Consider the following 72089-nt stretch of genomic DNA (forward strand, 5'->3'; position numbering starts at 1 on the left):
AACTCTGTATTTCCTCTGAGGAGCAGTGACTTGGTGATCACTATCTCAGAGTTCCCACTGATGTGAGTAGGGCATAAGTATCACAAACAGCTTCGGTGTACAAGGAGAGGCCAGTCAATGGCTGTGTGAGTCTTTCTCACATCCCAGGTGTGAGATCCTAATCATCTTATCTTGAATCTAGGGAAAGATGTTTGTAGAGAAGCTGCTGCTGGCTCCCAGGAAAAGTGACAGAGATGAAACAACTGGCATTGGCAGTGGTCACATCACACCTCTTGCTGCTCAGGCAAGGGCCTCCACTCCTGACTACAAAGCATAGAATGGGTGACTATTTCTCCATGGACAGGGAGTGACACTCGGAGGAGAGAAGATGTCAGAGCAGAGCTGATTTAGTGCTGACCAGGAGAACAATGGGAAAAGACATGGAAGAAAAGGCCTCACTAAGTATGTACTGTAGGCAGACAAAGAGCTGCTGAGCTGTTCACAAGAGAAAGTAAAGATAGGAAGACCCTAGAGGGAAACCCTGAGGAAGCCAACGTGTCCTGGAGCAGGCATGGTCAGCTCTCCCAGTCCATTGGCAGAGCTCTGCTTTGTTTTGTTGAAAAGACCCATGAAAAGACCCCTTGCCACTTCCCCCTTTCTTCTCTTTACCCTTAAACTTGGCAGGGGATGTAACACATAATTAAATGAGCCACAAAATCCAAATGAAGATGTAGAGGAATCAATATAGTCATATATTAACATCTCTTTCTTCCAGTGAAAGTATCTAACTCAGACAAAACTTCACGTCAAGTTTCTGGTTCCATCAGTTATCATAAAACATAAGTGAAATCAGATTTTTTTTTGCCATTGCTATTTTAAATTCTGAATTAAGACTCTATTTGTCACTTAGAGTGCCTAAGAATTTCGTGTTCCTTAAGTCGTTAAGACTTCCACATGGTTCGGTTTGAAATAGAATCTTTGCATTGAGCTCATTTCTTACTGAAGAGCATCTGCAACACTGTGAATAAGACCCAAACTACTAGAGATGCCTACAGTAAGCCAGTGTTTGACAAGAAAATACGATGCTATTATCCAAATCCAACAGATACAGACTTTTGTTAAAATGTTAACTTTACTTTTCAAGATTGTTTCCAAGTATCATTAGATTTAAAAAACAAAATCTGTCCACAAACCATGGAGCGTTATGAGCTGCCCACCCCCAGCCATCTACCATCTTGATTTTCTTTACTCATCCATCACAACAGTAGGCTAGCCAGACAAACAATTCTGCATTGTTGAAGATGGTTCTAGCTTAGGGCTCTTTCTCACATGTGTCTTTCAAAATGCCCCTGACTGACTCATTTTGTACTTATTTTGATATCTGATTCACCTGTTTTCCTATTTGTCCCTCCCTTCCAATCTTGTTTTTTTTTAAATATCAGTTGAAAAAAAAGTATATCTCCTTTTAACTCTGGTATTTCTTTTTATACCTTGGAATTTCCATTTTCAATTTCAGTTTCACAGTTCTTCTGTGGCCCACCTTCTTCAGATTAGCCCCTAGATTTTGAGTCCTACTCTTTGTCTTACCTTGGCTATGTTTCTCATCACTTAGCACTGGTGAAAAAAAAAACATGAAAACTGTATGTCCCCTGGCCTTTGGCCTGTGAGTAAAATCTGGATTCCAGGAAAGAAGAGCCAAGCTCTGTCTAAAGAAATCTACCACCAGCCAGGTGTAGTGGTGCATGCTTTTAATCCCAGTATTCAGGAGGCAGAGGCAGGCGGATCATTGTGAGTTGGAGACCAGCCTGGTCCTCAAAGTGAGTCTAGGACAGCCAAGGCTAGACAGAGAAACCCTGTTCCACCCCAACCCCCAAAAAGAAAAGAAATCCACCACCAACAATGAATGACCAACCAAAACCCAATGAAAATGAGGAGAGAAGGATTTGTCACACATAACAGGCTCCCAGCCTGAGTTTTCTTAAAACTATTCTACTTTCTTTTATGCTTTGTATACTTGGTCCAGCAATTACTTGGTGCAGGTTATTAAAGTTCAACACAGACTCAATACCCAGATGTTCATTTCTAACACTTTCTTTAATAAAAAGAAACAAGGATTCTTGACGTAACAGCCAATTCAAGGGCTGTAGTGGGAAGTGTGAAAGACTGTCCTTAGAACTGTGTAGTACCAGAAGCTTAGAAAAATGCTTTCTTAATTTCCTTATGTTTCTATAGGAGGCGTATACTAAAATCAACAGATATGTCAACTGACAGACTTCCTAGTGGGCAAAGCTCTAGTAGTGTGAACATCAAGATGGAGAAATTATTATTGAGATGCCATCCAAGTGGTTAGCAAATATCTATAAGTCTATACAGTTATAAATAGATGATCTGTTAATAAATTTAGAATTCATAATTTATGTAGATAAATCTACAAGGAGAAAGTAACATTTCACCACTTAAGAAGTCATGTACTGATTTCTTTCCAAAAAGAACACATAATAAAGAGGAAAAAGAAAATTATTTCATAATGATAAAAGAAAAGGTGACAAGAATAGCTAAGCAGGATCCAAGTCACTATCAATAGTGATGTTATGTTGAGGGTCAGCATACTTTCTTGATAGGATGTAAGGAAATGATAATTATATACCTATGGTCTTCATCTCTAAGCCATCACTTCTCCTGCAAACTTGAGAAGAGAAGAAATAAAGTCCACTACAGTGGTTCTCAACCCTCCTAGTTATGTGTACCTTTAATATAGTTCCTCATGCTGTGGTGACCTCCAACTATAAAATTTTTGTGGTGCTACTTTGTAACTTTAATTTTGCTGCTGTTATGAATTATAATGTAAACATCTGATAAGCAACCCCCAAAAGAGTTGCTATTGAGAAATCCTAATCTAATAGCAAGGCATTTTTAAAATATCTGAACAATATCTTTTAGCAGAAAAATTTTAATTTATTCACTTTACATCACAATCATGGGCCCTTCTCTTGTCTCCTCCCAGTCTCACCCTTCCTCCCTTTTCCACCTATTCTTCTGCCCTAGTGCTCAGAGAAGGAGAGCCCTTCTCCCCTACCAATTGATCCCAGCCTCTCAAGTCTTAAGAGGACTGGCAGCATCCTCTTCCTCTGGCCTTGGTAAGGCCACCTGCCTGGGGGAAGTGACTGAACAGCAAGCAACAGAGACCATGGCAAAGACAGTCCTGCTCCCCTATAGGGGACCAATATGGAGACTGAGCTGCCTATCTGCTACATCTGAGCAGAGCACCTAGGTATTTTCCATGCATAGTCCTTGTTTGGTGCATCAGTCTCCATGGGTCCCCCTGGGCCCAGATTGGTTGTCACTGTTGGTCCTTTATTACTCAACTCTTCCATAAGACTTCCTGCACTCTGACCAAAGTTTAGCTATGAGACTCAGCATCTGCTTCAATCCCCAGCTAGGTGGAGTTTTTCAAAGGACCTCTATGGTTGGCTTCTGTTCTGTTCCATCTCTTCAACTGCTTCCATTGTCTATTCTATTTGCCCTTCTGGATGAGAATTAAGCATCCTTCCTAGGGTCCTTAGCTTCTTTAGGTCTGTTGACTATAGTCTGGTTATCTTGTATTATATGGCCAATATCTGCTTATAATAGTATATACCATTTGTATCCTTTTGGGTGTGGGTTATTTCACTCAGAATGATTTTTTCCAGATACACCCATTTGATTTCCTTCATATTGAAACATTTGCTACTTGAGGGCAGGTTAGCATAAGACTCTAAAAGTCAAGGAAACTTACAAGTCTCAGAAAGATACAAGATTCATAACCTCATCACGCACCAGGCTATATTAGCAACAAACAATTTCTAGAAAGAAACAAGACTCTTTTCAGTGAAGGTGACTGAAGTCAAGTCAAGCAGGGATCTTCAAGGATGCTGCTTTCCTCAGCTATTTATCTTGCAAGCTGAAGTAGTCTTTTTAGCAATGCAGTGCCTCTGAGTCACTCACTGGCACTTCCACAGGTAGGTCCTCATCCAAGCTTTTATTATTGATTTACTCATTGATTTACCACCCTAGACCTGGTCCCATTCTCCAGGCCCTATCTAGAATGAATAAGTGTTTGTTTATATCTCCCCAGAAAATAAAATCATGCAACAATATAAACATTAAGGTCATCAAAACCAATAAATACCTAAGAAATTTCCATAGCTGTAACAAGCCCAAGACATGATAACCAAATACAGGATCTTGTACAACAAAAGCAACAACAAAGCAAACATTCTGAGGGAAAAAACAAGTACAAGAGAATACTGTAAGGGTTTTGGTTATTGATAAAAGGTAGTAATATAAGGTTAGCGATAAAAGGTAATCTATACTACCTTTTAAATTTTTCTACAAATCTAAACATAAACCTTAAAAATAATTCCATTAAAGAAATCAGTGGAAAGCAAACAGAAACAAAAGAAAATTAAGTATGTTGTTTTAGAATTTGCCTCTATAGGATTGAATTTGAAGAACAAAATAAGCAAGAGCAACAAAAAAGAGGACCACAGACAGCGAATCCTGTGCTCTGTAGGCTGGAGAACTCCTGTGTTGTCTCCCAGCTCCAGGCTGCACTAACATACCCCTTTTTTTATGGAGAGCCTCCACCAGTCTCACCCTTCGCAATGAATGTTGACATTTTGCATCCCTTGGGTAGGTCTCTTAATTTTGTTCTCCATTTTTTCTGACCTACTTCATAACTATCGCACCTTCTTGGGTGACTTCGGTTTGTTTTGCATAAGAAAGAATACTGTAACATCATTTCCCACTTGACAGTTAAGTGTCACAGAAGCAGAAATGTGAACACAGGTCCTTAACACATAAGTGCATGTTTATTAAGGTGAAGTCTGGAGGTAAGAAAATGGCTGACACAACTGTGTGGAAGGCAAATAACCTGGTCACAATTGAGCACAGTGTAGTGTGAAGTACAGACATCATAATATTTGTAATGTCACACTTGAGTTGATGACCTAGCCACATTTGTGTTTCTTTAGCTAAGAGGTTAGTAATGAAAAATATTTGTAAGACAATTGATTAATCTACTCAAGAAAGTGTTCTAACTTTATTTTTTTTTTTATTTTTTTTTTTTTGGTTTTTCGAGACAGGGTCTCTCTGTGTTAGCCTTGGCTGTCCTGGACTCACTTTGTAGACCAGGCTGGCCTCGAACTCACAGCGATCTGCCCACCTCTGCCTCCTGAGTGCTGGGATTAAAGGCGTGCGCCACCACGCCCGGCAAGTGTTCTAACTTTAATTAAAGAGCCACACTTAAATCTATTTCTGAAATGATGGTAATAGTAGAGATGGTGATGGCTGTGGTTGTGGAGGAGGCAGTGCTAGTGGACATGATGGTGGTGGAGGTGCAGGTCGAGGTATTGGTGGTGGGGATGGTGGAGGTGGCGGTGATACAGCTGTAAGGACCAGACAAACTCCATTTTGAAAAAGAAATTCCATTTTGTGTTAAACCTGGCCAAGGGCTGAAGCCAGATTCTAGTGAAACCACAAACTAGTCTAAACAGAAAAATTCCCCTAGCAACACAATCAGTTCACCATAGGAAAGTCCAAATATACTCTCGGCTGGTCAAGCTAACCAGCAGGTAGTTTGGAACATAGCAACAATCAAGCTAGGCCAAAGTTCCTGATGCGCCCATGACTGCTTCAACTAATCTTTCATAGGCCAACTTGCCGCTACACCTATTACCCCATCATGAAATATCAAGGCTAGTAACTCCCTGCTTGCAGCTTTCCTGCCCAAATGCTATCCAATCACATACTGTAAAAACATTTCTTTGTCTAAAACCTATAAAAACAATTGAGACTTGAGGCCACTTTCTTGCACCTGCTGTGTTAGTGCATAGGAGGTGTGGCCCAGGTTCAAAACTGCAGTAAAGACTTCCTTTCCATTGCATTTGAACTCAGCTCTTGGGTGGTCTGTTCGGGGGTGTCTCTCAAAATTTGGGCACAGCATAGCTATATGTTTAGCTGATACTCTGTTACTGGCAATATAAAGAGCTATTTGAATATCATTATTACTTAACCTTCACAGCAGCATTGTAGAGGCTCCTAGCTAAACTAGCACTTTTCTGTCCTAAGCACATTACACACTTTAAACTAATTTCATTGTTCAATTATTACTGTTCAATAGCAGATAATATTGAAAGTAATGATTAATAGCACCTCCCGAGTAAAGCCACGGATCTGGAATTTAAAGGAAGATATGCAGGGGAGGGAAGAAGGAGGGCTGTTCTTACTACAAGTTTCCCAAGTCGACCCACCACCAACACTCAATCTTTTTTATTTTCTGAAATTCTTAGTTTACAAAAAAGTATTTTAGAGTGTCAAAACCAGCCCATATGACAGACTCTATCTGACCTGGATTCTTTTTTCTTTTCTTTTTCATTCAATTTAAAATAGTTTTTCTTATATATGTTGATTATTATTTACCCTCCCTTTACTCCTCCCAGTTCCTCGCCACCTCCTTTCCATATAAAATTCACCCCCTATCTGTCTCTCACTAGAAAACAAGCAGGCTTCTCCAGTATAATGATAAAATATGATAAGACAAAAACTAATATAATTGGAATAGGAGAAAATAAATGGAAGGAAATGTATATATATATATATATATATACACACACACACACACACACATAGTGTGTATTTTGTAGGTGTGTATATGTGTGTAAATATGCATGTGTGTCTATGAATGTGTGTGTGCATTTATGTGCAGAGTATGTGTGTGCATGTGTGTGTGTGCATGTGTGTATGAGTGTGTGTGAGCATGTGGGGTTAGAGGACAATCTACAGATTCTGCTTTTCATTTTCTACCCATTTGCAATGAGATCTCTAGGGTTTTTTCTTTTTTTTCTTTTCTTTTTTTTTTTTTTTTTTTTTTTTTTTTTTTGGTTTTTCGAGACAGGGTTTCTCTATGTAGCCTTGGCTGTCCTGGACTCGCTTTGTAGACCAGGCTGGCCTCGAACTCACAGTGATCCACCTGCCTCTGCCTCCCGAGTGCTGGGATTAAAGGCGTGCACCACCACGCCCAGCTGAGAACTCTAGTTTTGTATTTGTTTGTTTGGTTGGTTAGTTGGTTGCCTGCCTCTTTGAGACAGAGTTTCTCTGTGTAATATTGGCTGTCCTGTACTCTCTTTGTAGACAAGGGTGGCCTCAAACTCACAGACATCCACCTGCATCTACCTCCCTGAGTGCTAGAATTACAGGTTTTTGTCACCATATGCAGCTAAGATCTCTGGGTTTTTGTTTGTTTTGTTTTGTTTTTATTTATTTATTCACTTTACATCCTGGCCATAGCTGTCTCCACTCAGTCACACCTATCTTCCCTTCCCCTCTTCCCTACTCCTCAGAATAGCGGAGCCTCCTTAGCCACCCACTCCAGCTTATCAAGTCACATCAGTACTGACTTTGTCCTCTTCCCTTGTGACCTGACAAGACATTCCTGTCAGACGGAAGTGATCAAAAAGGAGGCAACAGAGTCCTTGTCAGAGACAGCCCCCACTCCCCTTACTAGTGGACCCAAATGAAGTCTGAGCTGCCCATTGGCTATGTATGTGTAGAGGGCCAAGGTTGAGTTCATGCACGGTCCTTGGTTAGTGCGTCAGATTCCACAGTACTATCTGGGCCCTAAATAGTTGGCTCTGTGGGTCTTCTTCTGGAGCTCCTGTCACTTCTAGGTCCTTTTATCCTTCCCCGAACTTTTCTATTAGACTCCCTATGCTTTGCCCAATATTTAGCTGTGTGTCTCAGCATCTGCTTTTATCCTTTGCTGGGTGGAGCCTCTCAGAGGACAACTCTGATAGGCTCCTGTCTGCAAGCGTAGCTGGGTATTGTTAATAGGGCAGGGGTTGGCTCTCTCTTTGGGTTGGGCAAGGCATTGGTTGGACATTCGCTCAATCTCTGCTGTGTCTGCTCTATCTTTATCCCTGCATATCTTGTAGGCAGGGTAAGATTTGGATCAAAATTTTTGTGGGTGTGTTCGTGTTCTCTTCCCTCTGCTAGGAGTCTTGTCTAGTTAGAGGTACCATACTTCTAAAGAGTCTGCTCCACAATAACAGAAATGCAGTGAATAAAGTACAAAAAATAAAATAAATAAATCCAGGGTGGTTGCAGAATGAGAAGCGCTGTAGATGTTTCATCAGTTTAAATACTTAACATCTATGAACCATGAGGAAGTATTGAATAATCTATAATCATATTGAAAATGTTTTTGTAGTGTGATCCTGCTTGAATTTGAAAGTTAGAATATGGCCATATATTAGATAATACTATAATCACAATGCTGATTTACGAGAAAATGTAGCACATGCTTTGACATGTACAGGAACAAAGTAATCATTATAGTAGCAGACAGACAAGTGTTTTGTTGTTTTGGATACAGGGACTTCTCAGCGTAGCTGTTCTGAAACTTGTTCTGTAGACCGTACTGGTCATAAACTCAGAATTCCACTGCCTATACCTCCCTATGCTGCGTAAAGGGCATGCGCCACAGGCTGATGAGGGCTACTGGGCTCAGGTGCATTCTATTTTTTTACCTTAATAAAAGTATATGCTGGAGTATCCTCTTCCTCTGTGGCCTGGCAGGACAGCCTGCTGGGGGAAACTGATAAAAATGCATTGAGAGTCCAGTGGAAATGTGAGGGGAAGAGTGATGCATAGGGAGTCTCATGGAAATGTGGGGATGAGGGAAGAGGCCTACAGGTGACAAGAGATCCATAAGAAGGCCAACAGAACCAACTAAATAGGGCCCACAGGAGCCTGTGGACCCTGAAACACCAACCAAGGACCATGCATGGACTTGACCTAGGTCCTCTACATAGACGTAGCAGATGGGTAGCTCAGGCTTCAGGTAGGTCCATCAGGTAAGGGAATCTGGGGCTGTCTCTGACATGGACTCTGTTGCCTGCTTTTTTTGTCACTTCCCCATGATGGGACTGCCTTTCCAGGCCACAGGGTAAGAAGACAAGGAGGGGAGGGGGACTGAGCAGGGGGGGGGGGCGACTGGGAGGAAAAGACAAAGGGTGCTAGGGCTGTGATGTAAAGTGAATAAGTAAATTAATTTTTAAAAAAGAAAAAGAGATAGAGGAAGGAAGAAAGAACAAAAGAAGAAAGAAAGAAAGAAAAGAAAGAAAGGAAAGAAAGAGAAAAGCAGGTAACAGAATCCACATCAGAGACAGCCCCATTCAGTTTACTAGGGACCCTCATGAAAGCCGAGCTGCCCATCTGCTACATCTGTGTAGAATAGGTCCAGTCCATGTATGGTCTTTGGTTGGTGCTTCAGTCTCCAAAATTTTAAGATTTTTAACTATTTTCCTTGAAATGAATACATTTTAAAAACTTACATTTTGTTGCAGCACATTTAATGACACTAACAAAAATAAAAGTTGATTCTATGAGCCATGGCTGCTGTTTCTACATCAAAAATAAAACTGGAGTAAGTTTCTGATGCAGTGTTTACAGCATTCTTATTTAAGTGAAAAGCTTTACTTAAAAATCAGCAGGTGCTGATCAAAGAGAAGGCAGTATCAATGACACCAACTAACCTCGCTTTGTTCTTTCAGGTATCAAATTCAGATGCATTATTAGATTGCCTAAACTTGTAGAAAATTCCTCAAGAGGCTTGACTGACATTTTTATATTATTCTGGAAAAGATAAATAAACACTTCTTTTTTTTCCCCCTTGCTCTCTCTCCAAAGGAACTGGAGGGCTAAAATTAGAATCTAGTTTCCAGAAGGAAAGAACCAAATAGTTACAAAACAATTTTTTTTCAAAATTTGATTTTTAAACAAGGATTGGTTTAGTGTATAAAAAAAAATAAGAGCTTAAGTGTCTTAGTTGTATTTCTATTGCTGTGACAAGATGCAATGACCAAGGCAACTTATAAAAGAAACCATTTGCTTGAGATTTACCGATTCGGGTCTAACTCATGACAGTCATATCATAAGGCTCAGGAGCAAGCAGGCACACATGATACTGGGACAGATGTTAGCTTACAGACTGAAGCACGAGACATAATGTCCTAACTGGGAATGGTGTGAGTCTTTTGAGACCTCAAAACCTCCCAGCAAATCACCTCCTCCAACAGATCCACACCCTCCTAAATGACCTGGGAACAAAGAAATCCAATATCACAGGCTATGGGAAACATTTTCATTTAAACTACCACAGTACCCGGTATTTCTCTGATTGCTATAATAACCTTACCAGCGTAACAAGCTCAGCAACATGATCACCGTGCACAGGTACGCAAGTATTGAGTCTGCTCATCATAGGTCATGTGATTTAATCTCAACAAGGTCTGTTTCTTTATCTGCCATAAAGGGCCAAACTCAACCATGTCTGAGTGAGTTACTGAGGATTCTGTAAGCTGAATCATGCCAAAAACAAACAAACAAACAAACAAACAAACAAAACCTCTTAGTTACTGACATTGTTACTACATCTAGAGGAAGCAACCTGAGGACAAGGCCTTACTACCAAAGCGACAACCATATTTTTCTGTTTTAGGCCATCCTCTAAACTTCCATTCCTTATTAATATTTACAGGAGTATACAGAGAAATGTGGTTCATTGTGACATTTTATTTCACTTATATAATTATACTTTACTACTTTTTAGATTGCAAATAACCTGCCTTTCTGTATACAACATTATTTGATTATGAAGTTAAGCCTGACAGTCAACTTTTTATGTTTGCCAAAAACCAATATGCTTATTATCATAATATAATTCTTTATTTATGCATGTTAGGTTAAAATTATGCTGGATTAAGCTATTCCACTCCTTTGGATATATCTAAAAGATGTTCCACCACACACCAAGGACATATGTTCAATCATGTTCATAACAGCCTTATTCATAATAGCCAGACCTGGAAACAACCTAAATGTCCCTCAGCTAAAGAATAGATAAAGAAACTGTGGTACATTTACACTATGGAATACTCCTAGCTATTAAAAACGAGGAAATCCTGAAATTTGTGGGCAACTGGATGGGACTAGAAATGTCAGAAATGATCATGCTGATTGAGTTAACCCAGACCCAGAAAGACTCACATGGTATATACTCACTTATAATTGGACATTAGCCCAAAAGGGATGCCACACGAAAGTCTTCACTTACCAGGAGATTGATATAGATGTGGGGACTCCCTATTGGGACTCAAGAAGAAAGAAATATAGAAGAATTGGCAAATAGAAGGATCCAGACGGTCCTAGAATCCTACAAGAAGAACATCATGAAGGGCACATCTGGTCCCAAGGTGGTCTGCATAAACTACTGTACCAACCAAGAACAATGCAGGCAGTAAACATCAAATCCCTACTCAGATCTAACCAATGGATAGGGCATTCTCCACAGTTGTGTGACAGCGGCGACTGACTCTGACATGAAATCCAGTGCCCCATATTTGACCACTTCCCCTTGCTGGGGAGGCCTGGTGGCACTCAGAGAAAGGATAAGCGGGCTACCAGGATGAGACTTGATAGGCTATGACCATATGGTGGAGGAGGAGGTCCCCTTCTGTCACAGACCTGGGGGAAGAGAAAAGGATTAAAGAGGGAGGGAAGGAAGCACAGGAGGATTCAAGGGATTGGATAACAATTGAGATGTAATCTGAATGAATCAATTAAATAAAGAAAGAAAAAAGAAAACTATGCTGGCTTATTATTAATACCAAGGATATAATTATATAAAATATACATATCTTTCATTAAGAAGTACATTTTAGTAAAATAGATGCCCAGATGCACGAATCAGAACGAGGCTCTCCTAGGGAGGAGTAACCTAAGATTCCCATGGCATTGTTGGTGATCACTTTGAGGAGTCGCAGTGGCTCCAAGTGTCAAAGCCTTATGTGAAGTGAGAAAAGAGGCCAAACTATATTTAGCTTCCATGAATGAAATGCTGGATAATCACTTCCAGGCCTCACAGAGCCAACCTTCATGACTGAGAGGCATGCAGAGTAAAGAGAAAGATGTTCTTAGCCTAATGTCACACCCATGGAGAAGATACTTGCCCTAGGGTTTAAATATCTGCATAATCTCCATCCTGAGGCATGAGCTCCTCCTCTACCATCCATCCTTCATATCATGCCTGTATCTGGCTTCCTTTACGAGACCCCCTAAAGCTGTTCATCTCTGCACGTTTACTGTCAATGTAAAATGAGTGATTCACACTCACAAAGTTCTGCTTTTCAACGGGGCTAATCCCCAAGTCAGGGCAGTCCACTCAGCACCTGACAAGTCTCGCTTTATTCAGACTTCCTTGTTCATTTGTGGAGTACTTATCTGCCATCCAACAAGGCTTGCTGTATCAGAAGGATAGAGTCTCCCCCATCCCAAACATTATAAATCACCAGGGAAAAGCTAATAAATAATGGTATGCTTACTGCTCAGAGTAAATTCACTGTTTGTGTCCACTTGGTTTTCTTTAAAGGGAATGTGAATGTATGAGCTAGGCTCAAATGCTGGTACTTCCCCATTCTTGAAAAATATCTTGCATGCAAAGTTACAGTTCCTTAGTTGTTTTTTTTTTCCACTTTAAAAGTAAGGCTGATAGATAATCCTCTCAAAATATTCCTTCAAACATTAAGAGAATATAGGTAGTGGTATAAATGAGTTTGTTTCATCTTTATGTGTCAGGTTCCTGGCACAGAACTCCTAAACCCTTGAAGTTTCCAGAGTGGTGGGGCATTTCATTATTCTAAAGAGGAAACTCTTAGGACTTTTGAGTAGGACCTTGAAAGACCAATCACAAAATTAGAAAACTGAGAAATAAAGTCACTAAACTCAGGAAGGGCAAAGCACTGAAGATTGAATTCAAATACTAGAGAGTGATTCAGTTAATCATGCCTATCTGTCAGAACTCCTGTAACCTCTCTGAGTACAGCAGGAAAACGCGGTTTCCCCAAATGCCCAGTGCTATTCCAGTTAGGCTACATTCCTGATCCCATGAGGAGAGGGCACAAAAGGCTTATATTCTGTCTCTTGATTTGGATGGTACTTTTGATTTGTATTCTTCATAATGAAACTGTATTTGTAAGCAGAGTGGTTTCTTGAGCTGGTCACAGAACCCATAATTTATTCTTGGTTATTTAGAAATCCAAGGGCCTTAGAGCAAGCTTTTTAACTCTGGGATGTCTACAAACCTCAGGTACTTAGTGTCTGTACCCAATTGTGATACACCCTGCTGGGTCTGGACTGTAATCAGGGCTTAGATCAGTATCCAATGAAGTGATGAGACCCTGGTCGTGCTGATTATGTCACTCTTCTCCCATCCTCCAGCCAAGTTTTATCACTGTTTCCATTATCTAATATTTCAAGTGACTGCTTGAAGAGTTCTCAAAGTGTATTGAGGCCCATAAGGAACATCTTTAGAAGCATCATATTTTAGTCCATGAACCACAATAAAACAGATGGGTTCAATGCTGGGAGTCAGTGCATCTGAAAGCTGAAAATCTTGGAAGTGCCCAAAAGAAGCTTAAAGGCTAGGAGCCAGCAGAACACTGTGTAACTTCTTTATTAACTGCTTGACACTGAGAAGTTTGCAATGTCACTGCATCCATGCTGTAAATTACACTATATTTCTACAAATGCAGCTTACTGGCCTAGTCCCAAAGCATGACTTTCTCAGGGCCAATGTTAACTACAATGGCTAATATGGTCAGCGACGCATAAATCTTCTCAACTGAAACCATGTATTTGTGGTTAACAGTTTAATCTTTTAGGGAGTCTTCTGGCATTGTTCATCTTCAACTCTGCCAATATACACAGCAACCATCACTTCAAAGACTCCTCTACTGCTGTTTCAGCAGCAGATAAACTGTAAATACATAAATGTCACTGGAAAGATCAAAATAAAAATGTGTTTAATTCTTTGGGGAAAACAGAGTGACTTCAAGCTAGGAAGAAAATGTTACCATCTAAATACCAGTTTATTTTGTTGGATGTTAGGATTTAGAAGATGTATGGCATGAGATAGGAGTCGGGAACCAGTAGCTCTCATGCTGATTCAGCTGTTGAACCCTGGGATGATCTCATTCAAGCTTCTCCATTTCCCTGGTTGGTTGTCTATAAAACACTAAGTAATGACAACATATCATAGGCGTTATGAGAATGAAGAACAGCCAACTCTAAGACAGCAGTGCTTATTAAAATTGACGTATCTTACAGGCATATTGCTTTAAGGACACACACATACATACATACATACATACATACATACATACATACATACATACATATATTCACTTGCATGCACACATGTCTGATATTTCTTCCTTACATAGTGTGTCACTATGATTTCACATTTCTTTCTTTCACATAATTGATGATGAAAAGCTCATATAATGACATTTCCAATGCCTCAAAGGGCAGACTCAATGGATAATGAAATTCAGGTTATGAAGAAAGTGTTGACTGTTAGACAACTGATGTACTTACCTTAGTAATTCTCTTCCTTTCCTTGGCCGAAGGGTACCTGGAACACAGCTCTTTTTCATGCATTCATTGTCTTACGCAGATTTGCAAATAATAGTTTCACATCTTGTAGACATTTCCAATTCCCATTCTACCCGCTCCACCTTAATTATTCCCCTCATTGTCACAAAGCACATAGAACACTCTCATGATAACCTATGTATTATACCAGCCACATAATGACTGCCAGCCCAATATTCCTAGCATGTGTGTCTCCCATTGATTTCTCCTGTATTTGCTCAAGGCTGCACATTTTTGTCAAGGTAGGGGTTTTCTGAAGAAGTTATCACATGACTGACTTTTATAGCACTGGGACCACAATGCCTGAAAAGAACAGAACAGCTTAAGAAAGGGAAGTAAAAAAAAAAAAAAAGAAAGAAAGAAAAGAGAGAAAGAAAGAAAGAAAGAAAGAAAAAGAAAGAAAGAAAGAAAGAAAGAAAGAAAGAAAGAAAGGGAAGTCCATTCTGGCTCATTGTGTCACCTCATCATGGCAGGAAGACACGATAGGTACCTAGGGTCGTGGTGGCCTGAAGCTACTCACATCTGAGCTACTCACATCCCAGAGTATCAAGAAGCAAAGAAAGGAAGAATCCTCATGCTTAGGATCTCAGCCCAAGACTAAGTGTTCTAGCACTCATGGTAGGTCTTTTCTCAGTTAATGCCCTCAGAGTGCCCTCACAGACACACCTCAGTGTTCTCTGTGATTTGGAGTCCAATCTGGTTAGCAATGAAGATTAACCATCACACTTCTGTTAGACTTGAGAATTATGGCAGAAAATACCAAATCTATGATTGCAAATTGAACCAAGGTATATTTTAGGATGTAACCAGGACTGACCAGATGTCTGTCTCACCCTAAATCAGGATTTGAGAGAGTAGCCCTTGAAGTTCTTTTAGGTCCTTCATATAGGAGATATAATGTGTTCACAGGAACAAAAGCTGTTATTCATTGTTATAAATTACAATGAAGGAGAAGGAACAAGGGTAAGGATAGACATCATGTGAATGTGGTCACAAGTTTAGCATGAGTTAAAAAAAATCACGTTTTCCAGTGTACCCCAGATATAAGAAACAATTATAGATAGAAATTTTAACTTGTAGGACTTAACACAGGATGAAACAGGAACTTATTCTTAACTATCTTAACTACAAACAGAACCCTTAACCTCCAAGGTATATTTTTCCTCTTTTTGTCTCACAACTTCCTAATGAATAAAGACAATATATTAAGAAGAAAACATTTTATAATATGTCAGTATTCAGGCATGGAAGTGCAAGGAGGAAATGAACAATTCTTGGAGCGAGTCAGGGAAAAGTGAACAGATGGATAAAAAGAGAACATGAACACAGAGAAGGGTATGAGATATTCCTTACTCAGCACCTGCCATAGTGACTTTCAGGTCATCCTGAGAGGTCAGAAGACATCAATTCAATGAGCATTGAGTACAAGTTTATGAAAACCTGTCAAAAGAGTTTTGTTAACATTCCAGTGAATAGAATTCTATAAGAGGTTAGTAGGCTGTTATGGTTTGTTGTAGAAACTTTATGTGTTACTTATATCTGAGTACTTATAACCAATGCAATGGAGAGAACAGCTTACTGGTCAGAGTTACTTATTTTGGCAAACAATGTTAGTGATCTTAGTTTGTATTCCCTGGCTATACTGATTCTGAACCTATGGGGGTATAGAAATAATGACAGCAAAAGCGTGTGGTAGTGGTGGTGGTGATGGTGGTGGCTCTTCACCATGTGAGAGACAGGAGATAAGGAATGGGAAGATATAGCCCCCAGGGATACATCCCAGCTTCTGATCTACTTCTCCTAGCAAGATGCTACCTCCTAAAGTTTCCAGAACCATCGTAAATTCAGTTACCAATGAGAGACCAGGCATCTAACACATTAGCTCTCTTAGGGGACACTTTCTTCCCAAACCGTAGCACTTCCCTTAGTGCTAGCATGGAACTGAGGAAAATCTATAAAATTTTCTACTTCTAAAATATTAAAAGAACGCCAATGGGGACAGTTCTATGCATAAAGGCTTATAAGCTGCATTCTATCCCCTGACCCCACATGGTGAAAGAAGAGAACTAACTCCTACAAGTAGTCCTCTGACTTCCACACCCAGGCTAGGGAATGTGAGTGTGCACAACACACAAACACACACACACACACACACACACACACACACACACATACACACACAATAAACAAATGTAAATAAAATGTTAATTGAATTTTGTTATATTCAAAGATTATTATAGCTAACCGAAACTATCACAGTTGCATATTTTTGCTATAATTTTAAAACAATTTAAATAAGGCAGTTAGGAAAATGCACTATGTACATGAATTTGCCTATATGGCAACCCATGTTTACATTAAAAAGCTTTTGCTTTCCATTTAGTTGATATAAGCATTTTGACATATATATATATATATATATATTCATGTATATGAACCTATGTATAATAATGTTTCTTAAAATTAATTTTACTATAGATTACTTTGACTTTAGATTAGATACCTAAGCTAATGCAGTAAGCCAATATTTCTAAATAAATAAATTCTTAGTGATGTAATTCATAGCCAGAAAGTTGTTTTTGCACCTAAATATTGTCTTGTGAAACTTACCAATTTAAAGGTATTACATGTGAATCCAAGCCTTGAGGGACAGTCCCTGGGGCCAGATAAAACTGAATGAGTTTTAAGTGAGTATTTTTCCAGCTGCCATTTTTTATGAAATTATGGCCTGTTAAACTTTAGTCCTGGTCTACAGCCAAGGGAGGAAATCACTGATTTATTTTGCATATTATTAATAATAAGTAACAGAATTTGGCTGTTTTCACCCTTATTATTTACTAATCCACTGGTATTTTCCTGGGCATCTGCAACTGGGACACACGTGTCTTCAAAAGTTCATCAAAGATTCAGCCAGATGCCAGCTAGAATGGCTCAGCACATTAGCTATAGCACATAAACATTGAGATGAACTAAAAACTCCGAGAGAGAGATATACTTCCAAATTGTGGAATCATTCCAAAGTGAACTCTTCAGGAACTCTCTGTGCTTCTCAGAATTTAATGAGTTTGTAGAATGTGTTCATCTGGTAGCTAGATTAAACATGAACCTAGTTCATAAAAATCACCTGCGGTGAAATGAAAAACATCCCAAATGGGAGCAAATAAGAGTTAGAGCATTCTCTTAATTGGGAACTGTGGCTCTAAATCTGTAAATTGGAAGTTGATCACATAACTGTTTTGACTATTTTAATAGCAGTTTTTGAGAAAAAAATATTACCTGACAATGTATTTGAGTCAGAAGATCCTTAAAAGGATAAGTATGGACTCAGCCCATACCTCTCTCAAAGAGGCATTGCAATGAACAAGTATGTGGTGGAGAAGTGGGAAAAATAGAAAAACAGAGTGGTGCATGCAGTGTGGACACAGGTGGAACTGGAGACGTGATGGAAGTGACAAGTGAGAGAGATGCCAGACGATGGCATGCTTCCATGGCCCAGTAGGGTCAGCAAGGTGGTGTGCAGCAGCCGAGAGCTTAGTCTGGTGCAGACTCAGCCAACAAACATGCTTCCCAGCCTTGGAATCTCCCTGCCTCTGTGCAATGGAACAGTTTACTTTCTGGATTTGACCTCCTTGAGGAACTACTGTGGTCCATGATGATACTAGATGCTAGGTTGGTGTCTTTGGCCTATGATGCTGTTCCAGGCCACTATAAAGACAGAGAGCAATATGGACATAAGCAATTTGTCCTGCTGTCTGATGACTTGGTGATATCCTCAGGTTTTGCTGGGGGGGTGGGTAAGAGGGTACATTGATGTGATTGGTATGTGTAGCCATATGAAGCCATCTGAGGCCAGTGATCCATGCTGCCACTGAGGTCTATGAATGGGTCAGTGGTCCTGATATGGCCAGGGCCTTGCTGATGTCTGTGGTCTACGTTGCCACCCAAGACCATATGTATATTTGTGACCTGCACTGCCACCTGAGGCCATATTGATGTCTGTGGTGGGCCTGCCTCTATGGACTATGTCTGTTTCCTACAGGCAGAGTCGGGTTCATGGTCTGTGCTGCTCAAACTTTTTCCATTGTGCACATGAAAAAATGATAATAATATACAAGAAAATCATAATATACAGACCCTTTGGTTCCCCAAGATGACCTCGGATGGAATTTTCCTTCGTGGCCTATCTGTATGGAATAAATAGACATTTCATTATATCTGCCAAGGAAAAAACCAGGCAACTCAGCTACAAATTAACTTTAGTGAGTAAGTAAACTTAGAAATACAGAACTGATGGATTCTGAGGATCACTTATATTTTAAAAGTATTTCTAGATCATTTACAAATCCTAACTGAAATGTAGTGCTATAAAAAGTTTGAAACTTAGGGAAGAAATTACTCCAGCTTTTAGTTTACCACTAAATAATGCAAATAAAGGGGAAATCCAAGATGGTAGTGCCTATCTCACACAGTATTGGATGAGTGGGACAGCAGTGATTGCACAATGACTGACAGGCCATGGTGTGGACCCCAAACTCTCAGCTTCAGTGTTTCCCAGGTGAGAGAAAGGGATACAGTGTGGAAAACATCAGGCCCCAACTCAGGTCACCTGGATAATCCTGGTAAAAAATACCCAGGCAATCAAGCACTTTCTCAGAAAACTGGGAACAGCTCTACCTCAAGACCCAACTATACCACTCATGGGCACATACCCAAAAGATGTCCCACCATAAAACAAGGACATTTGCTCAACGATGTTCATAGCAGCAGCTTTATTTGTGATATCCAGACTCTGGAAACAACCTAGGTGTCCCTCAGCAGAAGAATGAATAAAGATAAATAAACTGTAGTATATCTATACAATTCAGCTAACAAAGACATCATAAAATTTGCAGGCAAATGGATGGAGCTGGAAAAGATCATCCTGATCATCCATCAGGCACAGAAGGACACACACGACATATACTCATTTATAAACAGAGATTAGCCATATAATTCAGGATAACTATATTATAATCCACAGAATTTAAGCAGCTAAGTAACAAGGAGGACCCTGGGGAGGTGGAATGCTTAAATTCTCATTCAGAAGGGCATATAGAATAGACACCGGAAGCAGTTGAAGAGAGAGAACAGGACAGGAGCCTACCACAGAGGTCCTCTGAAAGATTCAGCCAAGCAGGGGATCGAAGCAGAAGCTGAGACTCACAGCCAAACTTCGGGCAGAGCACAGGGAGTCCTGTGGAAGAGTTGGGGCATAGAAGTACCGAGAGGCGACAGGAGCTCCAGGAGAAGACCAACAGAGCCAACAAATCTGGATCAAGTGAGGTGGCAGAGACAGATGCACCAAGCAAGGTGCACCCCCACTCAGATGCAGCTGATAGGCAGCTCAGTCTCCATATGGGTTCCCTGTTAAGAGAAGCAGGAGCTGTCCCTGACATGGACTCTGTTGCCTGCACTTTGATCACTTCCTCCAGGTGGGGTGATTTATCAGGCCACAAAGGAAGAGGATGCAGGCAGTCCTGGTGAGACTTGGTAGGAGAGAATGGCTCCTCCTCTCTGAGGACTAGGGCAGGGCATAGAGAGAAGAGGGAGAGAGTACGGCACTGGGAAGAAATGAGGGAGGGGCTGGGGTTGGGATGTACAGTGAATAAGTTTTTAACTTACCAGGAAACTGAGACAGAGGGGAGGACATCCTATTGGGACTCTAGATGAGAGAAGCATGGGAGAATGGCAAAGTAGAAGGACCCAGAGGGTCCTAGAAACCTACAAGTAGAACATTATGATAGGCAGATTTGGGCACAGGGGTCCCGCTCAAACTAAGGCACCAGCCAAGGACAAAACAGGCGGTAAACCTTAAACCCCTACCCAGATCTAGACAATGGACAGAACATTCTCCACAGTTGAGTGGAGAGTGGGATATGACTTTCTCACATACTCTGGTGCCTCACCTTTGACCATGTCCCCTGGAGGAGGAGACCTGGTGGTACTCAGAGGAAGGACAGCAGGTTACCAAGAAGAGACTTGATACCCTATGAACATATACAGGGGGAGGTAATCCCCCTCAGGAACAGTCATAGGGGAGGGGAATAAGGGGAAAATGGGAGGGAGTGAAGAATGGGAGGATACAAGGGATGGGATAACCATTGAGATGTAACAAGAATAAATTAATAAAGAAAAAAATTAAAAATAAAAATAAAAATAAAATTGAGAAAAAAAGAGAAAACAACTAAAGTGCTAAACAAATTTCCATTGCTTCTTTAAAATTCTTAATAATAGGATCAGCCTAATATTAAGTTCTGATAAGTTGAAACAATCAGCAACCAATTCTTGCACCCTATTCTCTTTAGCTATTCAGCCTACTAAAATCTATACACTTTACTTACATTCATAAGAAAACATAAAGCCTTGAGAAATAAGTTATGGTGGTCTTATTTCCTTTGAAACTGTAAAATGACTTTTCACACACTAAATTTAAAATTAATTGGTTTTTCAAAGAACAAAACTAAGACAAATTAGCACAACCACCTCAAAACACTACACAATTCCCTGCCAGAGATAACCTCGCATTCATTTTTATTGAGTTTCATGTCTAGTATTACAATCTGGCATATTTAATTTTAACATTACATTTGCAAGGCTTTTTCTCATGATATTTTAGCAGACACGTTTAAGATCAGTTCACGATCGTAGGATCTATTGCTAAAACATACTGCAGATGAAGCTTGTCAGAAGGAAGAAGATGACAGATATTTTCACTTTGACATCTGCTTTTATTTTCCCCCAGCAAAAGTGAACTTTGGTCTTCCTTAAAAAAGAACAGGGTTTGTTAATGAAATTTCTCATCTTAGTCTATTTTTTTTCACTTACTTACTGAATTATTTACAAAACTGATATATGACCCAGCCACATTTGGGATGAAGTATCACTTCTAGGTACCATCTTAAAATCAGTAAGATTATTCCTGTGGCTGCTGTAAAAATGATACTGTTATACCTAAAACGAAATTAATCTCCCTCAGTGTAATATAATCATCACTTGACAACAAGCACGTTCCAGCAAAGTAGAATGTCAAGCTGACCTTCCACTGAGCTCTGTGACTCAAAAAAAAAAAAAAAAAAAAAGAACAACAAGGAAAAATGTAACCAGCTTTCATTTCAGCATAAAGTCCAGGCAAGATAGGAAAGACAAAGAAAGCATTTGTTTCAAATAGATTATTACTTTAGAAATGTCTGAAAATGCAGGTGGAACATTATTTCAAGTACAATCTGCCTGCTGCACTAAAGCTAGGCTCACTTAACATGTCTGACTTGGTAATTACCAGGTCTGGTGGTCATTTATTTTTAAGATTACTGAACAGCTGGCTTTCATCATACCTCTGCTTTAAGAAGACAAAATAATTTATTTTACTTGGCCATGGAAGGTAGAATCATCTTTTTTCCTCGGTGATACTCCAGAGTAGTGCCAGATTTCTTATGTCTTTAATGTAGATCTCTTACGTTTCACTTATAAGAGAAATATAAGTTAATTACAGAATGAACAGGCATAATTTCTTTTCATTTGGGACATTCATAATAAGAAAAACAACCAACTGATAGAAGATGACTATGTGCTGCAATCTCATATCATCCTATTGGGTATCCAGTTAATGCCTTTCAAGACAAAGTAAAAATTTGATAAGTCTTGACTTCCCTTCTCTTTTCCAAGCATATGAACTTACACAGAGAGTGTGTATAATTGTCATACATGTTTAAAAATTCAAACTATATTCAACGGTGTATCCCAACCAATTGGCAATTTATAAATAAATCACCTCCTCTTTCACAATTCACACAGAAAAGCCAAGCTGATCTGCCTGCTTTACAATTTAAAAAAAAAAAAACTCTTTCCCTCTACCTGAAGGTGATGAGAATGTAACCGTATTCCCCACAGAGGACTATGGGATGTCTGGCCTCTGGAAAGTCGTAGTAATAGAAAGGAAGAAAGTATGCATTCACACATTTCTCACTATAGAATCTGCACAGCAGTCTTTCCCAGCCCAAAAAAAAAAATGATCTTTGGCTCTGGTAGTGGGAGTAGTAAAAGAATGAAAAGAGGAAAAAAAAATTAACTTTTCTCTGGATATGTAGTCCTATAAAGTACTGACTTTTCTAGTCCCATAAAGTACTCACTTCTGTTGCAAGCATTACGTTTAATGCATTTGGAAGCATCAGGCATGGCTGAAGCACTCGCCGTACAGTTCTTATGATATTCAAAGCCATATTTGATATACAAATGATAGAGACATACGTAATGCAAACCCACAGTTTATAACGTTTCTCAACAAAGCTGTCCAAGAGATCCCTGTGTCCGTACACTGTGTTTCTCCTCCTCCTTTGTCTCTCCTGGTAGTTTTCAACAAGAACAATTAAAAATGCCTGCAAGGCTACTGAGCGTTCCAAACTTTGGTTGCTTTCAAACCATTTATGGACAGAGCCAGCACTCATGGACTTTCACCAAACTAAGAAGACCATTTTCTGACCTTATTGCTTGCCTGTTTTATTCAGTTGGAATCTGGTTTTCTTCAGGGTTGTTTAACAGGTCCACCAAGTCACGGGCAGGATGCCAACTTCTGACTTTGGGTTTTGGATTCTATTCCACTCCCTAAGCCCGGGAGAATGATAGAGAGAATATCTTTGAATTCTTACTTCTTTTTTTTTTTAAAGAAGCTATAAAAATCATAATAAAACCATTGCTTTCTGTTTGCTTATTTAGTTATGAATCACAGAAACCGGCTGACAGCGAATACAAAGCTAAACAATGAAAGGTAAAAAACAAGTGTCATATGAATGCTGCCTTGCAATATGTGCATATAGTTTAGATCACATGAAATAGTAACCAAAAGCTATATAAGGGCACAATCTGTGAGAAAAGCTTTCAGCAGAAGATGATTTGTGTGCCTATTCCAAAGGCATTGTGATGATATACTGCAGATTAAAAGAACATAGAACTACGTGAAATTCATTTGGCTCTATTTCAACATGAATTATTTTTCCCCCCAACATACTGTCTTCAAAATTGGAAGTAAAAGACCTAAGGGTTTAATGAAAATCAAGCTCCTGAGCACAGCTTACTTAATTTAAATGGGACCGTAGTTTTGAGTCGAGATCTTCAACTTTTATTTGTTTTGTTATTGTTTGAGAATTTTATATACACATAACGTGATTTGATCAAATTCATCCCTTAATTCCTTCCACCCAATTCTTTCCCTAACCCATAATCACTTTTCCCTCACAACTTTATGGGATTTCTTGTTGCTGTTATTATTATTATTATTATTATTATTATTATTATTATTATCATCATCATCATCATCATCATCATCATCATCTTTCTCCCCCTCCTCATCATCCTTCTTTCCCCATCTTCCTCCTCCCCCTCCTCTTCCTTCTCTTCCTCCTTTTCCTCCCCCTCCTACTCCTCCTTCTCCTCCTCCCGCTTCTCCTCCTCTTCCTCCCCCTCCTTCTTTTTCTTCTCCTCTTCCTCCTCCACCTTCTCCTGTTCCTTTTGTTTTAATGACCTGAATCCACTTAGTATTCCTGTGCCTGCAATGGTGTAGGACCATCTACTGGAGCATGGGTTACCTGTCAGGAGCTGCATCACTGAAGAAAAATGACTCTGCTTGCCCCCTGCAGGCATCAATTGCCAGTAGCTCCCCAACTAGGAATGGGACCTCCTGCTGCTATTTTTGGCTGGCTTGATCTTGTGTAGGGCTTGTCCATTCAGTCGTAGCTGCTGTGAGTCTGTGTGGGCTGGTGAGCTGTCATACTCTCGAATACTGTTCCATGTAGACATCCTTGAGCCTTAGGGGACTAGGTGTGATATAGTTATCCAACTGAGAGCTAAGCAATCAGTGCTATCTTATTCTCTGCATGCTCATCAGTTCTAGGTCTCCGCATTAATCCATTTACTGCAAAAAGAAGCACCTTTGATTAGAAAAAGGTGCATTAATCTAATGTATAAAGATGAGAATTGAGAAGACAGTTTATTACTTTGTTAACAACAAAATAGTATTGTGTTCTCTACTGGGTCTATGACCTAGTCAGCTATGAATTTTAAGCCTAGTCACTGGCACCAGAATTCCTTCTTTTGGAGCCAACTTTAAATCCAAGCAGGAAGTAGTTAATTAGTTCCATAGCATCCATGCCACCATTGCACCAGTAGACATATTTTCCCAGGCTGGTCACTAATGTTTTCACAATGTTCTTAACTGGGTAAGACTGCTTTTTAAATTAATTTATTCATATTACATCTCAATTGTTAGCCCTTCCCTTGTATCCTCCCATTCCTCCCTCCCTCCCGCTTACCCCCTTCTCCCCTCCCCTATGTCTGTGACTGAGGGAGAACTCCTCCCCGTATACATACCCTTAGAGTATCAAGTCTCTTCTTGGTAACTTGCTATCCTTCTTCTGAGTGCCACCAGGCCTCCCCATCCAGGGGATATGGTCAGAAAAGGGACACCAGAGTTCGTGTGAGAGTCAAATCTCACTCTCCACTCAATGGTGGAGAATATCGTGTTCATCAGCTAGCTCTGGGTAGGGGTTCGAAGTTTACTGCCTATATTTTCCTTGGCTGGTGCCTTAGTTTGAGGAGGACCTCAGGACCCAGATCCACCTGTCATAAAGTTCTTCTTGTAGGTTTCCAGGACCCTCTGGATCCTACTATTTCTCCATTCTTCCATGCTACTCTCACCTAAAGTCTCAATAGGATGTCTTCTCCTCTGACCCACTTTCCTGGTAAGTAAAGTTTTTCATGGGAGGTATCCCTTGGACTAGTGTCTTGATATAAGTGAGTATATACCATTTGTCCCTTTTTGCTTCTGGGTGAACTCACTCATTACGATAATTTCTAGTTCAATCCATTTGTCCACAAATTTCGAAATTCCTTGTTTTTAATAGCTGAGTAGTATTCCATAGTGTATATGTACCACATTTTCTTTATCCATTCTTCTACTGAGGGATACTTAGGCTGTTTCCATGTTCTGGCTATTATGAATAAAGCAGCTATGAACATGGTTGAGCATATGTCTCTGTTGTGTGGTAGGGCATTTTCTGGGTATTTTCCAAGGAGTGGGATAGCTGGGTCTTGAGGAAGCCCTATTCCCATTTTTCTGAGAAAGCGCCGGATAGCTTTCCAAAGTGGTTGTACTAGTTTGCATTCCCACCAGCAACGAAGGAGTGTTCCTCTCTCTCCACATCCTCGCCAACATGTGGTGTCACTTGAGGTTTTGATCTTAGCTATTCTGATGGGCATAAGATGGAATCTCAGTGTCATTTTGATTTGCATTTCTCTGATGACTAACGAGGACAAGCATTTCTTTAAGTGTTTCTCAGCCATTTGATATTCCTCTGTTGAGAATTCTCTGTTTAGTTCTGAGCCCCATTTCTCAATGGGGTTGTTTGGTTTGGTGGTGTTTAACTTCTTGAATTCTTTATATATTTTGAATATTAGACCTTTGTCAGATGAAGGGTTGGTGAAGATCTTTTCACAGTCTGTAGGCTGTTGCTTTGTTCTGCTGACAGTGTCTCCTGCCTTACAGAAGCTTCTCAACTTCATGAGGTCCCATTTATTAATTGTTGACGTTAAGGCCCGGGCTGTTGGTATTTTGATGGTGATTTCATTGAATCTGTAGACTGCTTTTTGTAAAATGGCTATTTTTAGTATGTTAATCCTACCAATCCATGAGCATGGAACATCTTTTTATCTTCTAATGTCTTCTTCAGTTTCTCTCGTCAAAGACGTGAAGTTCTTGTTGTACATGTCTTTTACCTGCTTAGTTAGAGTTACACCAAAGTGCTTTATATTATTTGTTGCTACTGTGAAGGAAGTAGTTTCCCTAACTCCTTTCTCTGCCCATTTGTCTTTGTATACAGGAGGGCAACTGATATTTTTAATTAATCTTGTGACCTGCCACTTTGCTGAAGGTGTTATATCAGCCTTAGGATTTCCCTAGTATAATTTTGGAGGTTTTGTGTATGCTGTCATTTTATATGTGAATTGCAATACTTCGACTTCTTTTACAATTTGTTGTTGTTGTTGGTGGTGGTGGTGGTGGTTGGCTGGTTGGTTTTTGTTTTTTTAAGACAGTTCTTTTCCAATTTGTATCCCTTTGATCTTATTTAGTTGTGTTATAGTTAGAACGTTAAGTACTATATTGAAGAGATATTGGAAGCATGGACAGCCTTGTCTTGTCTCTGATTTCAGTGGAATTGCTTTGAGTGTCTCTCCACTTAATTTGATGTTGGCTATTGGCTTGCTGTACACAGCCTTTATCATGTTTAGGTATGGGCCTTGTATCTCTGATAGCTCTAAGACTTTCATTATGAACAGAGGTAACAGGACAGGAGCCAACCATAGGGGTTGTGATGTTGACCTCAGGAGTTCAGGTCCTGCCCTCAGGGAAGTGTGGGGAATCCAAGGTTTGATTGCTGGTGCAGTGAGTCCTTGGAACTTGGTACCCATGCTTTGTATAGGTGTAATTCACTAGGTGCCATTTTGTGCATCTCCTTGACCCAGGAGACAGATGTAGAGAGCCTGGAACTGTGTATTCCAAGCTTCCAGTTTGTCCCCTTCCACTTGGGAAACCCCAATGTCAGTGTATTAGAGTCAGCAGTCTCTGACCCTAAACATATAACCACAGTCTCTGGTCTTCTGCTACTCAGATACAGTACACTCTGGCTGCCCCCATCTTCACTAGCCCAGTAAAATACTTTACTTCTCCTGAAAGTGTTAGTTAAAATATCAGGGAATCCAGCATCAAAAAAGCTTCTATACAACTAAGGAAACATCAGTTGAGTGAAGAAGAAGAAGAAGAAGAAGAAGAAGAAGAAGAAGAAGAAGAAGAAGAAGAAGAAGAAGAAGAAGAAGAAAAAGAAGAAGAAGAAAAGGAGAAAATCTTTGCCTCATATTGATAATATATTTGACATTGGCTTAATATCCAAAATATACAAAAAAACAAAACAGAGAGTTCTCCATCAAAATAATTAAAAATGGCTGTGAAATACTTCAAAAAGTCTTCATGATCTTTATTAAATAAAAAATGCAAATATTCTCTCTCTCTCCCTTTCTCTCTCCCTTTCTCTGCTTCTCTCTCTCTCTCTCTCTCTCTCTCTCTCTCTCTCTCTCTCTCTCTCTCTCTCTCTCTCTCACACACACACACACACACACACACCACACACACCACACACACACTTTCTCCTTTAATGGCTGCTTTTCCAATTTCCATCAGTTTTCTTATAGGACTTTACATTCTATATTTTCCTAACACATTACCTATAACAAGAGTTTGGGGGAAAAGCTATGCTTTTGAAAACCACAGCTAGCTATACTCATCCACTAATCCCCAATGTGAAAATTAAAGGGAGAAATAATAGTGAAAAGCAGAGAAAAAAGATTTATCCTACTTGCTCATACTGGGTAGATAAATAAGTAAGGTATTCAATAACCTCTTTTTTAACTTCAAACATGAGCTTTAGATCAAAATGGAGGAAGAACTGGAGAAAGGAGAATGAAATAAGCATAATTAACCAGTTCTGGTCAAGATGTGGTCTCTGTGATTACTGTCTGAAATCTGGTTCTGTAAGGTGGTCAAAGAAGGCCTCTGCCTGTCATCTCATGTCATTTCTGTAGTAAATCTAACTCCTAAAAATAGAAGGTGATCACTTCTATTCCAGAGAAAGCCTCACATTTATAAGTAATTGCTGTCACTGGGAATAGAGGTGGGGATCATTCCAGGAGATTAGACTCTTTCAGGAATCCAAAGTGACTACAGGCTTAGGTCAGTGACTTATCTGTATGTCTTTAGCCAAACTAAAGGATATAGACAAATAGAAAATAGAAAAGATACCAACCTTTCCTCCTTCTTTCAGTTGACTTATGCATCCAAATGAAGAGCTAACATTTTTATCAAAACTTTCTAGCAAAGAACCACGCTCAACCTTCTTTTGGAGTGCCTTGTTTATTGGTTCGTTCTAGTAAAGGTGAATGCCCTGAAATCTAGGACAACATATCATTTTATACCTATTGTCTAGGTCATGTGTATTTATTGGATGGAACTAAATTCACTGCAGCTGAGTGGAACATTTTGTTTTAGGAACATTAGAGAATAAAAGACTATACTTAGTTCTGCTGATTGAGCAATCTTTACCAAAAATTCATCTCAATGTTTCATTTCTTTGCATCTTGAACTCTCTATACATATTTAACACAAAAATGAATCTCTTTTTTATTTGAAATGTATGAAAAAGAGAAAAATGTCCTAATGATAATATCCTTAAGAGCCACCACATTGAATTCATGTGATTTAGTGAGATAAGTGGGTCACTTACCTCATCTGTACCATTAAAATATTAGTGATTTCATAGAATTGTTAGGAAAATTAAATAAAATGATGTTTAAAGTGCTTTAAAGTGTATCTTGGGTCTATTCTCCATTGCTGTGTTCCTCAACCACTCCACACAATTGCCCTAACCCAGCCCTAGATTTCAGCCCTTCCCCCACATCCAGTTCCTCTTGCTATAACTGTTCAATATGACCATGCCCTAAATCCTAAAAAAGTATAACCTATCCCATTCCTTACCCTGACATCTTATCTCTAGTCTAGTACGCAGTAACCAATCTATGTGTTCCCTTGTTGTACTGCTCCACAGGATCTCTCCAATCCTAGATCAGGAACTAGACCCTGTAGAAAAGCCTATCATAGATCCCAATATCCTCAACATCAGAGGTCCACATCACTCCTGAAAGATGCCCTTCTATTAGTCCACCATCAGATTTTGACCTGGTGGTCTAAAAAATCACATGGAAAGATAAACCAGATATCCAGATCTCATCACAGAATCATGAGCAATACAATAAACTAGGAGCCAAGACAATATGTTCTTCTCCATAATAAATCACTTAAGGAGAAAAAATAGACAAATTCAAGACTTTAAGTTCAATAGAATAAATATAAACATGTTCAATAAGTACAAATCATTAGAAGAGGGCATAAACACCTGGATGAACTTAAGGGAGACAGGAATAAAATTATGAAAATCAGAGAAAATACAAGTGAATGTTTGAATAACATAAAGATGACAATTCAGGACATGAAAATTGAAGTTAACAAAGATGAAAACACTTCAGAAAACTCAAACCAAAATGAAATATTTGATAAGCCTAATAAAAATATAAAGTCTTATTATATATAGAACTGATTACCTTGAGGACAGACTATCAAAGTTTGAAGACAAAGAAGAGGAATTTGATCATGTAATTAAAGAAAATGGCAGGAAAAAAAACACTATGAAACCTATGAAGAACTTTGAGGTACCATGAAAAAAAAATCTATGAATTAGTCACAGAGAAGAAGGAGAATTCAAGGACAAAAAAAGCATAGTTAGTATCTTCAATAAAATCACAAAAGAAAATTTCCCAAATTTAGAGAATGAGATAACTATCTTACACAATATGACTACAAAACATTGAATAAAAACAGCAAGAAAATTTGCTCAACCATGTTCATAGCAGCCCTATTCATAATAGCCAGAACATGGAAACAGCCTAAGTGTCCCTCAGTAGAAGAATGGATAAAGAAACTGTGGTACATATACACTATGGAATACTATTCAGCTATTAAAAACAAGGAATTCCCAAAATTTGTGGATAAATGGATTGAGCTAGAAATGATCATAATGAGTGAGTTAACTCAGAAGCAGAAAGACTCAAATGGTATATACTCACTTATATCTGCATATTAGCCCAACGGGCATGTCCCACGAAAGCCTTCACTTACCAGGAAACAGAGACAGAGGAGAGGACATTCTAGTGGGACTCTAGATGTGAGATTCATGAGAGAAAGGCAAAGTAGAAGGACCCAGAGGGTCCTAGGAGCCTACAAGTAGAACATTATGATAGGCAGATTTGGGCACAGGGGTCCCACTCAAACTAGGCACCAGACAAGGACAATACAGGCGGTAAACCTTAAACCCCTACCCAGATCTAGACAATGGACAGAACACTCTCCACAGTAAAGTGGAGAGTGGGATATTACGTTCTCACACACTCTGGTGCCACACCTCTGACCATGTCCCCTGGATGGGGAGACCTGATGGCACTCAGAGGAAGGACAGCAGGTTACCAAGAAGAGACTTGATACCCTATGATCATATAGAGGGGGAGGTAATCCCCCTCAGGAACTGTCATAGGGGAGGGGAATAAGGGGAAAATGGGAGGGAGGGAAGAATGGGAGGATACAAGGGACGGGATAACCATTGAGATGTAACAAGAATAAATTAATAAAAAAAAAAAAAAAAAAAAAGATTGTGAGAAAAATCAAAAAAAAAAAAAAAAAAAAAAAAACAGACTGGAAAAGAGACTGCCTGAGAAATATAACAGTTAAAACATTGAAAACAAAGACTAAAGAGGAAACTTAAAATTTAAAAACAGAAAGGATGAGGTACATATAAAGATATTCCTATCAACTAGCAGCTGATTATCAATGGAAACATTGTTTGTTTATATACAGATGGTGACAATTCCTCGACTACATTTTCCTGTTCCCCCAATGTGTCAGGCTGACAGCCAAGATTAATCATCACACATTGTACATAAGTGTCTGATACATTTCAAGAGATAGATAATGAGTTTCAATTATGAAAAAATGACAGTGTAGCCACAGTCCTTCTCATGGTTCTTTTTCTTCACATGACTGTAATAAGCCTTTCTGCTTATCCTTATAATGGTAACCAAAAGTTCTATTTTCTGTGTCATCTAATTTTGCATTTTCAGTTCAATATTTCATTTTTAGTACATATAAGATGTTACAGAGCTTTATGGAAAAACATATTACAGTCAATTCACTGGGCCTCATACACAATTGTCTTTTGTGTCTGAAAATCAAAAGCTATGTATGTGATAGTGAAATAAAATAGATGTGGAGCATAGTCAGGTGGCAGAGATAATGACTTTTATATTTAGCACATCGATGCTTGTATGCAATGGATCATGAAAACATGCTCTTTAGTATGACAGCAGTTTCCCCCACCCATCTCTCTAGTTGCTTTCTTGCAGTAAACTCTTAAACTATTGGACTTGCATGAAGAAAGCATGTCCTACATCTTACATTTCCAAAACATGTCTATCAGACTGAGGCAGCAACCTATGGTCTTCTTCCTCACTTAATTTTTTGCTTGTTTGAATGTTTTCTGATTTTTGTTTCATTTCCTGACCAGATTGCTTTGCTTTCCTGGTGAAGTAAGATTTCCATTATAATTTTTGGACACAGGCTGTTGACATAAAATCAAATTCAGAAGGCTCATCACATATCCAAATAAATATGACTTCCTCAACTTTCACTCAGCTTCTGAGTAAGACGAAGCTTTGGATCTCCTATTTGTGAGCATCCAGTGAATATTGGCTGTGATTGGAACATCTCTGCATGTGGAATATTTGTACCACTTATGGCCTTAATTCTCAAAGTCCTTCATTTAAGCTATGTTCACCTTGTGATCCCACGCTGAGCTCTGTTTTGAGTTCAATGGCCTCAGTTCATCTGTTTACCACATCTGCTGAGTTCAGTGGCATCAGTTGATCTGTTTATTGAATCTGCTGACTGCTGCTCAGTATGACTTTCTCACAAGGTTTGTAACCTATTAGTGTGGGCTTGGTTTCAGCTTAGTTTTAAAAATCTTATTGGATTCCAAATGCCCTAGGTTATGAAATGAATGTTGGTCCATGCTTTAGCTGAGGATCAGAGATTTCAGTCATTTTTTGGACTGGCTTTTAAGGCTGATTTCTCAGATTACGTTGCATGTACCACCCATGTAGTACAAATTTAGACCCTACACCAACAAATGATTCAGGTCTACTGTCCTAATTCTCAAAAAGGTTGCTTTTCTCAACACTGGTCTCAGATAAATGATATGCTTGCTTACGTTGTCACTGCTGTTTGAGTTTTTGAAAGGTAGTAGGAGGCCTGGAAGTTCTCAGAGATTGATTTATTCATGATTTCAGATTTTGTTCCTATTCTTTCTGGATGTAAGAAATGACTAACTAGATATGGTTCTTCATGGATCCTAATTTCAAATCTAAGCAGAAAAATTGCTAACACTCTGCATTTTATCTGGGACAGGGAATATATCCAGATGAGAACAGCATTGTTTGACAATTCATAAGTGAACTATTACACAGAGCTTCACTAACATACACACCTGCTTTCTTTTCATTTATCTATTTAGAAACTATTACTTCTAGCTGAAAAGATGTGTGTATTCTTAACAACACAATGGTTATGACACAAGAGGGTCCCAAGCACCAGTAGCTGAAGCTACTCTTCTGTGCTGCTGTAGTTAGTAACTTCAGTTGGGGATAGGAAGAGGCTGGGAAAGGCTTCTAAAGTCATGTGCTCTTTCTCATTTGACCTTCTGTATTTGTAAGCTCCTTCCATCAAAATCTGTTTATAAGCTCCAAATCCATGATCATTCCCAGTCACAGAGAAGGAAAAATTCTAACTTTCCCAATTAGTACTTTGTTAGCTAACATGTGCCTTCTTGTGTTGAACTCCAGTTAAGAGTAAATGCAATTTGGGGAGTCTATTTCATATCACTAATATTTTTTTTTACTTCTGTGCTTCTATTTGATATTTTACTCATAGAAATCATCCGGGCCTCTATTAAGGTGTTAGCATTTAAAGAGTTCCTAAGGGCAGAAGACTGATGAGTCTTGAGAAGAAGGGGTACAGCAATTCATCTTCATTCAAACGAACTAATAATATATTTGAAATAGTAGAAAGGAAGAGGAAATGTTGACATCCTTTTGAGAATTTCTTGGAAATTGATAAAGTAGTATTTATTATGTTGTATCTGAAACAGGTAGAAAAGAAGGAAACAAAAAGTTAAGTAAGTAGGTAGGTAGATAGATAATAAAGGAAATAGAAATAAAGAAAGAACAAAAAGTGTGGGGTTACAGAAAGCAGATAATTGTCAAGTTAAAAGCTAAAGAAATTTTTACAGACACGGGTTCCAAAGTCAGGGAAATGTGAACTTTCCAGCTAACGCTGCTGGGAATGAGCTTTCAGTGCATGAAACACATGAAAAATAGTAAAACCATGAGTTCAGTAGGTTGTGTAGATCAGGCAGCTACAGAGACATGTTCAAAATGTGTCTTATTTTATAGAAGGTTCATTTGGAAGGGCTTATTTTTAATACTGATAGAACTGTCATGCGCTGTAAGAATGTTGGCAAGCAAACTTTTTTGCAATGCAAATAGTTTCAGATGCCTCTAGTTTCAAATCACACAAAGATTTATTAAATTATATATATATATACATATATATATATTAATTATACTACTTTGGAAATGTACAATAAGCAAGTGTATGTGGCATCAGTTAACCAGACAATGACCAAAGGTTCACAGGACCCTATTTCTACTAGGCACAAGCATTCCATATTTGCTAGTTCAATGCTTCAGAATGTTTCTGAAATAAAATTTAGAATCTTAAAAACTGGTTTTACTACATATCTATAACCTGAATTGTGATAACTCACGAATAGAAGACATACTTTTTACCTGTTATATTCAAATACAGATAATATATTTGTAAGTGAACATTAAACTTCAAGTAGAAAGGTGGCTCCAATACTAGCACACATCTGGAGACAACACCATCCATTACCTAAAATAAGTTTATTTTCTGAGAAAAACTGGTCAGCTATTACATGTGGTATCTAGTATCATATTTTCTAATGGGCTTCATTCTCACATTATCATTTATTCCATGACCTACTGAAACAATTGTATAACAGTGTTTTATCCAGTTGGCTATCATAGCAACTGCATAGTTCTGCTATGTGTTTGCTTTTTATACCCACATAAGAGAGCAGGACCCATGTACCCTGTTTTTATATCGTTGAGACACACAATACTATGTGATACATAGTGAATGCTAAACAAATGTCTGTTGAACAACAAAAATAAAATTTATTACTACAAAAATTTTAAAAGAGATTTCTATTTAAAAATCATAATTATTCTGAACTTAATTTTCCAATGGCATGATTTAGTATTAGACTTCTATAAGTGTTTTAACAATGACTATATAAATAAATATTGGATGCATAGTTGTAGTAACAAAACCATTGGAAGTTAGAATAACAGGGTAATAAAAGTGTGTAGCGAGCCACCACCCTGAAAAATCTAGTCTACTCCTCAAATTTTTTGTATGAATTGATGGCAAAGATAAATATAGCTAGAGGAACAGCATACCAGCAACATTAATACACACACAAACACACAGAATTTGTTTTGCTCTTCTGGTATTTTTGACTTGACCCAATACTAATTTAGGAAGTATCAGATATCCAATGATAAGAATATCTGTTTTGAACCACATCCCACATCCCCACCCCTGCAAATAATCCACGCATATATCCCTCCCAGGCTGTCCACCTTTCAAACTGAAATGTGTTTGATATTAAGTTTTTCCAATCAGTGTTGTTGTGACTATATTTACATGACCTTTGCATTTCTCCATTTCCTGTGAAAGGCCTGGGGACTTCATGAACCTGCCATCTCAGTGCACTCAAAAATATTTGCTCCAAAGAAAATGTAATTTTATAGTTCAAGAAATCTCCAAATTGAAATAAAAGGTAGATACATATCACAACTCGGAAGCATCCGGTTGTGCCAGAGTGCATCCAGAGGTTAAAAAGGCTTAGAGAAGCCCTGGGGAAGGCTCATATGTCAAGAACTCCACATCCTGGCAGGCTGAATGGAGCAGTGTATAGTTCATTTCACAACTTGGATGCCAAGCAGTGAAAAGATCATAAATTGAAGGATTTGTGCCAATAATGGATGTCACTATGGTATTAAGTGTAAAAATAAATAAACACATATCTAAACACACAAATAAAAATTCAGAAACAAGAAAACAGACCATTGTCCTTTACAACAGCTAGAAAGAGCCCAGCATACCATCAGTTACTTACTAATAAGAGAAAAAGAAACAAATACTTTTTGTTTAAGGACTGGGTTAAGAAAAGATGTCATTTTTATTTGCAGACCTCTTCCTCCAAACAAATGCTAGTAAAGGGTAACTTCTACATTTTTGTATTGCATTCATTGTAATGGGGAAACAGTGAGAAATACAAAACTAGGTCACTTGGCATCATTCATACTGTTTCCTTCAAGTTCAGAACAGTTTTCTCTTGCAGTGGGGCAACACCCTCTTAGATCAGTTAGGCTGAATACATGCAATTAATAACACAATATCCCATATCTAAAGGTGGCCTCACCATTCTACATTCAATCAGTAACCCTTCTTTCTATGAGCCTATTGTGAGGATATCTTGGAAGTTGGAGAGTTTGAGGAATACTCATTGTTTTCATGACACTCATGTATTCATATAGAGAGCAGAGTTTTAAAACGATCAGTTTCATAAGCATAGCTTAATTGAACACATGTAGACTATGAAATTGCAATGCACATAAATATAATGAGCCATTCTTTCTACCAAAATGTCTTCTGCTATGACACTGCCACTGGATTTGGTGGCACACCTGAATTAATTCAGTAATAACTACCACTGAACACTGAGGACACAGATAACTAAGGGTTTATGCTTTGAAGGTGATTGCGCTAAAAAGAAGAGACTACATATCTTCCTCAAACCATATGAGGAATTTGGTTCATGGAGAAAAGTTGAGGACTGGAAGATGTATGGAAGGAGAAATGGGGTCAATGAAGACAGTGCATCCACATTGTGAACCACAGGCAAGCCTGATCTTGTGTGTCATTTAGAGAATAAACTTTAGGCCATTCAACAAGAATGTTTATTAGTTATAGGACAATTAAATTCAAACTCTGAGCAGGATGCTGGTGTGTGACTTCATGCCCCATGCTAGAGAACTTTAAGTGTTCTGAACACACACATGCACACACACACACACACACACACACACACACACACACACACACACACACACGAAGAAAAACAGAAGTCATCCATTGATGAGCACATATCTCAAAAGTAGCTGTAGAGGGTGCAAGAGAGCCTCTGAGTTGGTACCATTTGCCCTTCTCCAAGCCCAGAAAGTGGCCTTTGATCCACTTGGACTTGAGTTTTGTGCATGGTGACAAATATGGGTCTAATTGCATTTTTTAACACGTAGATATCCAGTTAGACCAGCACCATTTGTTAAAGATGCTATCTTTTTTTCATTGACTAGATTTGGCTTCTTTGTCAAAACTCAAGTGACCACATGTGTGTAGAATCATTTCTGGGTCTTCAATTCGATTCCATTTATCAACCAGCCTATTCCTGTGCCAGTACTATGCTGTTTTTTTAAGAATATATTTTATTAATTTATTCATATTACATCTCAATTGTTATCCCATCCCTCATATCCTCCTATTCCTCCCTCCCTCCCATTTTCCCCTGACTCCCCTCCTCTAAGACTGTGGCTGAGGGGGACCTCTTCTCCCTGTATATGCTCATAGGGTATCAAGTCTCTTCTTGGTAGCCTGCTGTCCTTCCTCTGAGTGCCACCATATCTCCCATCAAGAGGATGTGGTCAAATATGGAGCACCAGAGTTTGTGTGAAAGTCAGTCCCCACTCTCCACTCAACTGTGGAGAATATCCTGTCCATTGGCTAGATCTGGGTAGGGGGTTAGAAGTTTACTGCATGTATTATCCTTGGCTGGTGCCATAGTTTGAGCAGGACCCTGGGCCCAGATCTGTCAGTTATAATGTTCTTCTTGTAGGTTTCTAGGACCCTCTGGAACCTTCTATTTCCCCATTCTCCCTTGCTTCTCTCATCTAAAGTTCCAATAGGAAGTCTTCTCCTCTGTCCCACTTTCCTGGTAAGTGAAGACTCTATACCTGATCTCAAGCTGTACTATAGAGCAACAGTAATTAACACAGCATGGTACTTGTGTGCTGGAGCATTGCCTTGGAATATACCCAGAATATGCTCCAGCACACAACAAGTACCATCCTGTGTTAATTACTGTTGCTCTATAGTACAGCTTGAGATCAGATATGTAGATTCCTCCAGAGGATCTTTTATTGCACAAGATTGTTTTAGCTATTCTGGTTTTTTTTTTCATAAGAAGTTGAGAATTGAACTTTCAATGTCTTTAAACATTGTGTAGGTATTTCGATAGGGATTGCATTGAATCTGTAAATTGCTTTTGGTAAGATGGCCATTTTTACTATGCTAATTCTCCTGATTCACAAACAAGGGAGATCCATCTTCTCATGTCATCATCAATCTCTTTCTTCAGAGTTTTGAAATTTTTTCAAACAAGTCCTTCACTGTCTTGATCAAAGTAACTCCTAAATATTTTATATTGCTTGTGGCTAAAGTGAAGGGTGTAGTTTTCCTAATTTCTATCTTCATGATTGTCATTTGTATATAGGAAGGGAAATCAGCAGAAAGCAGAGTGGTTTCCAGCACTCTAAAGGTTCAGAAGCCATTGCTGTCTGTGCAAAATAAACTAATGTCATGGTGGCACTCAGGACTAATATCATTCACAAAACCTATGAGCAATTGTTTGTTTTTCCAATGGATTTTATTTCAAGATTACTTGATAATTTCATGTAATGGACCCTGATAACACTCACTTCCCTGTTCTCCCTGCTTTGTAACCCCAAGAGAAGAAGAAGAAGAAGAAGAAGAAGAAGAAGAAGAAGAAGAAGAAGAAGAAGAAGAAGAAGAAGAAGAAGGAGAGGAGGAGGAGGAGGAAGAGAAAGAAAGAAAGAAAGAAAGAAACAAACAAACAAACAAACAAACAAACAAGGAATACTCACTCAAATTTGTGTTGCCCATATTGAGATTTGAGTGTCAATCCCATGATTCCCATGCTTCTGTCTGAGAAATGCATACAGTGGGCACAGAACTGAAACTTCCCTGTACAGACACTCATCGACGTTTCAGTTTCTCAGAGAAATCACTACACAGCTATGAGAAGGGTTCATAATTTTCTCTCATGCTGAATTAACACTAGGAAAGAATTTCTAGTCATTTGGATAGATTTTTTTTTTCAGATCGTGAGCTACAACACCTTTATAATGGTACTTTTCAAAATTATGCAATACCAATTGGGGAATCAGAGATATTTTCAGAAATGAAGATTTTACTAAACAGAGGAGTGTATACAACTAGGCCTGTTTTATTTATTTTTTTAGTAATTTATTCTTGTTACATCTCAATGGTTACCCCATCCCTTGCATCCTCCCATTCTTCACTCCCTCCCATTTTCCCCTTACTCCCCTCCCCTATGACTGTTCCTGAGGGGGATTACTTCCCCCTGTATATGCTCATAGGTATCAAGTCTCTTCTTGGTAACCTGCTATCATTCCTCTCAGTGCCAGCAGGTCTCCCCCTCCAAGGAATATGGTCAAATGTGAGGCACCAGAGTATGTGAGAAAGTCATATCCCACTCTCCACTCTACTATGGAGAATGTTCTGACCATTGACTAGATCTGGGTAGGGGTTTAAACTTTATTGTCCTTGGCTGGTGCCTTAGTTTGAGCGGGACCCCTGTGCCCAAATCTGCCTATCATAATGTTCTACTTGTAGGTTTCTAGGACCCTCTGGATCCTTCTACTTTGCCATTCTCCCATGCTTCTCTCATCTAGAGTCCCAATAGGATGTCCTTCCCTCTGTCCTAGTTTCATGGTAAGTGAAGACATGCCCCTTGGGCTAATATACAGATTTAAGTGAGTATATACCATTTGAGTCATTCTGCTTCTATGTTAACTCACTCATTATGATCATTTCTAGCTCAATCCATTTATCCACAAATTTCAGGAATTCCTTGTTTTTAATAGCTGAATAGTATTCCATGGTGTATATGTACCACAGTTTCTTTATCCATTCTTTGACTGAGAGTCACTTAGGCTGTTTCCATGTTCTGGCTATTATGAATAAGGCTGCTATGAACATGGTTGAGCAAATTTTCTTGTGTGCTGGAGCATCTTCTGGATATATTCCAAGGAGTGGAATAGATGGATCTTGAGAAAGCCCTATTCCCAGTTTTCTGAGATAGCACCAGATAGATTTCCCAAGTGGCTGTACTAGTTTGCATTCCCACCAGCAATGAAGGAGTGTTCCTCTCTCCCCACATCCTCACCAGCATGTGGTGTCACTTAAATTTTTTATCTTAGCCATTCTGATGGGTGTAAGATAGAACCTCAGAGTTGTTTTGATTTGCATTTCCCTTATGACTAAGGAGGTTGAGCATTTCTTTGTTTCTCAGCCATTTGATATTCCTCTGTTGAGAATTCTCTGTTTAGTTCCAAGCCCCATTTCTCAATTGGGTTATTTGGTTTGGTGGTGTTTAATTTCTTGAGCTCTTTATATATTTTGGATATTAGACCTTTGTCAGATGTAGGGTTGGTGAAGATCTTTTCCCAGTCTGTAGACTGTTGCTTTGCTCTCTTGACAGTGTCCCCTGCCTTACAGAAGCTTCTCAGCCTCATGAGGTCCCATTTATCATTTGTTGACATTAATGCCTGGGCTGTTGGTGTTCTGTTCAGGAAGTTGTCTCCTGTGCCAATATGTTCCAGGCTCTTCCCCACTTTTTCTTCTAAGTAACTTAGTATCTCTGGTTTTATGTTGAGGCCTTTAATCCACTTGGATTTGAGTTTTGTGCAAGGTGACAAATATGGGTCCAGTTGCATTTTTTTACACATAGACATCCAGTTGGACCAGCACCATTTGTTGAAGATGCTATCCTTTTTCCATTGAATGGATTTGGCTTCTTTGTTGAAAATCAAGTGACGATATGTGTGTGGATTCATATCTGGGTCTTCGATTCGATTCCACTGATCAACCTGCCTGTTGCTGTGCCCGTACCATGCTGTTTTAATTACTATTGCTTTATAGTACAGTTTGAGATCAGGTATGGAGATTCCTCCAGAGCACCTTTTATTGTACAAGATTGTTTTAGGTGTTCTGGGTTTTTTGTTTTTCCATATGAAGTTCAGAATTGAACTTTCAATGTCTTTAAAAAATTGTGTAGGTATTTTGATAGGGATTGCATTGAATCTGTAGATTGCTTTTGGTAGGATGGGCATTTTTACTATGTTAATTCTCCTGATCCATGAGCAAGGAAGATCATTCCATCTTCTCATGTCATCTTCAATCTCTTTCTTCAGAGTTTTGAAAATTTTTTCAAACAAGTCCTTCACTTCCTTAGTTAGAGTAACTCCTAAATATTTTATTTTGCTTGTGGCTAATGTGAAGGATGTGGCTTCCTAATTTCTTCCTCTGCAAGCTTGTCATTTGTGTATAGGAAGGCTACAGACTTTTTTGAGTTAATTTTGTATCCAGCCAATTTGCTGAAGGTGTTTTTCAGCTGTAGGAGTTCTCTGGTGGAATTTTGAGGGTCACTTATGGACATTATCATATCATCTGCAAATAGGGATAATTTGACTTCCTCCTTTCCCATTTGGATACCCTTGACCTCCTTTTGTTGTCTTATTGCTCTGGCTAGAACTTCGAGGACTATATTGAAGAGATATGGAGAGAGTAGGCAGCCTTGCCTTATTCCTGATTTTAGAGGAATTTTCTTGAGTATCTCACCATTAACTTTGATTTTGGCTATTGGCTTGCTGTATATAGCCTTTATTATGTTGAGGAAAGTGCCTTGTATCCCCGATCTCTCTAGAACTTTAAACATGAATGGGTGTTGGATTTTATCAAATGCTTTCTCTGCATCTAAAGAGATGATAGTGTTTTTTAATTTGGTTATCAGTTTGTTTATATGGTGGATTACATAGATGGATTTCCATATATTAAACCATCCCTGCATGCCTGGAATGAAGCCTACTTGGTCATGATGAATGATATCTTTGATGTATTCTTGTATTTGTTTTGCAAGTATTTTATTTAGTATTTTTGCATCGATGTTCATAAGAGAAATTGGTCTGAAATTCTGTTTCTTTGTTGAGTCTTTGTGAGGTTTAGGTATCAATGAGACTATGGCCTCATAGAATGAATTTGGTAATGTTCCATCCATTTCTATCTTTTGGAGTAGCTTAAAGAGTATCGGTATTAGCTCACCCTTGAAGGTCTGGTAGAATTCTGCACTGAAACCATCTGGCCCTGGGCTTTTTTTGGTTGGGAGGCTCTCAATGATTGCTTCTATTTCTGTAGGGGAAATGGGACTATTTAGCTTGTTTATCTGTTCTTCACTCAACTTTAGCAAGTGAAATTGATCAAGAAAATCGTCCATTTCCCTTAGATTTTCAAACTTTGTGGCATATATGCCTTCAAAGAAGGATCTTATGATTCTTTGTATTTCTTCAGTGTCTGTTGTTATGTCTCCCTTTTCATTTCTGATTTTGTTGATTTCAATACTGTCTCTCTGCCTTTTAGTTAGTTTGGCTAATGGTCTGTCTATCTTGTTGATTTTCTCAAAGAACCAGCTCTTGGTTTTGTTGATTCTTTGGACTGTTTTCTTAGTTTCTAATTTGTTAATTTCACCCCTGAGTTTGATTATTTCCAGACGTCTACTCCTTTTGGGTGTTTCTGCTTCTTTTTTTTGCTAGGGCTTCCAGTTGTGTCGTTAAGGTGCTCATGTGCAATGTTTCCAATTTCTTTTTAAAGGCACTTTAGTGCTAAGAATTTTCCTCTTAGCACTGATTTCAATGTATCCCACAAATTTGGTATGTTGTTCCTTCATTTTCATTGAATTTTAGAAACTCCTTGATTTCTTTCTTTATTTCTTCCCTGACCCAGGTGCCATTTAGCAGAGAGTTGTTTAGTTTCCACATACGTGTAGGCTTTTTGTTGTTTCTGTTGTTGTTGAATTGCAGCCTAAGCCCATGATGATCTGATAGGATACAAGGTATTATTTCAATCCACTAGTATCTGTTGAGGCTTGCTTTGTGAACTACAATGTGATCAATTTTGGAGAAGGTCCCATGGGGTGCAGAGAAGAAGGTATATTCTTTCTTGTTTGGGTGCAAGGTTCTATAGATATCTGTCAGATCCATTTGACCCATGGCATTGGTTAATGATGTTATTTCTCTGCTTCGTTTCTGTTTCAATGACTTAACCTTCAGTGAGAGTGGGTTGTGAAAGTCTCCCACTATTATTGTTTGGGGATTGATGTGTGGTTTAAGCCTTTTTAGCAGATCTTTTACAAATGTGGGTGCCCTTGTATTGGGAGCATAGATGTTCAGAATTGTGATGACATCTTGGTTGACTTTACCTTTGATGAGTATGAAGTGTCCATCCTTATCCCTTTTGATTAATCTTGGTTGAAAGTCTATTTTGTTCAATATTAAAATGGCTACGCCTGCTTGCTTCTTGTGACTATTTGCTTGGAATATTTTTCCAACCTTTTATCCTGAGGTAATGCCTATCATTATGGGTGAGATGTGTTTCTTGAATGCAGAAGAATGTTGGATCTTGTTTATTCACCCATTCAGTTAGTCTGTGTCTTTTTATTGGAGAATTGAGACCATTGATGTTGAGAGATATTAATGACCAGTGACAGTTAAGAGTCTTAATTTTGATGTTGGTTCCAGTCAAGCGTTTGTGTAGTTGTGTTTTTGCCATGGTATAGTTATCTATTTCCTGAGTAGTTTTTGTTGTAGCTTGACCCTTTGGGATGGAGCTTTCCTTCTAGTACCTCTGTAAAGCTGTATTTGTGGATAGGTACTGTTTGAATTTGGTTTTGTCATGGAATATTTTGTTTTCTCCATCAATGGTTATTGATAGTTTTGCTGGGTAAAGTAGTCTGGCCTGCCATCTGTGGTCTCTTAGGGTTTGCAGGATCTCTGTCCAGGTCCTTCTGGCTTTTATGGTATCTGCTGAGAAGTCGGGCGTAATTCTGATAGGTTTGCCATTAAATGTTATTTGGCCCTTTTCCCTTGCAGCTTTTAATATTTTTTTGTTCTGTATGTTCTGTGTTTTGATTATTATGTGATGGGCAGTTTTTCTTTTCTGGTCAATTCTATTTGGTGTTCTTTAGGCCCCTTGTATGTTTGTAGGCATCTCTTTCCTTAGATTGGGGAAATTTTCTTCTATGATTTTGTTGAGAATAGTTTCTGGGCCTTGGAGTCTGATATCTTCTCTTTCTTCAATGCCTATTATCCTCAGATTTCTTCTTTTCATGGTGTCCTTAATTTCTTGGATGTTTTGTGTCAGGAGTTTTCCAGATTTTGCATTTTCTTTAATGGTTGCTTCAAGATCTATGATTGTATCTTCTAGACCTGAGATTCGTTCTTCCATCTCTTGGATTCTGTTAGAAAAGCTCACCTCTGTGTCACTTGCCTTCTTCTCTGAGGTCTCACGTTCTTGTTTTTCTTCTGTCTGAGTGTTTATCATTGAATCCATTTTTGTCCTCAGATCTTGAACTGATTTTTTTATTTTTTTCATCTGATTTTTTGTATATTCTTGATTTTCTTCCACTGTTGCTTTATAGGTGGTCAGAGCTTGAACCATTTTATTTATTTATTTCATCTGGTTGTTTGCATTTTCCTGAAAAATTTCCAGTTCCACTCTATGTGCTTCTTTTATGTCTCTCACCTGTTTGGCTACGTCTTCCTGCATTTGATTACGAATTTTATTTGTTTCCTCCATTATCATCCTCATTACCAAGTATTTGAGGTCATTTTCTTGTGTTTCCATTGTATTTGAGTTCTGTGGGTTGTTTTCTTTGGGATAACTCGAAACTGGAGACACCATGTTGTTTTGGGTTTTTTTGCATATGCTTTTACACTGTCCTTTAGACATCTTGCCATCTCTGTTTTTGTTGGGTAACTTCCAGAGTTGAATGGAGGGAGTCTGATGATAGATTCACTTGTTTTCTCATGATTTCCATAGGCTGGATGCTCTGATGCTTCACTGGTGTGGATGGCAGGAGGTTAACCCTGTCGTTTTAGCTCTCACAACCAGTGATCCTCAGCTCCCCTGTGCTGTGGGTCCTGCAATCGTTCTGGGTCTCTGAACGAGCATTGGGTCAGGCCAAGGTATCCACAGCCTTCTGTGTCCCATGCCAATTCCAGCCAGGGACACTGGGCCTGAACCACGCATCGAGCTCAGCTAGATTCTCAGGGCCTGCACCATCTGCTACAGCAGGAGACATGTGGCTGCCTTGAGCTCACACCACCGGTGGAACTGAGCGCTCCACTCAGCCTGTGTCACAGCAGGGGAGCTGTGGCTGCACTGAGGTGGTGCCTCAGATAGAATTGCTTGCTGACCTGAGCCAGTGTCTCCATGGCACAGTGCACTGAGCAAACCCAGAACTCTGGGGCTGAACTGTCCGCCGAGTCCAGTTTGGGTCTCAAGGCACCACGCGACCCAAATCCTCTCCAGAGTCCCCTCTCCCGCAGCAACTCCCACCAGCCACCACACCAATCGCCTCCACCGGAAGGCTCTGAGCTGCAAACCCCAGCCGCCGCCGCTGCTGCCGCTGGTGCCACTGGTGCCACTTGTGCCACTGCTGCTGCCTCTGGTGCTGCTGCTCCGATCCAAGAAAATCCGTGCTCCTCCCATGTGCAGGGGCACGCAGTTCCTCCGCACCCTGGTCTCTCCGAACCATAGAGCACTCCTGCTGCCTTGGTGTGGGGACCTTGGTGTTCCTGGCTCATAAATCTGTGCAATTCCCTGAACTGTTCACTGGAGCTTCCAAACACGGTTCACACTGCTCGCCACCATCTTGGATCTCTCACTAGGCCTGTTTTAAATATATGTAATAGTGTAAGAGAAAAGGGACTGTAAAAGTGTCTGAGGAGTCAAAGGACCCAAAGACTGTGTTTCTAAAACTAGAAATATCTGACTATTCAGGAAATGTTTAGCCATTGAGAAGTTAGTGGATGTACATGCATGCCAATGTAGAACCTCTCCTCATCTGCCTTTAAATTCTGTCTCAGATTAAGCTATGAAAGAAAAACATCAATGATTCAAATGGATTGCAAGTATCAGTACATTTTAAAGCTAGAATTTGTGTGTCATTCACTGCAATTTTCTGAGACAGGGCTTTGCTTTGTAGTCTACCTTGCCTTGGTATTCCCTATATAAACCAGGCTAGCCTGAAATTTGTAGCAATCCTCCTGCCTCTGTGCCAGAAATGAAAAGATGAACTATCACAGGTTATTTCAATCGAGATGCTAACTGTGGTGTCTATGGAGCAAGGTTATTGTGCAACCTGCCATGCTTCTGAGTGGTACTCTTTGATACAAACATGAGGGGTATAACAACCTACCCATGTTCTTTTTTTTTTTTTCATAAGCAAGCTTTGAGAACAGTATCAGTCATTTGAGTCTTGGCCAAATATTTTTAAGTTCCCAGAATTTTAAAGAATCATCCAGAACTATTACTTAAATGACTCAATATGTTTAAAGTCAGCACAATAAATAGTTTACACCTTATCATGAACTTCATTAAACAAAAAAACTTTTTTCTGTAAAATGCCATCATTAGATTGTCAGCAGACTTGAACTGGAGTTGTGCAAACACAATTAAGCCCAGCAGGATGTGGGGCAATCCCTTACCAAAGGAGAAGGCATATGACATCACTTGGCATCCCGGTGTGTCTTTAACCAAACCCTTTGAACAGGCTGGGCTTCTTTTCCTTCTCTTACAAATAAGGTATAGGGGCTGGATACTTCCTAGCAACTCCTTCATTTTAAAACCTGATAAGCTGTGGTCATATAGAGGGGGAGGAGGTCCCATTCTGTCAGAGATCTAGGGGAGGGGAATAGGGTGGAAGAGGGAGAGAGGGTGGGGAATTAAAGATATAAGTGAGGCCATAACAACCGGGATGTAATATTAATAAATTAAAATGTAAAGAAAACTTAAAAGATGATTTAGTCACGCAAGTAGACCTTGAAATTTGAAGGACAGTCATTTTGCTAAACATAGCCACCCTGATGGAACACCAGGACCAAAAGCAACTTGGAGAAAAAAGTGGTTTTTGTTTTTGTTTTTGTTTTGTTTTGTTTTGTTTTGTTTGGCCTACATATCCTGATTCAGAGCCTATTGAAAGAAGCCAAGGTGGGAACTCTCAAACAGGGCAGAAACCTGGTGGCAGGAGCCCATGCAGAGGCTGTGTAGGAGTGCTTACTGGCTTGTTTCTCATGGCTTGCACAGATTGCTCTCTTGTAGTGCTTAGGACTGTCAGCCCAAGAGTGACCTCATCCATAAAGGGCTGAACCCTCCCACATAGCTAAACTTAAAAAATGACCTACAAGCTGCCTACAGTTGGATCTTATAAAGGCATTCTCTCAGCTGATATTCCCTCCTCTCAGATGACTCTAGTTTGTGTCAAGTTGACATAAAACTGTCCAGCACAAACAATCTTAACACTGAGAATGGTTCCTGATAGACAGCCTAAAAGACCACGGAAGAACAATGAACATAAACATTTATCGTGTAGTGTCCATAACAGTGGCCAAGAGCCAATCATATATCTTCTCACATTTTTAAATAAAGCAATACATAGTGTTTCATCAGTACCACAAGCAGCATTTGTAGTATTCAGATGGTGAAGATAAGAGCATATGATGCACAATTAACTGATCTGGGTTTATACAGTAAAAGAAAAATGTGATCTGAATAAAGATATGGATGACTGCGTGATCATCTTTGCTGTCCAGGCAGCTGGCCAATACATTCACCATAATATTTTCTGCCCTAAAGTGATTTATTGGAAAGGCGAACACATGCACATGGGAAAGAAGACACTAATGTGAGATGGGAAAATAAACGTGGTTTTCATCTGTGTTCTGAAGTTTTACACTCTTTTGGATCTCCTTTGAAACCACAGCAAGCCAATCATCTAGCACACTCTCTGGGTCTTGGGGCCAGCTATACAGCTTCTGACAGTCCCTCTGCCATGGCCTCAAAGCTGCCGTAGTAAGGAAGGGCTTCTCTCATGTCTTTCACAACTTGGGACAGTCCAATAGCTAAAGGCTTTACAAACCTGCTTTACCTGTAGCAGCGATGAATGAAAAGAAGGTAGAGTCTGGAACCTGCCAGCCTCGTTTGGAAGTTGTCCCTGTAATATGCCCTGAACCAGGTCTCATTTTGAATATGAGAATGAACGTTTCAAACCTGAACTTGAATATCTCAAGAATGTCCATGCATTTAGGACTATTTTCAATTTATCCACGGTGTGTCTTATACATTTTTGGTAAGGTAAAAAAACCTATCTGTGAGTCTAGGAAGTAGTCATGTGCATAATGTCAGGCTAGTTCTATTGAGCAAATATCTACCTTACTAGACCTCATATAATAAGATTATCCCATAGATTACTTACTAATGTTTTAACTGCTTGAGATATTCTTAAGTTTAAATCTAGAACAATTCTCCCAGAAACTTGTACCAAGAGGCCAGGACTCAAGCCAGACTCCTAACTAGTTTCATTCCTTACTCTGTGTTCTCCATGACAACAGCCACAGACCATTTGCAAAATGCCAATCAGATCACATCCTTCCTAGGGACTTCCCTGAATGATATTAAAAACCCATGCTTTCCTGCTGAGACAATGAACCAGCGTCAATCTGCTCTCTTCTCCAGCTCCATCGAGCCATCTACACCCCACACACACACACACACACACTTATTGTAGCAAGGTCTTGTTTCTGGGATAAGACAACTTAACTTTCCATCTCCATACCTGCCTGCTGCCTGTTTCCTGACCCTGTGATAGCTTCAAAGTCCAGCTATTCACCTTATATTACTGAGGTACCATGCAAACTTCTCTCTTCCAAGACAGTTATCTATACAAAATAGTATTCTTCCTCCAATATACCTATGAAAATGTCTCTCTTTCCTCCAGACTTATGCTCATTCATAAGATTAGCTTCACTCTGGAATTATGCTACATTTGAGTATTATAATCTCTGGCCATATAAAACAAGTTAAATACTAAATATTTTCTATGTAAGTCCTCGGTGAAAATGTCATTTTGTGTTAGTCATCTAATGCTGGACATGGGGACTGGCCTTAAGTGTGGTTTGTATACTAAGTGAGATTCTGTTAGAGAAAACCAGTTTTTCCTGTGTCAGCAGTTATAAGTTAGAGAAAACCTCTGGTTTAGATATGGAGGCTTGCCTCTGCTTCCCTTCTCAGTATTTGGACTGCATCTGCACACCCACCAATGCATGTCCTGTGCATGCTGTCAGGGTCTCTGGAAGTTCCTATGAGCATCAATTCTGTTATATCTAGAAGCCTTGATTACTTGGTGTCCTCTGTCTCTCTTGGTCTTACAAGATTTCTCCTTCCTCCGCACAGAGTTCCTTGGGCCCTGAAGGGGGGGATTTGATGGAGATATCCCATTTACGACTTAGATTCCAAGGTCTCTCCCTTTGTACATTGTCTAGTTGTGGGTCTCTGTGTTTCTTCCCATTTACACAAAACATGTAATTAAACTATATGCATGAGATTATGAGGAAGTGACATGAATCATTTGTTCTGAAAAAAAATATTTAGAGGAATGTAAATGGTCAAACACAAAGCAATTCGTTTATAATATCCTTTTAAAATTACCATTACTCTTTATTGGTTCATGTATTTCTGGAAGGTAGTTGCTATATATACCCACAATTACATTTGATTGACATCCATCATAGAAAAGTAGTACAATGTCTGACTTTGTGTAAAGAAGCTCAAAGAAAAATAAGCAAGGATCCTAAGTCAGTCATCAGTAACAATGAAAGTCACTCTTGCACATCCATTGAGTTTCTACACCATGGTTTGCCTGATCATAGAGTCCCCCACACCTCTTTCAGAGTAGTGGTGTGTCCCACAACACCTCCTTCAATATAGAGAGGGTGGCTCACCAAAGGTGATGCTGTGTGGCTCTCCCTGACTGTACATCAATTTTATATAAGTTCTCCAATAGCCATGGTGGACGAATCTCTGCTAGTAAGATAGGCAATGCATATGAGGAGTCTTGGAGCCAAAGTTGGCATCACAGTAGCTCCTAATCTTCTAGTAGTAGAACTGTTTGCAGTTTGACTATACTTAGCAACAAATCTGCAGTGTCCAAAAGGACTGTCCATGGAAGGGAGGAATTTCAGTGTGCAGCAGATGAGCCCTGGTTAAGTTTTGATCCTTAAGATCAGAGATCTGCATGACCCACTCATGTCTATCACATAGGTTGTGTTTCGATAATAGAGGGGGTAAACAAATTGTGAAATACCAGTTTGATGAAAGACCTTGTGATGATAATTAGTTATTGCTACACATAACACTGTGGATTAATTCTCATGATATATTATGTTAGATTTTAAAAGTAATGAGCAACACACACTTTGTGACTCCACTGCAAGTTTGAAATCAAACAACACCCACCTTTAACATTAGAAATCAGAAGATTGTGCTTTGGAAGAAGAGTGGAGCTGGTTGGGATCATGTACATGGGGGCCTCTGAGGTTCAAAATGATGCTACTCTTGTTCTTCCTTTAGGAAATGATGAAACATATATTCTTTGTGTGTATGTGATTGCAAACTGCATGTTTTTTTAAATTCTTATGCCTTTTAATGGGATTTTGCCTAACAGGCAACTATTCATTATAATCTCCTAATTTTTAATGTTCATTTGAAAAAATACTTAACAACTAAATATGAGGTTGCTTGAGTTTATCTACAAGTTAATTAATGCCTGACTATGCATTTGCTAATCAATGGAAAAGTGTAAGTCAAATTTTTAGTGCCCAGCAATCCTCCTGTCTCTGTCCCCCACAGCAGTGTGAGTATGGCTAAGCATAGCTTTCTAAATGAATGCTAAGTATTTGACCTCAGGTCCTCACACTTGCACAGAAGACAGTTTTATCTCATGAGTCAATTCCATTAACTTTTCTTCCCATGTGACAGATAAATCATCCAAGCTTTTCATCTTTTGGTTATTTCACCATCATTTCAGATTCTCTCATTTTTCCTCCGGTCACTCTTCCTTCTTGGTGTTCATATGTTAAAGTCTATCACAAAGATCTTTCAGAACACATGAAGACGAAGGAGAATATAATTTAATAGCACTGCCTGATCCCACTTGGGGGGAAAGAAAGCTGCCAATATCTGAATCACATTTCTCTGCTCACAGCACTCTTTAGAGAACTAATGTGTAGGAGGAAACCACCCTGCAGCAATGGCCTCTTTACATGGTCAAGAGACAAGAAGGTCCCCTGCAAGACCCAGCTTTATCTGCTCTTATGAACCGCCCAGTGTTTACAATCCAGAACACAAATGGTTTACATTTCTAACCTAATTTCTCATTAATATCTGTGTCTTCTTGATTCTCTTCAACATACACAAGAATAAAAAGCACTAGATTGACTGCAGTCGAAATTTCTCATTATTAACGGATATAATTCACAACTTCTGGACACTTAGAATTGTTCTAGTCAGCTTTGTGTCATTGTATGTAATACGTGACACATGTTGTTTGTAAAGGAAAAGAGGGTGATTTAACCCACAATTTGAGAAGAATAAAGTCCACACTGCTTAGCAGAGCCTCCATGGTAAAAGCATTATTTCGTGTAGCAGCAATCCATAGCTGATATGTGTTTCAGAGCAAGCAAGAAGGCACATTTTGAATGAGGGAGAGAAGAAACCAGGATCACCTTTATTTATCATGACCCATTTGAGAGAATTCAGGGGTCACACAGGAGTGACTTCTTGCTTCTGGTGACCCACAACCTCCTACGAGGCTGTGACTCTTACAGCTTCCACTCCCTTCCCAGGAACACAACCTTGAGGACCAAATGACACCTTAAGTGACACAATTAGGCTTTGTCCAAATCATAGCACATATTGTTTCACATTTTAATTTACCTGAAATTGAAACATATCCTACAACTAATACCATACTGTGAATTAAATGATAGGATTCTTGTTTACTTACATGTGTAGTTGACATAAAACGTTCATGCATGTTATTACTAATAAAGTTTCACACTTGATGAGTATACCGTTTTCCATAAATCCATTGACCTTTTGTTCAAGTTCAGCCTCCCTGTCTAACTTTTGCTCAAATGATTTGATATTTGGCCCTAAAACAAAACCCAAATTTCTCCAGCAATCATATCAGGGGGAGCTTAGCTCTTGAAGGTTCTTTGTGGAGTTGATAATGTCTGCATGAAATGTGTGAACAATTACAATGATGTGATTGTTGGACCTAGATATTCCTTTGCAAGCTGGGAAAGTATTATTAATCTAATGATAATATTTTCCCTTTAAAACCAAGAAGTTTTTAATCCAAATAATCCCTTGAATGTTTTACAGACTCTTTAGATTAGAATTGCATCTGTGTCTACTAAACCTTATTTATCTTTAGGGGAAAGCTTGGTGGCTATTTATAATAACCAAAGGCAACAATAAGTAAAAAATGTGCAATAAGAAGGGGCTATGATCGTGATGTAAACTGAATAAACAAATTAATTAATGAAAATAGAGTTCTTGCTAACCAATGAAAAATATTACTAAGAAGAAAATGTTTGTTATTGAAACTTTGCCAATACATTGTAAATCTTTACTGTTTTTAGATTTTTATAATGACTGTAATATGCCTTTTTTTTAACTTTTGAATTTCACTGTGACTGTTTGTCAGTCACCTCCTATTGTCTTCCTGTGGTTTTCTTCTGAGTAGCCTTCTTCAATATCCTCAAACAGGTCAATAACCCTCCCTTATACAGTTCCTTTTGCCTGTGACCCTTTAGCAAATTGTCAAAGTAGTAAGAAGTAATGTATAACTTCCTCAAGACCTTCTGCTTCTAAGAGATGATCCAGCATTACACACCAAGGCTCTAATGAACAGAAACTGGGGTTCGAATGAGAAATGCCTTCTACAGGCCTTGTACCCCAACACTTGGTCCCCTGTGGATGGCACTATTTGGGTAGGTTATAATATCTTTAGGACATATTTGCTGGGGAAGTAGTTCACTTGAGGTAGATTATGAAAGTTTATAGCCTTGCCTCATTTCCAACTCACTTTCTCTGCTTCCTTTGAGTGAATGGAAACTTTCTCAGCTTCCTGCTCCTACTGCCATGCCAACTGTTTCCTGCCATGCATCCCACCATGATGAACTCACATCCCTTTGGAACTGTAAGCCACTACAAATGCTTTCATCCATAAATTGATTTTGGTCGCAGTATTTTATCGTAGCAACAAAGAAGCAAGTGACGAAGATGTGTGTCTAGCCATCTGGCCTGAGATTAGACAAATTCACAGCTAACCCCTTTGGTACCCTCAGCGTGCTGAAGTTATACCCATGTAGGTCAAATCTGGGAGGCTGACTACTCCAGTTACTTCCCAATATATGGTTGCCTCTTCACCTGTAGCTTCTTTGGTTACAACACAAGCAAAACAGCATAAACTGAGCATCACAGAAAACCAGACAAGTGCCTAGATTAGAACCAATGTGAGAAGCCAGCAAGTATCACCACATCCAAGAAGCAGAAGAACATGCATTTAAATAATCCATTCCTGTTTCAGAGATAAATTTATCATTTTGTTTTCAATATTTTTTTCTTTAAGTACTAATGATTTCAGTAGTTAAACAACTCGGTAATCTATATTAATAATACTACTAAACTAAAGAAACACATACAGGTCTGTCTTTTTCATACTGGGGCAACTGAAACATGAGTATCCTTTGTTGTGATGCTGGTCCTCCAACTGAAACTGCCATGTTATGGAGAAACAATGGTAATCGTAGAACAGAGCATCGCAACCTAGTTTGGCTGGCTGGAATGTGACCTTTCTAATGTGTATTCTTGTTTTCTCTATTTGTTTCAAAACCTATTAAGGAATAGTCTCTTTGTGCTTTATTGAGACAAGTATCTAATGTGCAATTGCTATTTGTGCAATGATGGAAATTCAGTATATCAAAAGCTTGGTGCTGATCCACTTTTTGGACATTATATAGACTTTTCTTCCTGAGATTTCCTTACCATGACTAATTAGCTGTTAGTCACAAGATAACTCCATCTTGCCAAACATGCAGTTCAATCACATGCTCTCAACAATCCTCACCTGTCAGTGTCCTCAGCAGACTTTAAGTTAAAATTTTAAATGTATTTGTAAGCATATACCCAGGGTGTGGCAATGACAACACTGCATCCCAAACTAAAGGTGTAAACTTGATACCTGCTTTTTTTTTTAAACAGACATTGTTCATCTCTTCCCTGGCCTGCAGGTTGAACTTGTCCATGAAGGCTGGATTTTTTCCCAAGGGCCAAGAAACAAGCTGATGTAATGTTCATTTTCAATTCAAACTTGGCATTGGAAAGATAACAAAGTAAAATCTAGTTTCTGCCAAAGCTAATAAAAACATGAGTTATGCCAAATGCCCCGAAAATATATTGGGCAGCTCATGAGCACACTCACTGAGTACTGTGTTAGAAACATAAGGCAGATTTCTGCTTCTCATACTCAAGAAAACTATTGACGTGAAGTCCAGAGGGCCCTGATACACGCTGTGCACCCTAATCAAGCTGGACTGCCCAAAACTCACTTGTTTTGATCCTGTTTGTAGATGAAACTGGAGTTATTTTCAGTGCAGTCTAATGCAGCCCATACAGAAATGCTTCCAAAACCAGCCCTATTCCCAGTGGTTTCCTGCAAGTCAATAGTGCTCCTTGGGGTCATCTTAACTCGTTCACTTGTGTGACTTTCTCCCACCATCAAAAAGAGTTTAAACAAAACTCATGAGAACTAAGACTTGAAATGATCCCTTTTAATGTTTCCTGCCTTAGAAAGATGTTTAAAAAAAAAGAAGAAGAAGAAGAAGAAGAATCTAGAAGGAGAAATAAAGGTAAATTTTGGGGAGATATTTTTGCTAATTGTCTAAGACATAGCAGTGATTTTAGAGACAATACTTAAGATTTCCCAGTCAATTAAGTAAAAGAGCTCATGGACAGGCCAGTAGCTCCATTTAGGTCTTCATGATGGGAAGTACATTCTAGACACTGAGAAAGAATGGACTTACGTGATAAAAAAAAGAGTGTGGATCTAGCATCACAGGCATGGCTTGTCAACACAGACGGAATCAAGCCATCCTAGTCTGAGGCAATTAAGGCCACAGGTTTGAATATCGGTTATGATTATTAACTTTCAATCTCAACATGGATATTCATTATGATGATTAAGTTTATATCTGTAGGTGGAGTTAGAAAGCAGTACCCTCCAATTATTTTTTGTTCGTTTGTTCATTCATTTATCACATTCTCAACAATCTTTCATGCCTAAAGGTCACGAATAACACAAGCTAACTTAAAATAACATCCCTGATGAATTAGGCAACAAAGACGGGTGCATATCCTACAGATTAACAATTAACACGCTCCTTGGTCAGTATGGAGCTTTGAAGTCCAGTAACAGAAGGCCCTGCTATGACATTTGACCACTTAGCCTATTTAAAAATGTTTCCTCTTTATACAGACTGGGCAAGGACGAGCATACCAAATGGTTGTCTAGTACCACATGGTCAGTCAGCCCTGAAAACCTGCATATAAGAAACACTATACAGACTGAGCAGCTTATATTTAGGAAAACATCTGTATACACATATACATATAAGCATGTAAACAATTAATGAAAAATGACATCATGAATTCAAAGAGAGCAAGGAGAGGTCTATGGGACTGTTTGGAAGGAGGAATGGGAAGTGACAGAGAAATCATGTAATTATATTACAATCTCAATAAGAAAAGAAAAAAGTGTTTCTTAAAGCATGCAACTGGAGCTTAGTGGTAGAATTCTTTCCAAGAAGACATAAGGCCTTGGGTTCAATCCCCAGTACTTCTAGGAAAAAAAACCTAAAATTAAAATCAAATGTCTTCTGGAATAGTACATTCTTTGTGGCATCACTGGATGGAAGTATAAACTAAAGAGTCTAAAGGTAGATTAGAGGAGCAGTGAGGTCCAGCATTTAGGCTAAGAGGGAATGAGAATACCACAACTCCCGTGCATGCTTTCTTTGAGAGGCATCTGAATTGAAGTACCAAGTAATGCCCAATTATCATTGTTCATTCCAAATCAATATGGTAAGCAAGGTGCAAGGAGTCAATCTCAATCTCACAGTTTACAGGAGAAGCAGGGGCTAAAGATGTGACAATAGTCCAAGGTTGCAGGACACACAAGGAGGAACCACCTTAGCATTCCCAGGCATAAGCGGTGAGTCTGTGCTTCATCCTTCCATCCATCATGCACTAGGTGTGAGCACAAGGTAGAGGCCCTGTGTGTATGAAATGAATGTAAGAAGATGACACTTAGAAAATTATCACTGTCAGGTCTAGATCCCACAAGGATTGGGTGTTTTCTTCATTTGTTTACTTTTCTCATAAATACTTTCACCTGAACTCAAGTGCTCCACATTTGACCATGTCCTCTGGATGGGGAGCCCTGGTGGCAATCAGAAGAAGGATAGCAGGCTACCAAGAAGAGACTAGATACCCTATGAGCATATACAGGGGGAGGAGGTCCCCCTCAGTCACAGTCATAGGGGAGGGGAGTAAGGGGAGAATGGGAGGGAGGGACGAATGGGAGGATGCAAGGGATGGGATAACAATTGAGATGTAATATGAATAAATTAATAAAATATATTTTAAAAATATTTTTTTATTTTTTAAAAAACTTTGTACAATGTATTTTGATAATATCTGCTCCCTTCCTCTGACTCTGTTTTTAAAGATGTTTTTGTAGTCTGTAGAGCTTGTGAAAGCTTTTTCTTACCACAGTTTTCTGTTCTTACACCTGGAGATTTAACGTAGATTCTCCATAAACGTCACCAGCACAGGAACTTGGGCAGTGCTCCATGAATTTTCATGAGAACACATCCTTTCCTCAAGGAAGTGAAGGTTCTCCCATCTGGAAATATGGTTTTAGTGCTTCTCAAGAAAGACACACACAAAAAAGAACATCCAAAACAAGGCAAATGGGAACCAACATCAGAGGGGAAAATAAATCTACAGTGTCATTATAAAATGAGGAGACAGGCATGACGCTAAAATTCTGAATTTCTCTTCATGTTGTGAGCTAGTCTCAATAGTTTGCATCATCGAAATAAAGAATGAAGGCAAGAGAAGCAATCTTAAAGGAAAGCCTCCCTACCAAAACCAGAAGTTGGGGCTCGGCCCTGATGTAATTGGAACTATCAGTACTGGGAGTATTTGAGAGTCACATTGCCCACAAATTAAATTCCATGACATGGTTGGAAGATTTAGTAAATGGACAAAGTGTGTTCAGAAGGTTTATTGATAGCATCAAGAGAAAAGTTTTGCCGTATCAAAACTTTTTTATGAGACTATTACTTTTTTCTGGAAAAAATTCACGGGTGTTTTTATTGTTTTATTTGTTTGGCTGGTTTACTTTGTTTTTTGTTTTTGATTTAAGGTCTTGATACGAAGGCCAGCTTAACCTTGAACTTTCAATCCTCTTGTCTCAAGCTCTAGGAGTGCTGATATCCCTGGCATGCAGTCACACTGGATATAGTCTCTCACTTGATTCAGATGTCTATATCTAAATTTCTGGAACAAGAAGGATGGAAAAACATCATAACTTTCAACACCTAGAGGACCACAGAAACCACAAAACTAGTTTCTGTTCCTTCTAGCTATCTCCAGGAAAATGTTAAAGTAGAAAGTGTTGAACACTGTTAAATGGTGACACATCTGAAAAAGCATGCTTCTGTCTTTGCCGTAATATTATCTGTGTTGCATTTTGGTCATGAATGTTTAAAGTGATAAAGGTCATTTGGCTTACTAGACAATTTTGAGGGTAAGACACACAATATAAAATAAAATAAAAAGCATTATTTTAGTAAAAATGACCACAATAGGACATCAAAAGCCATAACTAAAAAGATAGAATATAAACACATTAAAATGTAAGTTTAGACAAAAGACTCTGAAAATTTTGAATAGTAAAGGCTCAGAAGTGATTGAGTATGGAGTGCAAAATGCTAATATTTTCAACAAAATGTGAATAATACTTTTATTTTTTATGTAGAATAAGTTTCTGAGTGAGCAAAATTTAGGTTGATAGTCTTCCCAAACATGCTGAAATATGAGACGTATCTAACTTCAGTTAGGGCTTAGATGAAAATGTTAGTGTAGCTTAGCTTCGGGGCAAACTCTCCTAGCACTGTATTTTCTAAGATGGCTGACTAAGATTCTTGACTTTGCTTCATATGCTTCGTACCTAGAATAATGTACAGTATGGTTAATTGAAAGTTTTAAGAAAAGCCAGGTGGGATTGTGCGAACATTTAACCCTACCACTGAGAAGGCAGAGGTAGGCAATTGTCTGAGTTCAAGGACAGCCTGGTCTACAGCATGAGTTCCAGGAAAGCCACAGCTACACAAAAGAAACTCTGTCTCAGAAAAGAAGGAGGAGGAGGAGGAGGAGGGGGAGGAGGAGGAGGAAAGAAGGAAGGAAAGAAGGAAGGAAAGAAAAGAAAGAAAGAAGGAAGGAAGGAAGAAAGGAAGGAAGGAAAAAAGCAAGAAATTTTTTTTCATTTTAGTGATTTCTTATCTGGAATGTGCACACTGTGCTTACATTGAATAATCTTTAATACAGTTTTCCTGATGTGAACTTATGTCTGTACTTTCATTCTAGAAAAAAAAAGAAAGAAAAAAGAGATGAATAATTACCTCAAAGGCACAGGACAAAGAAGTGGTAGAACTGGGGTTTATTAAATTAAATTTAGGTCTACATAATTCCAAAGAGTTGATTTATTATGCTCTACCCTGTTACCTATGGGAAGCCTCAAATGAGAAGCACTCATGTGCTCTACCTAACCAGCACTGGCATGCAAGCAGGCAGATTTCATTAGCAAAGCACAACTTTTTACCAGGGTACCACTGATGAAAGCCATGAATCCGGAAGGTCATACTATAGGAGTAAAATGACTATCATAGAAACGTAGATGACTTGGGTGTGGGATGAAAACACATCAGCTTACCAAGTGTCAGCTGCCGTCAGATACTGAGGATCTGTAATATATCACACAAGCAAGATGTATTATGATCCAACATAGCTTGTCCAAAATCCATGAATCATGATAGACAGGTGAGATCCTTCATAATTCTATTTTTCCCATCTCTCATGGATCTCAAGAAATACAATTCACTACACAGAGGAATGGCATTACAGAGGTGCTAACACATAGCTTGACAGTCTCTCGATAAGTAGATTAAACTAGAAAAAGGTCAATGCACATGAATTTTAGAAGAACCTGGAAGGCAGGCATGATATACCCTAACACTCAGAAAGCAAAGATAAGAGGATCATGAGTTTGAGGCCAGCCTGAGCTTTGTAGTAAGTAAAACACATGCATGCAGTCTAACAGAATTTATTTACATGTTAATTATGACTATTATTAGAATTAATGTAGCTACATAAATTTAGCCAATTCAAAATTTAAAAGCTCATAGGTTAACAATGAAATGAACCAAGTATTTTTATGTCAAGGCAACTGCAGCCAAAATAAAATTACATAAAACCATTTCTATGGCTTCAAAAGTAACTTACTGGTACAGCACTTTCCAAATGTGCACAAAGCCCCATATTCCACCCTCAGAAGTACAAATATATATTTATTTCTACATGAAAAATAATGTAATTTTACCTTGGAGGAAATATTTCTGTTTGAACCATCTACAAATTGGTTACAGATATATACACACAAAATCCATAGGCATACATATCTTTCCATAAACATTAAAAAACACTTGATATTAAGCTTTACCAATTCTGATTTTTGTTTTTATTTTAAATGCATTCTAAATAGATTCTATACAAATAACTTGTAATTTCTGAATATGCTAAAATATTCTAGGAAAATTGCTCATTTCAATGAAAGAACCAATATCTATTATCTACTATTTTCCTCTCTTTATGCTCATAAATCTCTAATACACAGAGATCCATTCAGAGACAATACTCATAGCTCTTTCCTCCTGTGTATATGCATTGTAGTCTGCTCTTTAAGAACGCAGTACTCCTCTCTTAAATGTGGGCATGTCCTTGAGTCTTGTTGTGATGACAATCCATGTCAGGGGTGGCACACCCCTGAGAGATCTAACAGGCTTCCCTGCCCCTGATTAGAACCCAGATTAAACTCATAAGAAGGTGAGTCTCCTGGAGAGTTTGATAACCCGGGAAGAGTTCGGAACAAATTGTTCCATATGTACAGAGAAGCATCACAGACGAGAACCCAGACATCCCAGTTGACAGCACACATACCAACAGCAAGTGAGAGGTCCTTTGACCTCTCTAGAGCAGCTCAACAGGAGCTGAAAGTAGTTTCACCACAGGTCAAGCTGATACCACCATAAGGAGCCGGAAAACTTCTGACTCATAAAAAACTTCGCCTCCTATGAAGACAACCTGGTAGATCACACACATTTGTTAACCTGGGAAAAGGTAAGGGAAACACAAAATAAAATGACTTTCTGTACATGTCCTTGCCACACACACTACACTGCTGTATTACACTACACATGGTAGTTAGACAAAGAGTGCAGTCACGTGACAGAATTGAACTTAAGCACTACAACAAACTAGGCACTACCTGCCTCAGCCTATGGGCTGGAGTGCAGACTGTGGGACAAAGCTCCCAAAATCCTCTCTTCCTGCAATCACAAGCAAACTTTAGAGATGGCAGAGAAAATGCTGCTGCAGCCTGAGAGACTAGGCTCCATCCCTTCCTTCCCGGACTCATTTTATTGACTTTGCTAGAAACCAGACCTAACGTGTAACTAATCTGAATTTTTAATTTTGTGCCCAAAATGAAGAATTTCCTGAAAAAAAAAATGATGTGGCAATCAGATGGGCAATATCGTTGCCCAAAAACATAATCTGGAAAACTGCAGACAACGATTATGTCCATGCCTAAATACTTGGTAAGTTTTGCTCTTGTAATTACATAATATATACCCTATGTTAATAAAGTTGTAATCTCGGATTGCAGAGAAAGTTCAGTGGCTAAGAGAGACTGCTGATCTTACAGAGGACCCAGGTTTTGTTCCCAGCACCCGTGTCATGTGGCTCACACCTCCAAGAAATCTGTCTGGCTTCTGTGGGAACTCGCACACAAGTGTCACACATACACACATACACATAAGAAACTAACTTAAAATATTCTAAAATGTTATACTTTTAAGAACAACAAACATCTCACCCTTCACTTTTGCCACATTGTGCATGAGAGAGAAGCTTGGACTGGACTCATTCAGGCTACAGCGGATATTACTAAGAACATGACTGGCCTAAGCCTCACACTGTTGTGTGGTCTGAACCAGACGTCTAAGTTGACTGAAAGTTCAGTGAACTTGAATCTTCACGGGGTTAAACAAATTTTCTTCTGCACTCATATGTGTAAAAAGATATCAGAAGACACACTGAAGAAGCTTCCTTTTTGGAAATGTTGACCCTGCTGTGAAGTCTTGCTCAAGCGCCTCTTTCTGAGGGCTCTTCGGCCCAGAGTGTAAAATGAGGTGAGGAGTGCTGCCTTGGCACCCAAGCCTCTGTTTTCCTGATGACCTCAAAGTAGCCATGACTAAGAGAGAAAGAAGAAGATTACACAGAGCACGGGGGCAAATAAATAACAGACCAGTGAGTTCAGGCTTACAACCAATATCCCAAAGCCACGATTGGCTCTGCTTGCCTGCACATCATACTGAGAAGCAGAAGGCTGAAAGTCAGTTTGGTTTTGATAGCAATTGCAGTGTCTAAAGCAATACCCTGACCTCTTACTATGCTAGCAAACTGTGAACTCTGAAAGCTGGATAGCTCTGACCATAGAACCTTTTCCATGCCCACTTCCATGGCCAGGGAGAAGGAAAAGCAGCAAAAGATTCTCACAGAGTTAAGGTGGAAATGAGAAAGGACAACTGAAAAATGAAAGTCACCATAGGAATCAGAAGCAAAGGCTGCCTGCTCAATCAACCAAAGGATGGCCATAGCTGAAGTCTCCCAATTCCCAACACACAAGAGTAGATCATTGGGTGCTTCTTCTATTGTAATTATCCTATTGATTGATAACATTTAATAGGAATTGTATGGGTTTTATTGGAAGAGACACAGATAACCTGTCTTATAACTTGTGGGTCACTGGCCCCAAATTCCACCTGAACAGAAAGAAAATGAGCAGCATTCAGAAATCTAAAGTCTTGTGCTGGCTCAGTGTGATAAGAATTTTCACCAAGCCTGGCAATCTAAATTCCATAACCAGAACCCAAATGATGGGAGAAGATAACTGATTTTCACAAGTTTTTCCCTGACCTCCACATGTGTGCAGGCATTTCTTCACAGGTACAAACATGTGTATGCACATATATATACACACACATACATGTATACATCGTATGTACACTAAATAGTAAATATCTTACAAATAAATCCAGGATCATGAATTAGAAACAAAAAAAATGGGCTCTCCCTTGCTCGAGAAACACATATGTTCCATGTATGCAATAAGGAAATATGCATGAATATTTCTGTGAACCATAGTAATATTCTGACAGAGACTGAGAGCTGTCAGTTTTCTTAGAGCAATATAACCCCTAAGTTTTAAGTCAAATTCTTGGAATTAAGAAAAAAAGAATACATTTCTGAGATGAGTTTAATACTTTGACAGGATACACCACTACAAATTTATATGCTGAAATTCTAACTCCCGTAGCATGTCAAAATGAAAGGTGGCATGCAATATGGACATGAAAGTAAAGCCCATATAATGAGGTTAGCACTCTAATAAAGAGGTTCATGGAAGGGACATTTGATTTCACACTCGGGTCAGTATTTTAAAAACCTAAAGTGTATGTGTCAGCCTCATGTTTCAAGGGTCAGTTACCCACACCCATACTGCCCAAGATGCCTTGCCATCTTGATTTAGTTCAACTAAAGGGGTAAGAAGAAAGAAAAGAGGAGGGCATACTTTTTATTTTTTAATAAATAAAGCACAAGTTCCACATATTACACCTTCTAATCCAGTGTTATGAAATTAGTCAGAGCATGTTTCTGCTCCCAGAACAGTGCACTGAACACTGTATTTCAGAGGAGAGACATGTGTCCTCCTGTGACAGGAAAAAGGCAAATGGGGCACTTGATTTAACCCCAAGTGCCTTTATTCAGACATATATGTTATCAGTTTTCATAACCCAGTCACTTCTCAAAGTCTGCATATCTTAATGCACTGGGAACTAACATTCAATTTAAAATGTTGAGATAGCATCATCACTCACTCTGTAACATTCATTTTGCAATTAATGTATAACACTATTCAAGAAAATATTTATCTTAAATGTACTTATGATACAAAATCACATCAAGAAATGTTAAACATTTTAACATCAGGCATTGATAAGATACTTTCATATAGCATAGTAATTATGCATGTCTGGCATCCTAAAGCATATTTACTTCTATAAATTAAGAATAACAGCCTCAAATAAAATATTTATTTAGCATTATTTATTTTTAGTCAATCTCTTAATTCAGATATCCTGAAGTTTATTGAAATAAGGTGTGCATGAACATATAGATATGCAGAAGCATAAACAGTTGCTCATCATGAAATATTGGCATAAACTGCTGTAAAATATGACTTGATCCTTTAGTTATTGGGTATGTGGTGCAGGTTATCATCACAGGTGCAGCATGGGACTTCATTTAAAGCTACCTTCAAGTCACTATCTATCGATATGCTAACATTAGTCAGTTACAGCAGAAACTGCAATAACCCTCCCATGCTTCCTCAGCGATGACTATGCTGACCACTCTCAAAGCTCACTCCATAAGACTTGGTTCTCCCAAGCTGGGAGATTTTTCTGATGAGTGTGGCCAACACCTTCAGGCCAAAACTCTTGAGGCATCAGTAGCTCAGACAACAGCCTCAGCCCATGGAATACGAGCCAAGAGGCTCCACCCGCTTCAGTGTCCAGATCTCTTTTGTCTAAGGTATGTTATACAATCGTTGGAGTATCTCTCAGTTTTCCACAGCAGTAATCTGATGTCACCCTATTCTCAAATAATCTTACTTCCCTTTCTTCTATCAGATGTTTCCAAGGTCATTTCCTTAATATTCACTTAACTCCTCTTTGTGTGTGTGTGTGTGTGTGTGTGTGTGTGTGTGTGTGTGTGTGTGTGTGTGTGCATTTCTAGAGGTATCCTCCTAAAAATGCTAGCACTTGAAATGATACAGTTAATAAATCAATTTGCACATGTGTTCTGACTTCCCTCATAGAACTTTAGTAGAAGACATAGAAGACATCATTTCACAGATGATGCCCAAGGACTTTAAGTACCTTTTACTTTTTTTTTAACCTGTGTTTTCTGATTATTTCTTTTATATTTTTGCTAATGTGGATGGGAGAAAGCTCACAAGGCCTCACCCCTACACTAACTGACTTACTTTTATTGCCCTCTAATTTTGTTGGCAAGTGAAAAGGCAACTCTCACAGGGCTTTTTTTTTAAACTGTTTTTATGGAGTTCTGTTTGTTCCTGCCAAAAAGAGATCTTCATTTAAGACAAGTTGTACCCTCCATTTATAGATTAATAGATTGGACAAAACACAGTTAGGTGTGGGTCATACTTTCTATGAATTGTTAAGAGCCTATTTGTTTATGAGAGAGAAACCAAACAATCATGATTACAATGCCCAACTGACATCTGAAGTGTCAACAGATCACAAGTCACTGGCAGAATGAAATCTTTCCATCCAAACACCTGGCAGTTCATGATAAGGACACAGAAACATAAAAAAGAAAATGTGTGTTCTTTAGGTGAGCCAAAGTTTGAATATTCCATGGGCAAGAAGAAGCTGTTGTTTCTATGTAATACATGTATGGTCAGAGAGTAAAACATGAGAAGATTTTCAGTAATTTCATGCTAGTCTAACCACCCCCCACCCCGACACACATGTAGAGGTCAAGAGTACCTGCAAATTTTGTTGCGACTCTTTTTTTTTTTTTTTTTTTTTTTTTTTTTTTTTTTTAGGTACCTGGCAGCTTTTAGCCACTTGTCACAATGTTCATCATGTATTTGCATTCTTCCATTTCTGATAGTGAGATGCTGTGATTTCTTCTGATGTGCTCTTTTTTAAAGCTTTATAGTTTTATTCATTTAATTTCTGGGAAGTATTTGGCAAAAATAAAAAGTAGGTCTTTTATTGTTTTGTTGTTTACTTGTTTGTTTTTGTTTTGGGGTTGGAGGTTGATTGTTTAGACAAGTCTCTCAAATGAAGGCTTTGTGGACTACTCAGAAATTATAGAATGTCCCTCTCACTCCTCACAACTTAAACCTTCAACAGAAATTCTAAAAAAGTTTAAAATAGAAAAACAAAACAAAACACCAGAAGAAAACCTCACTAGCACTGAGCAATTCTTTGCTGTTGTTGTTTCAGCCATTTCACATAGAGCTAACTCTCAGATTATGTATTTTGATTTTTTTAATGAACTTGTGCTATGCAGTTTCATGGTTCCTTTTAAACCTCTTTTGTAAACAGATAAAAGCAATAAAATGACACATATCACACACATTTGTTATTTGTATTGTTATATAACACATTGGTTATTTATAATGTGTTAATTTTATGACCTATTAATGTTTGGCAAATGTAGTCTCTGATTCATGTGTATTTGTTAGGACCACCCAAGTTTACATCAATGTAGCACCGCCCTATCTGATTGGGAAATGGAAAAGCAAAGTCTACAATTCTCTCATTTAGAGAGACTTTCTGCCAAGGAAGGATTCCAACCACAGACTCATGTTAGTAGAGTCTCAATAAATCCTTTTGAGAATCGATTTACTCAAAATAGTGATGTGATTGCAAATATTGGAACCATATTTGAGTGTGAGATAAAGACTACTGAAGATCCCACTGTGTAACACAAGAGTTCACCATCTTTTATAAATTCTACTCCTCCATCTTTTCTCTCAAATAGAAGATGGAAGTATCAGAAACTTGCTGATCTGACTTAAAGTTGCACATTTTCATTAGGCTTTACATTAAGATGGGAACTTCCCAAAGCATGTTTTAAGAATAGAATCATAAAAGAACCTCCTTGAAAATTGCTATTCAGTTACAAGGTTGGATGACATTAGGTTATAAAAACACAAGACTTATAGCACATGTTAGCATATGTGGCTCTGCAAAGTATGAAATATGTTTTTATTCAACTATATATTCTAAACCTATTGGGCCATGAAATTGTTTTAAAGTATCCCATTTTAGCATTCATGTGTCAGCATTCTATACATGGCATTAGGTGATTTGTAAAAAAGAAAAATCACAATGAGAAATGAGAGAAGAGAATTGGAGAAGGAAAAAGAAAATGAGAAAAGGGAAGGTGAGGGGAGGGGAGGAGACAGAGGAGCAGAAGGAGGAGTAGAGGGGTGGTGATAACATGAAAATGTCATCCTTCAAGTTCTTACAGGCCATGAAGGAAATTTACAATGTCCGGGAAATATATGAACTCAATAACAATTTCAAGCAGACAAGATACATCTAATTTGTCATTTAAGAATCCAATTCTTGCTGTTGGGTGGGGACTGTCTTCAGCTGGGATAAAGCAGGCACAGTCACTGTTGGTATGCGTGTTAGTTAGCTTTCTAGCACTCTAACAAAATATCTGAACTAATCACCTTTAGGAGATGAAAATTTTGTTTTGATTCATGGTGTCAGAGGTTTCTACCAAGAGCACTTGTCCCATTGCTGTTTGGCAGACTGTCATAGCTGGGGAGTGTGGTTGAGGAAACTGGTCACATCACAACACACAAGGAGACCAATGACAAGGGAAGAATATGTAGTTTCCATCATCACTCTGAGTGCCTGAGACCTGACATTAGGCCCCATCTCTTTTAGGTTCTATCATCTCCTAGAGACATCAAGATAGAGCCTATGCCCTTAATGCTTACCCATGGAGGAACGTTCAGATACAAATGGTGGCAGGACACAACACAGTCATCAAAAGAGATGACAATAGAGAGAGTGAATAGTTTCAAATGCATTTTTGAACTTTCACATTCACACATTTACCACCACCACCTTAGTTGTCCTGTTTCTTTGATGTGAATCACCACATGGACTGATCTCAGAAAGTGTGCACTGTACTGTGAGCTCAGGTGAGATTACTTGGCCATCCTCAGTTTCAAGCTGAGCTCCTGCTCATATAATACTCACTCTCAGTGTGTGAGCATCCTAGTATAATATATTATACAAAGTTTCTTATTATATACTACATGGCATATTTTATTTAGTTCCTTGAATTCTTCATTGTCACATGAGTTTCTTGAGACCAAGAACTCATTTCTATACTCCAAGTGTCTAAATCTTAGTGATTATTTATTAAATATGAGTAGAAGAATCAATTATCTATATGCTCTTATATCAATTGATTATGATAAAAAACAGAATAGATTATACGAGTACATTATAACTACTTGAATGACCATATAAATTAAAAACTAATTGTAAAAGAAGCTAAGATATTTGTTTAATCCCACAAAAACCTGGGAGCAGTTGCCAACAAGATATACAAAAGTTGTGAATTACATTCTAGAGAACTGAAGTTTGACCCCCCCAATCCTCTTGCTTGGGGCCATTTGATCTCAGCTAAATCATGTGCGCTGTTCTATTTTTTTCCTCACATCTGTTAGGAAAGTAAATATGATCAGGCTTGTGAGACTGCCTTAACAGCAAAACATTCACAACAGATTATAAATAGTGTCTTATGCAAAGAGTTGAGATGTACAGACTAGCGTGTGCCTTTTTTTTCTCAGTTCTTTAGTCAGAAGGCTGATCATTTGGAACAAGTGTTGGCATTTGCTATTATTCCAGTATAATGTACAGTGCAAATCATAAGTCTCTGGACATTTATTCTGGAAAACACTCCAACATGCTTTACATGTCAGCAAGTTTAATATTCAAATAACATGTGTGTGTGTTATTTAGCATGCCCTTGTTTTAGAGTTAAAGAGAATAAAACATGCACAGACATTTAGATAACTTTCAAAGCTTGTGACAAGTGTGACCACTGAAACCCTGTGCCCTGGTTTCAGAGTTTACACCTTAAATTCTACCATTCCTAGCCTCTTCAGCATGAGAATTCTCTAGAAGGCTCATGTTGATGGCAGACAGTGTGGAGGGTTGTCACTGCCCTCTTAGGAGCTCAGCCAATTTCCTCACAGGCTGGCTACACACTTTAATAACCTACTGTCTGCAGCTCTGATTTCCGTCACTTTAATATAACTAAAGACATTCAATATCTTAAGCAGGAAAGCAACATTTTTGTTGTTTGTTTGTTTTACCATTTTAATTTCCTAAAAAATCCATTTACTACTCCATTTGGATGTATAATTATGACGGGAAAATAATGTGGTCAATTAGTCCTATGAGCTCTTATTCACCTGCTGCCATATATGAGCAGAAGGGTCTTAATATCATTGAAAACTAGAAACATCTGTATGAAAATGCTAATGAAACAAGTTTTATTTCTGCATTGAACAGTTAACATGACTAAAATTCCACCAAGATCCCTGAAAATCTACCTGGCCCTGGAGGTGGTGGGCTCTGGTCATCCCCTGTCTCTGGGTGGCCTTTGCCGGCCTTGGAGGGAGGGCGTGTCCTCCGGGCGCGTGGGCGTGGCCCTGGAGGTGGCGGGCGGTGTCCTGGGGTCAGGGGGCGGGGTCTCCGAGTCTGTGGGCGTGTCCTCCGGAGGCGTGGGCGGGCCAGGGGAGGTGCCCGCATGACCCCGGGCCAGACTCGGACTTCGGCTCCGGACTTGGCCTCTGTGGGCCGACCGGGCCGACCTGGCTGCTTAGCAGGATGCCAGCTCCTGTGGGCAGAGTCCAGACTCTGGTCGTCCCCTGTCTCTGGGTGGCGTCTGCAGGTCTTGGAGGGTGGGCGCGGCCTCCGGGCGTGTGGGCCTGGCCCTGGAGGTGGTGGGCGGGGTCCCGGGGTCAGGGGGCGGAGTCTATGTCAGAGAGGGCAGGGCCTCTGAGTCTGTGGGCGTGGTCTCCGGATGCATGGGCGTGGCCCGGGGCGCGTGGGTCCATGCCCATGACCACTGAGACCATGCCCACAAATGCAGAGGCCCCGCCCACTCCGACCTAGGCTCTGCCCCTGACCCCGGGACCCCGCCCACCACCTCCAGGGCCAAGCACCTGGAGGCCAAGGCCACTCTCTGAGACCCCGATACCACGCTGACTTAAGTGTCATAGCTTTTCCTTCTCTCCTCCTCTAGACAGCTGTAGAGCCTGACAGCTTGCCTGCACTAGGATTTTTTTTTTCTTTTGAACTTTACTAAAATGTTCCTTGAAGTTCTTTTCTAATACATTCTTAAATTCTCTTATCAATTATACTAAGAACCTCAACAGAGAATCCATTTCTATCCCTGTATCATCTGGCAGGGTGTACACCCTCATGTTCTATATAATGCCTGGGATATGTAAGAGGATCTCAATCATCGGGCTTCATGAAGGAAAGGAGTTTCAATGAGATGTTAAGTAATAGTAGCCCTGTATCATCTGGCGAGCTAAATCAGACCCCAAGATGCCAGGCGCAAACAAAAACAGCTTCAGTGACGATGTGAGGTAGAGTTGGCCCATGTGAAAAGCGTTCAGCAGCACTAATATGACCTGCTCCATTATCTGGTATTCTTGGTAACTTCACTTATGACTCAGAGTTTGCTGACGAAACCACAATGTCTGTAAATAAAGGAAATTTAGTTGACAAGACTGATAACAGATAGTTTAGGATTTTCAGTGAACTATGAAATAGGATGGACTCCAGGGTTTCTTTTAAAACATAGACAAGTCTCTACTAGGCAAAAGTTCATAATGAGTTCTATGCTTGCAAGTGTATTTAGGTAGTCCAGGGTTTCTAAAATTCTACCTGAATAGGATCATAATACAAAGGGTAAAGGCCTTCAGGTATCATTTTTTTTTGGGGGGGGGGGTTGGTCTTTTTTTGTTGTTGTTGTTTTGTTTTGTTTTTTAATACATTTTATTAATTTATTTATATTACATCTCAATTGTTATCCCATCCCTTGTGTCCTCCCATTCCTCCCTCCCTCCCATTTTCCCCTTATTCCCCTCCCCTATGACTGTGACTGAGGGGGATCTCCTCCCCCTGTCTATGCTCATAGGGTATCAAGTCTCTTCTTGGTAGCCTGCTATCCTTCCTCTGAGTGCCACCAGGCCTCCTCATCCAGGGGACGTGGTCAAATATGGGGCACCAGAGTACATGTGAAAGTCAGTCCTCACTCTCCACTCCACTGTGATGTTAAAGAAATCATGTGCAGATGAAATTCTTAAGAAAGATTTACACATCATGAGTTCATATACAGAGAGTATCAACTCAAAAATATGTTTCAGAGTATGTCCTAACGCCCTTCCTTTCCATATTGCCAACTCATGTCTGTGTTGCTAGTCCCTGTTACATGAAAAGAAAACTTTCTGACCATGATTTGGAAATGTTTTGTGTTAAACCAATAAGTGTGAACATGTGTCTCTGTGTGACCTTTCTTTGTCATGACAAAGAAAACTTCAGGTATCTTAAAATGAGAAATTCTCTAAATTGAGAAAACCACAACTCAGGGTCCAGAAGTGACTCAGCACTTACGATGCTGACTAATCTTGTATAGGACCTGAGTTTACTGAGTTTAGCTCTTATCACACATAACCGGTAACTCACAACCATGTGTAATGCTAGTTCCAGAGGATACAACACTCTCTGAACCCCCATGGGTACCTGTATGCATGTGGTGCATATAAACTTACTTGGACACACACACACACACACACACAGAGAGAGAGAGAGAGAGAGAGAGAGAGAGAGAGAGAGAACAGAGAGAGAGGAGGGGGAGGGGGGGAGAGAGAGAACAGAAAGAAATAGAAACAGACACTTTCATGGTCTTCTGGAAAGTATAGAACATGTACCCTGTCTAAGAACAACAGTATCCTGTTGCCTAATTACCCAAATTGCCTCATCATCTATGCAAGTGAAATCGGGGTATAATAAAAATGATGGAAATCTTCTGGACAGAAGTTAGGTTGTAAGAGACTTTTACCTTAAAGAAATTTTAAATTCTGAGTTTGCTAGATCTACCTTGCTTTCCTTGCCTGAGCACCTCAGGGTCCAGTTGTCTTGGTCCTTTGTCCTCCATCATGGCTGCTTACTCTATTATCTTCTCTTCCATAGGAACCAGGTCCTCTACATTTTTAAGTCTACTTAGTAAAATAAAATGGTTTATATTAACCAATCACTACTTCAGTTGATATACTAATAAATATGAACCAGGAAGATTTACGTAGGTGGAGTACATTGGCCATAGTTTGCTTACTAAATGGAACGAAAAGGTTTGATGATCATCAAATTGTGTGTTTGTAAATGGCAGAACTTTCTATTTACTAATGACAAGAAAATATGCAAAAGCTGCACAACAATGCAAATTACGAAAATCACTGGACCACAAAATAGACAGACAGAAACTATGCTTCAGAAGAATGTGTCTGCCTGGTTCTCAGAATTCAGCCCAAGCCACACACACAGCATATGTAAAATATGTGAATAAACAACTTACTAGTTCACTTGGGAGGCAAAGGCAGACAGATTCCTGTGAGTTCAAGTCCACCCTGGTCTACAGAGCAAGGTCTAGGACAGCCAGGGCTATATAGTAAGATCCTGTCAATAAACAAACAAACAAACAAATAAATAAATAACTTACTAGTTATATATGATACACAAAATGTTCTCTGATTATTCTCAAATTTATCAGGTATATTTTATAGAATAGCAAAATAAAGACATTTTAGCCAGTATGAGGTGAAATACATTCCAGAATCTTGACTTAATGGTACATTCACACATGTAAAGATTCCAAAGTAATCAGCTCATGCTTTCCTATGATGGTAATATAGAATATGGAAACTAACAAATACAAGAGCAATATTATATTTTCCAAAGCTCTGTGCTTCTCCAATTCGCCAAGCTTCAAACAAGACAGAAAACAGCTATTTGCTGTCCTGTCACTGAAAGCACCCAGGCACCAGAGATTACCCACAATATGGTGTTTGTAGCATCTGCTAAAGGAAATCCTCATTATGCCCTTTATTCAATTTCTCCATAGGTCAATACATCTTGAGTTTTTCTTACTTCATGTATTAACATCTTCTATGGTAATACCTTGAATGTTCTGCAAGATACTTATAATAAGTCTAGTAATATTTTAAAGCTCAAATTCAGGACACAATAGCCACACATCTATCTTACCATGAGAGCTGAAACTGACCTTTGTCCCTAATAAACACATTCTTTCCTACATACAGCAAACCACCTTGCACTATTTATCATTTTTCATATGATAGGAAGGAATTTGCTATCTTATGTCTGAAGGGAGGTTAAAAATTACTTAAGACAACTGATTACATAGAGGAACAAAAAGATGAAGTTACTGATCTGTTAGTTATTGGAAAAGGTATACAGGTGTTTTCCCATCTTTTGTTCAATGAATTTCTTAATAAGTTGTATGTGGCTCTTATTTCAGCGTAAATTTATCTTCAATTTGCTGTAACATTGTATATGCATAGCTGTTCAAT

Source organism: Acomys minous, assembly GCF_964271855.1.
Source record: "Acomys minous genome assembly, chromosome: 1".
In the NCBI taxonomy this organism is placed as follows: domain Eukaryota; kingdom Metazoa; phylum Chordata; class Mammalia; order Rodentia; family Muridae; genus Acomys; species Acomys minous.